The following is a 64,535-nucleotide window of genomic DNA, read 5'->3' as shown; positions in this document are numbered from 1 at the left end:
TGATCACTTGCTGTTATTTTCACAGAACCCTGCCTGCCAACGTACACGCAAACAGCAAACATTTAATGAGTTTACAAGCAACCGAAAACAACCATATTATAAGAAATGCCTGGCCAACATAGAAATAGGCCACCCAACCTCCCCATAGTAGGATCAGTGCAAACCTCACCTCCTTGACTTCACGCTCGCTTCAAGGTGTACTGTGCCTTTCATAGCCACTGAACTAAAAGGCAGGTTAAATAATTACCTTCCTTGTCGCTGTACGTCTAATAAACACTTACTATGTCAACCCGGCAATTTTATTCTGAGGTTAGAAAACTTCATTTGCTTACACCCTGCTGCTGTTTTCTAATTATCCGTATCATGGACAGTACAGATCGTGGACTCTGCAAATGAAGTCGAAGAGGCAGAAAACACATACTTTGTCTGAGCAACCATGTCCTCCCCTTCCCAGCCCTACCTTGGTTTGCTCTCATGTTGCATCTTTTTCTTAACCTTTCTGGTGCAGGATAAGACTCTTATTGCATATCTGTTCCACCCTTAGCACGGTAAGGCCTGATCCCCACTGGCAGCGCTGGTGGCTATTATAACATATCTCAGACATGCATAAAAGTTCCTGCTGCTTGAGACGGCTAAAGGAAAGCAGGGTTAAAAGAAAAGCTCAGGAAAGAGCTCTGCACTTTGCAACCTTTGCTAGATAATTTTCATTCAAGCATTAAGTAAATGTGCTTTGCCATGAGTTCAAAGAAGATGTAAGTGGGGTGAAGGTGGCAACAAATTCTGCTGATCCCTAAGAAAGCCTTAGTTACCCAGTGTGCCCTGACAGCTCACTAAACAGTAACTCTGTTCCCCAAGTTAATACATTAGGTTTAATTTGGCAGGATAAATAACCTATCAGTTACTTCAGCAGCTGTTTTTGAGAACCCTGGAAAGAAAACAACTGCTCCTGAGAGCATCTCCCTTACTCGGTCTGCTCAGCCAGCAGAAAGGAGTGGATGAGGTTACTAAAAAGGCACTACTATAACCTTGCACCTCATCACGAGGTCCCTTTTGCCAGGGAAAGGAGCACAGAAATCCACGGCAGCCTAGCAACTGGCCAGTACAGTGATGGGAGCCACTGACCTTTTAAAACACAGCACGCAGCCAGCAAAGCACTTGCTGCCCCCTCTGCCTGCCCCTGCTTCCACCGTAAAGATTTTCTTCTTTAAACAAATTGATTCAATAATGATATCGCAACAGTGTGAAGTGAAGATGCAAAGCATTTGCATGACGAAGGATGGAGGAATAGCAGGTACAGTCACACCAGCCTGCCCAGGGACCGGGGGGGCTGCTTTTTTCCTACCTTGTTCAGCTGCTCCATTTACAGCGTTGATGTACCTGGGCAGCTCCATCATCTCAAAAAATGCTACCTTACCTGCCAAACAGTTCAGATGCTTTTTGAAAATGCTCCATTTGTAGAAGGGTAAGGCTTCAGCCAGCGGAACAGGCACAAGGTCAGGTTTGTATCACAGCTGCCCCACGGCAGGAGCACACAGCCTGGGGGTCTCACCCTGCTGCTTTCTGCTTCTTTGCACTATCCTGGCTACACAAAATTAAAATGGCTGTGCATTAAAATGCTTTTGCAATTTCTTTCAGAACTGTATGGAAGGATTTTGTGCAGTTTACCGCAAAGGACCTGGCCCAAATATGTATACCAGCATAAATAAGCACAGAATCCAACACTTACTTTTACCTGTTTGATAATACAGAGATGCACATGAGAGAAGAATGAGAAGGAGACTTATCTAGAATTTTCTTTCTGGATCAGTGTAAGATACGTACATACACATAAACCATATGTGCCATTTGCTACCTTCACAGCGGTGATGGGTTGGGCGAGGCCTGAGAAACTTGTGACAGTCTCTGTGTCCAGAACGCCAGGACACACTCCCAGAACACGTTCATTTGCGCCAATGAATTTAAGCCCTATTTTTCTTGTGAACAACAACGTACACAGCTTTCAAAGTCACTTTGAGAACATTCGTGCAGATGAATTTTTATGAAGAACAAGTATAAAGCAGCTTAAGCATAGCTGGAGAATATTCATTAATGCTTAGAGTGAAAGGTAATGGATTTGCACATATTTACTACATTTACCACCCTATGCAACTAGCTCTAGGGCAGTCTTAATATTTTCCTGTATTTACCCTATTCAAGTAGCTCTAGGACAGTTCTACTATTTTTCTTACTTTTCTTGACCATAAGATTGTACCAAGCATTAATTATTTGTAGTCATTTACTACATTTATTCATGTTAACCTCTTGCTTTAGTACTCTTGCTTTCTGTTCCCTTTTCTCTGACTGCTGCATCTTTAATTTAAAAAAAAAAAACAGAAAAGAACTATGAATAAAAAAGAATAAAAAGGGCACAGAATGAGTAGCAAAGGATAGAAGAAGGGGAGAGAAAGAAAAATGTTACATAACAAAGAGAAACATTGTATGTGCTATGTGACAGTGGATCATAAGAAATGTGTAAGATTAAATATTTAACGTGTTTTGAAAGAGTTAATTTTTTAGGTCTTGAAGGATCAAGGATGACCTTATCTGTAACAATCTGCAGTAGAGAAATGAGCTTAAACCAAGTAGCAGGTTAAAGGGAAGACAGAAAACTGGCAGAATAGTGATTACCAATTAATAGCCAATTACCTTCTTGTCACAGGTTTCTCTAATTCCACAGTGTCAGGGATCTCCCTTCCCCACTGACCAGTGTCCTCCCCAGAGGCTTGCTAGGCCCTTAACTCATTTCCTACATGTCATCAAATACAGCAGAGCACATGTAAGTGGGACGCAGTATTCGATACGAGCACAGAAGACGCCGAAAGCTGCAGAAGCTTCTGTCAACTGGATTGCCAAGAAATGGCACTTTTTCAGCCTCCTTTTGCTCTCCCCCCCCAGCAATTGCATACCATGGTAGGCACTACAGTCAGCAGTCTGGCAGGCAGATAAATTCCAAATTGTTCTTAAATACATGGGAAGTAAAAATTCTCTAATTCTGTACAGCTCTTGGGATTCAAAGGCTATTTCTAATCTAATATATTTCCTCCAATAAAGAGCTGTCCCATTCTGCACCCTGGGTTAGCTATTTAACTGGAAAAGTACAGCTTGCCTTGATTTCAGCAGAGGCTATTTATCAAAAGCTGTATGATTATGACTTTGACTTGTTTAAAAACAACCCAACAGGTCCTTTCCAACCCTATGTTCCTAAATAAAAATAACTCCACTGAGCATCTTAAGGCTGCTACTCTATATCCTCAGCCGCCTTCTCTGCTTAAAGATGTGTCTATCCAGCCAAAGTTTATTCTTTTCTGAAAAGATTGGCAAGTTGGTCCACTGAAATTTTCCTTGTGTAAGCCAGTAAGCCTGAGGATTATGTGTATCTATATAAGCAGGATACACATTCAGCTTCTCAGATCACCATAAATTCAGTACCTCTCTAGCACTGTTACAAATGGTTAACAAGAAGAACCACTTACCTGAAAGTTCATTTAGGGAATTGTACCAGAAGGAAAGTAAAAAAAACAAACAAACAAAAAAACCCAACCAAAAAAACCCACAACAAAAACCAACCTGACTTTTAATTGCTGTCACAGCACTAACACAAGAAGCATATCAAGACAGATTGTAATAACTTTTTCCAGGTTTCTATCTATAATATACGTGCATAAATCTGGGTGGTTTACTCTGCAGATCTTTAACCTCTTTTATACCTTTAAGGAGGGGTTTCCCTATGATACAAAATAAGAGCAACATTAATAACCTATTTGTATTCTAGTAGTACTTGGGGACTTCTAATCAGAGAGCAGGTGTCACGGTGCTAGGCATCATACAAATATCTAATAAAACCCGCATGCCATCTAAAACATATCAAGATAGAGAAGATAAATCGTATGAGAGCCCAGCTTGTTACCTCCCATCGCTATGCTGAGCAGCAAATGTTCTTCATTTGCTTCAGTCTGTGCGTATGAGGGAGGGAGATGGCTGTTGAAGAGGACAGACTGAACAGAGCATAGATGTGTGAACAGGAGAAGCCACGTGGAAACCAAAGGGATGGTAGAGAAGGGAGGTGCCAGAGAGGGGCATAGGCGAGTGGGGTGGCGCAAAAGAGGGGCAGGAGTTGAGAAAACTCCCTTCTACCCAAGAGCAAGAATACTCAGAGCAGAAACATGAAAAAGATGGTAAAAAGTAAAGGTCGTGGAACGGCACAATATCCATTAGTCGCTCCCCTACCGAGAAGCGTGTCACTGGGAAAGGAAAAGCTGCGCTGGCCTTCCACAATGACCACTTTGCAACACTGGCTCCTTAATTTGTCAAATTTGCCAGAAATTGCTACACCAAATGGCATGGCTAGAGCCCCAGCAGAAATAGTTACTGTCTGCTGAGTTGGTAGCACTCGGATGAAAACTGTAATGTGAACTTCCCTTTTCTCTGGAAACCATTGTATGGGGCTAAGAGAAAACCAACAGCCTGACAGAAGGTCTACAGCAAAAGGTTACGCAATTTATAACGGAAGCCTTTTGATCCTTTTACATAGTTTCTCGCTAGGTTAGTCCTTAAATAATGCAGGTTAACTATAGAGGGTAAAAAAATACAAAGGAATATTTCTGTAGGAAAACCCCTTTGCACAGAAAGCTTGACTGTAGCCTACTTAACCCCACCTGGAAATGTGCATTTTTGATTGACATTCTGAAAGGTTTTCAAACTAGCAAGCATAGTGCTCACCATTTCACTTTTCACTGTGACGAAAATAACAGAGGGCTCAACTGCTTTCCTTGAGTACATGGCTGTTACCGAAATCCGAGCTGCGCCCATCAGCGGGCACACCCTTAGCAAGTTATGGTCATGCATGTTCCATCAAACACGTATTTTCTCCCTCAAAGGAGAACGCTACTAATTGACTAACTGATAGCCAACAGCCACGCTGCTGGGGGCGGGGGCATGGTACCACCGCTGTCTCCATTTTAACATCTTTCTTTCCTCTTCCTGCAAATAAGTGAGAATAGCCAAAAATTGTTACAAAAAAATATCAGGAAACTTTTTGGGGAGGAAATGATCAGTCTCTGCTGTCCAATAACTGCAATTATACAACAAGACTTCTACAACAATGTTTTGGAATTTTTGATGTTGAGGGGTTGCTGATGACGTATCGGTATACAGTGAGAGCATAAGATAATGTCAGAATTGTCTGACGCTTATTGTTTTTCTAGTATCTCTACATTTTAAAATATTTCTACATTTTCCTAATATTTCTAATATTTATTTTTAACACATGGTGAGTAGGCAACAGTTGTGGAAGGGTTTTTTGTTTGTTTACAGAGCTACTTATATGTTTATTGATTTATAATTACATTGCATTTATCTGTTTCTTTTGAGATTTATGACATATCATTAATGATGACTAAACATTTTGTCAAGCAATTCTTGTTTACGGTTAAGCTGAAGTATGTGATAGTCCAATCATTTTCCAAATCATCAGGCACTTATTAATATCCCATTATATCCTTAAAGAAATGTTAACATACAACCATAGTTGTTTGGAAATGCTGAAAAAGGTTTTTATTCAAAGTGGTCTTCAGCTGACACTTTTCCTACATCTGGTATATTAATTTTTCCATCTTCAGGAAAATCCTGCCCCGAGATAGAATACCACTGCAAAGCTGCCATGGAACATGTGGGAATAGGACATTTTTTCTTAGACCATTATGCAGTCAGTCTGTGGAAATCACTACTCTCCCCTTCTTTTATAGATTCTACTTCGATGATAAGGATCCAAAAATCAACCTCTCTTGGGTTAGCTGGAGATGACCTGGCAAAGGAGATACCAAGCAAGTGCTCTTCTGATCCCTCCAGAGAAAATTAGGATGTTATCAGGCACCCCAGGAGTGCTCGGGCACCAACAGTGCAGCTGTGCCTGGATAAAACCAAGGGGCTGAAGACTACGGAGACACGTCTTCCTGCACACTCCTGGAAGTGCCAGAGGCCACCCAAAAGCTGTGGTTGCTGCCAGCTTTTATGTCGTGTCTCTGATAAGAAATCAGTGCAGATGGACACCAGTTACAGCATACATCCCCAGTGGGGGGTCACAGCCTGGGGAAGCGGTGGCAACCATTCTGCGGTGTCCTGGCAGAGCTGCCACCCGGCGCTCAAACACTCCTGGGCAGAGGGGAAGCCAAGAAAGCAGGCGGCAGGACCACGGGAAACTGATATGCCCTCACGTAGGAATCTCAGTGAGGTACTTACAGAAAACGTACTTGTACTTTGAGCTCTTTTGCAGTTGTCATCTTTTCAGCCCTTCCGTTTATGGAAAAGCCTTATTCAAGTTATGCAAAACTAATTTGGTTTATAATGTCCTTGAGGTTCCTGGCTGGGTTTTAGTAAAACGAGGAACTGCACTTGAACAAAGACATCTTTTTCCTCTGTTCTTGAAGTGTTCAGAGCCTGAGTAGCATTGTCAAGTTTTTAACAATTCACATGGAAAAATACTTTTCACTGTTCATTTTCAAGATGTGAATCTTACACAAGTGCTTTCTAAAGGGAAAGGAGATTACTATTTTAGAAAAAAAATTCTGTACCTACAGAACAAGCTATCCAGAAGATTGCCTCTATTTATCTGATGTTCTAGGGCTGCTGTTAGAGTCGATTCATCACCTTCTCCTTCAACATGCAAGATTTGTTTGCAAAAACTAATCAGGCGTGAAAAGGCAAGGCAGGTTATTTCCTTTCATTCACACAAGCTTATGTTCTGAAACAAAGCTATTAGGATACTTAATGCCATACGTGCTCTTCTAATGGACAATACACACCATATGATAGCAAACTGTCACTGTGACTATTATTTTTCTTGGGAGGTTTTCAGCTGAAGCCTTGAACTCTGTAAAATTAAGACAGCCCTACTATCATTTCAAAGTCACTATTAATTTTCCCTTTAATAATGATAATATATAATTATTGTATATACAATGGTGCATTAATATAATCCCCAGCAGGAATGGAAGAAAAATCTCTAGATACTGGAAAGACAACAGTTTAAGACAAAAACCACGACGTCTGCTGTTTCCTGAAACCGGCTTCCAAGAGCAACTACTCATGAATGTTGCTTTACAGGGTTAGGTATTTCTGAAAGTCATTGCACAGATCACATCTGTCAAAAAGAAGCATAATATAATACATATATAATATATTATATATAAATAATATAGCCATAGGTACATACCAATGAACACATCTCTGTACAAGAAGGCTTATATGTGTGTCACTGCACACAAACTTCAGAAAATGACAGCAGGGAAGCTACTAAGCTGGGAAGGAAACATCAAATACTGAAATGAAAGACAAGGAAACAGATGGAGGTCAAGAGGAAAAACTCTTAGCGTGCCATAAAAAAAAAATCTCTGACCAGGAAGAACGTATTTGACAGCGTGCACATTGTGAAAACAAGCATCTACTCACAAGTAACAGTTTGTCTTAGTGAAATCACACACTGAAAGTTAACAACCAACCAACACGTCTTGGGTAGATCAGCACATTCTTCATGTTCAGTCTTCCATTCAGCCTCACCAAGCCATCCATATTTCAACTAGATCCTTGCTTAATAGCTTGTATTAGCTTTTAGGGAATCTTTAAAGCTTTGAGAAAAGTGCCTCAGGTTCCCTCTGCTGAGTGACTACTGGGGCAGCTGCTTCATTACATCAGTTTCAGGAACGAGCAGCAGGAACTTTCCATGCTACTTAAGGGTGTACTTCTGCTAATTAGTATTGCAGCCCAGAAACACAGTTTCTCAATTTTATGTTAAAGAACATCTCTCTCCATAAAGAATGTTTTTGGTTTGGTAATTGAAACATGAAAAAAATCTACCTGTCCTATTAAGTATGTTTTACCTTTGCTCTCCAGATTTCTGGCTATTTTAATTCTTTAAAAGTTAATTGCCATTTTCGTTTTCTCTGGTGTTCCCATACAACTCCTCAGCTTGTATCCTCTCAGCTCCATAGATACACAGAACTGTCAGCAAGCAGAATGTTACAGTAAGTGTTCAAACATGCCTATGTTCACATTTAAGGAATGGAGATGTAATTGGAGAGAATGCATGAAAAAAATAGCTGGCCACAAGAAGCATGGGATTAGCTTAACTCATAAAAAGCACGAGACTAAGGACTCTGCAGCAAAGGACCCAAGGGTGTCTCTGGCAGGAAAACTAACGTGTAAGTAGGGAGGGCAGAAATTTTACAGGAGAGAAGTTTGAGTTACATTAGGAGTAATGAGACAGTACATAGTAAAACAGGAAACCACTTTCCCCAGATTGTATCGTGTTTTCTCTTCAACAGCTACACTGAAAAGGCAGATAGCTGTAAAAGAAAGAGGAAAAGAGCCCATATGGAGCAGCAAGACAAGACGTTAGGGAGTCATCTTGTTAAATGTTAGACAGAAATGATAAGAGAGCCCATAAAAGGTGAAATTTTAAAGGACTTGAAAAGGGAAAAAAGAGAGAAAGAGACTGATGCTATCTAACAACAAAACCCTAGAAATTTATCTAAGACCTGGTCATAAAAGAATTGATAAAAATGCTCCATCTTTTCTTCCTATTAAACCCAGTCCTAATTACAGCAGCTGAGAGCGGCAGAGCATTTACAACCACAGAACCAGCCCAGCCTGCCAAATCTCCCATAAAACACCCGAACACTCCTATCAGCAAACTCTCAAATGGAAACACTTCAGAAGCAAACTATGCAGGCTCTGCTGCTTCATGTGATCCTACAGACCAACTGCAGGCCATTTATCATAGCATCTTGAACCACTGCATTAGAAAGCTTATAAAAACAAACACCTGGGTAAGAAATTCAGGAAAAGATTGTAGAAATAAGTATAGGCTTTCAACCTGGTACCATACCCCCATAGGAGTTATGAGAAAGTTTAAAAAAAAAAAAAAAAGTAGTCCTGGTTCCTCTATCTCAGCTTCCTTACCGACATTACTGGTCAAGGAGCCTTCGTGAAGAAATGCATTGCTAGCTTTTCAGATTGGACAGTCATATGAGTATTGTTTGGTCAAAGTCTCTCCACATGTCAACTTCAGAACCAAAACACAAGAGACTTAAAAGGAGGACTCAACAGTTATCCTCTTATCGTGTCATTCCAGACAACTTTGTAATTGTCCCTTAACTAGATCCCATTATCAATAATCCTTTTAGTGGGATCAGTTTCACTTTAAACAGCTTATTATATGGATGACAAAAGAAGCAAAAATAACTCAAGAATGATCAGACAACAAAAATCATGTCTAAAAACAATGTTTATATCTTGATACACAGAGGATGATATTCCTTAAAATCTTCTCTAGGTGAAATTAAGTTTTTTCCGTGAAAGAGAACAGGCCCTAGTGATTTTTTTTCAAGAACATCTTCTATTTACAATGGAAATTCACCCCATCTAAGGAATAAACTATTACTATTATGATAGCATTATTTAAATTGCATCTTCTGAATTACCTGAGAGAGTAACTTGGAGCATCCCAAAGAACAGTTGTTACAGGGAACTGTAACTGGGTGGTTACACCCAACTGAACTGTTGGTTCACCCATATGTTCATTGACACCATAATAACAAAAGGATAATCTTGATCTCACGTTAAAACTGATAAACAAAAATTAAGGTCAAATTAAATCAATATCTATTTCTCAGCTAAGAGATCTCTCACTGAGCTAAGTTTCCATTTCCAGTAAACTAACACCAGCGTATGCTGGTAGCCTGAAAAACACCTGAAAGATGTTGCTAGCAATGTCTGCCTATGAACCTTCCAGAACAAAGCTCTGTTGCACACTCCAAATGCTGCATCTTTAGATCATTTTTCTTCTTGAGCAGGCATTTCACATTAGGGTAGGTTGCATTTGATAAATTTTAAATTACTACAAACTTCCAAATTCACCTGAAGAAAAAAAAAAATCCCAACCAACTTTTAATCAGTCTTCAAGTGCCAGCCGATTTAATTTTCCTCCTTCACAGCCACCCTAAAACACATTATCCTGCCTGTCACTATCTTCACATCCTCTGGTTTTTTTCCATTGTTTCCCCACGCAGTTTTTATTTAGTGCTTCAGTGCCACCTGCATAGTCCTTCCCTGTCAGGAGGCATTGATACATTGACAACATCATTTACATGCTTGCTATATTCTCTAGGAACAATAAAACTAACTTTTTTAATTTTCAAGGAGTTTGTCCAAGGAGTAGCTTCATGTACCAGGTTTTCATAACTGTCTCCCAATATTTACTTTCTCATTTGGATAAAAGAGTAAAGTCGCCTACTAAAGGAGTCCTCTGCAAAATATCTCTACCAATATGCCTCAGATGCCCATGCAAGAGCTCTCATTTGAAGTATTTTGTTATCCCAGCCTTTCTGGCAAACAAGCAAAAACTGGAAATTTTGACAAGTGTCTTTTTACTGCCAGTCAGGTGTGGGCTGTTTCTATGTAGCGTGCACCATAAGCAAAAGGCAGAATTACGTCCTGTGGGTTGCAACTCCCTGGAGATTACTCTCCACTCCATTAACTTCATTAAGAATAAACTAGCTTTGTGGGATAATTCTATTTATTCTTTCCAACTTGCTACTCCATCAGGCTAAATTAAATGGACATGGATAGAACGAACACTGACCACAAACGAGAAAGAGATGAAACACTGGCTTCATGAAGAGCAGAGGATGATGGATCAGGCAGGGCATGAGTCACAGTTCATCCTGAATTTCCCGTTCTCTCTTGCGCTGCCTTGCTCTACTGCCCTACATACTCTGCATCTGGATCCCTAAGCAAACCAAAATGGTAACTGTTCAAAGCTTGGGATCTGTGCTGTGAGCTGAGCTAAAGAACGGGGTATAAAAATAACAGTGTTTGCTTCTACAGGAAGCCAGCTCTGGCTGAGATGCACAGGGATGTCTCTGCTACAAAGGTTTTTTGCCCTGCCAGTTTGCATTGCAGCCACATGTCAATTTGCAAAAATGAAAATGAAATTTGAACAATTTAATTGTTTTCCAATTACATCCTGTTCTGACTGCTGGGATTTTCACGTATTTAGGGTGGAAGCCAGGTCCTTCAACACATAATGACAAAAATTGCATATTTTTGCTGAGGGTTTGAGGGCCCTTTGTGATCAGCTGTGATGCCGCATTCAGTACGTTCTTCATCCAATGCCAATTTTTATGCTGTCACCAAGTTGTATTTTATGGCAGCTGCATTTCCCAAATTAAATATTTGGGCCACTCTTAGTACAAGATATCAGATGCACAGAGAAACAGTCTGAACTGTTTTAGATGAGGAAACAGAAAATATTAATTCTATACTTAACAATGAAAACAGCTTTTATACAAAAAGCCCCAGGTGCTACTGGAGCACAGCACTAATATCGCTCAAGTGGAGAAGCTACCTGGTCTTTGTATTAACTCAGTCCCTTCAAGAGGGGAAGTGCTGCTCCCCTCAGCTGGCTCTTCTTGCTCAGCTGATTTCCATTTCAATATTCTCTCTGGCCACAGGAGGACTTTTTCAGTCCCTTCAAAAAAGGCACTTTTGCTTGCTACTGCTGGTATCATGCTATAGCTGCCCCAAGGACCATTCAGACTAATTAAATAAAGAGACGCTATTACAGAAGTTCAGCAAAGAGAGAAAAAGGCACTTTATGAAGAAGCTTCCCAAATGCCTATTGCCTTTAGCCAAAACGAGTAGTGATGGTTTGTTAGATTAAGCAGGTTAGATAGTGTAACTTTCAAGCTTTTGTGGAAGAAAGTGTCATTTAAGGGGATACTTGCATGAAAGCAGGGTTGCCAACAGATACCATCAATAGAGAGAGAACTCTCCAGGAACATGTTGCAGCACAGGACATGATCACGGTGAGAAGAGATGGGCAGTGGTTTGTTATCCAAACTGACAGGATCTCATCTGGAAGACTGCAATGCTTAAAAAAAAAGAAAAAGTGAACTACCAGAAATGTTTCTTTCTTTAGAAAATGAAAAGCTGCTTCTAATGAGAAGTGTAACAACATCAGCACATTCAAATGAGAGTATCACATCAAATCGATTCCTTAACTCAAAACATTAGGTTACAAGCTCAAAAGTTAGCTCATATGATGAAAAAGGCAACCCTTATGCTCCCACCAAGTTCAGTGTTGCAATGCGTTTTAAAACCAGCTATGGATATTTATTGAACATTGATGTTGAACCACGGCTGTATAGGCAAGGCTGAGTGTGATGCCCCTGGCCCAGGAAATTTCAGCCTCAATAGCTGAGAGACTGGATGCAGCATTTCAGTGACAGAAAGGTAAAGCTGGCACATGCCTTGAAAGCGGAACCATTTTGGTTTTGGCTCTTCTTATTTCAGCTCTTCCTTTCCCTGTTCTTTTAGCGACTTCTATGGGGAAATAAAGGTGATGAGCTTGAAGGACTGATTACAGGGGCCTCCGAAGGAGAGGAACAAACACAAAGCCAAGAAATTACCAATCCGGATACCCCGGTACCTTGGGGAAAGCATACAAGTAATGCATATGATTTCATGTGGGATCACATAGTTCATTGCAGTATCAGCAAATGAAGACAGAGCAGAGAGGAGCTGGGACAGTGACCACAGACAAGCAGCGCACAGCCCTGTACTACCAGCTTCTCAACTGTGCACCAACCAGCAGGTTGCCTGACCAAGCTCCAAACACTCCTCTGTCAAAGGAGCTTGATATTGTCAAACAACAACTTGACGAGATAAGCCCTAAAACGGACAGGAGGAGGAGGTATTTGCCTGTGTCAATGGACTAAATGAAGAAGTTTTGCGTGGTCTTCAAGAAGCTCTCAAAGCCAACCAAGTTTAAGATGCATGTACAATGAACACTCTAAGACTTATTAAGTACTGTAAGAGCCCCAAAACCACTGTGGCCAGCAGGAAAACCATTTGAATCAGGAGGGACACATTAATTAAGAAACTCAACAGCACCATAGACTCTGAGAAACCCCTAGAGAGGCAGGGGAAAGATCCCACTTCCCACATTTGCATTTCACATCTGGGAAATGTGAGTCATCACATCCACATTGGGAGAAATCCAGAAAGTGCAGGAAGGAAGGAAGCAAGCTTTGAATTAAAAAAAAAGTGAAAGACAGGAGACTGTTTCCATCTTGAACAAAGGGAGAGAAAGAGGTCAGCACTGTCCTGCTGAGGACTGAGGATGAGGAGCTAAATTCTCAACTTCAAAACTACTTTCAGGTCCTGTTCAGAAAAGGGGATGCAGAAGTTTGGTGGTTGTTAGTTAAAACATATTCTCAGTTTTTGTATTCAAAACTTGCCTCTAGGATCTTCTGCAATGGCTAGGAAACACCTTTCATTTTTGAAATATCCAAAGATAATGTTTTCTTCCTCTATTTGTCTCCTATCTGGAACTTTGCTTTCAACTTTGCAATCAAGAACTGAAATTTTTTACCGTATTTTCATCTGCACTCTTACCTAATGCTTAAAATGAATTCAAGAGAAGCTTCCAAACATTAGGTACACTGTAACCCCAGAAGAAGTGGAGTATAAATGGTGTGTGTAGACAAGGACACTGTCAAACTGAGACAGTTGAGGAATCCCAGAAGTTTCGTCATGTCTCTTGGCAAGCTATGGATATCATTTTGATGGTATCACCAAGTGTTGAGACCAGAAGAGACATTTCTCTTTACAAGCACAGGCCAGCTCTCATCTACCAGAAGGAAAATTTGTAATTCCCAGTCCCTCCCAGATCACACAAAAAACTTGGAGAGTTGGAAAGAAAAGGGTGACAAATTAGTTCTCCATAAATAAGCTACCAGTGAGTTAAAAGAACAATAATGTACATTATAACCAAATATCCACATATGGCCTAGGGCTGCACATAACCATTATTTCGGGACACTGTTATTATGATCCTCTGGTAGCAACTAAGGTACTTACCATTCAAAAAGCATTCAAGGACAATATTCCCCAGAAACTGAATAGATTCTTGTGACAACCAGAACAGTTAAAGAAAATAATGTTTAATAGTAAAAGGAGCCCAGTTTATCTCAGATGTATTGTTTTTACATTAATTTTAACTCTATTCACTTAAATAGCATTACCCAGCTTACACTTTGCATTAACTTGCAAACCTGTCTCCTGGTGCATACAAGTGTGGAGGGACATCCACAACATAGACCAGACATACAACACATATAAAAAAGACAGTTGCTTCATTCTTCTCCGTTATTTACATAACAGTCCGAGACAGCATTCACACCAAAGCCCAGAAAATCATCTCATAATGAAACACCAGAAAAGGAAAAAAAGAGACCAACAATCCTTCAGTGAAAACAGGTAACATTGTCTAAAAGCAAACACTAAAGACCACTTCATTTACTGCATTCTCACTTCATTATCCCATCAAATAAAACAAGCAGAAACTAATAAATATGACACATAAGACAAACAACAACAAAAAGCGCCACTTCATTTGTTTTAAGTCCCAAAGAAAAGCAGCAAGAATATCCTGCTTTGTGGATAGCCTGCAATTCCCCAACACTGAACTGCAGCTGAGAAACAACTATTCGGTGGCTTTTGTATTGTATGCAAAGTAACTGAGAAGAGTTTTACTAACGAAGACTAAGCTCATTGCAACTCACTAATAAAATATACTGTCTCATTCCCTCAAGCCAGTTCCACAATTCCCAGCTGCCGCAGGCTCTGGGGAAGAAGTCTGCCACAAATTGCTGGCTAATCTTACCACTGAGTAAGTTACCTTGCTGCCGAAGCGATGATCTGTTGCCTCAGGGGCCTGCACAGCTTAAAATGCTGCAGAGACAAAAGTGATGGATTTTGCCTTTACAGTGAAAGGAAAGATACTGTATGTGCCTCCTGGCTATAGCTGCATTCTGCAGGATCCTGATCTGTACTACCACAGTGTCTCTGACCGTGCCAGACGGGTGTCATCTGAGCAGCTGGGCATACAGCACCACTGAAAACAGAGAACGCTTCTTCCAAAAGCAGAAGGATGAAGGACCTTAACTCCAAAGATTTTGTACTCAGAAGATCATAGCTTGCCCTGCACGTAGGTATATCCAGCATCCTACAAGCCTAAGAGAGACAAGGAGACAATCCAGAAAAAGACAGTCTCCATCTGGGTATCTTCATCCAGAGCAGCTGAATTGGTTGCCAATATATTCCTATTGGCAATAGCTCTTCCACCTACCACATCATAGCAAGTGCAGACAGCTTCCAGAGAAGAAAACAAAACTATCTTTGCAGTTCAATAAGCCGAATAGAATGTACCTTCATTTTCAGTGAAGAAAAATTGAGTGATCAGCCTGGATGTCTTTGATTTTGGTTTTAAAGGATTGCACCCTTCCAAATTTCTCCATACCACAGGCTGGGAGCCTACTGCTTGCAGTTTTACTGCTCACAGACACATCAATATATGTCAATTAATACGGGCAACAATATAGCATATGAAAGATGTATTTGGCTCTCATAAGGCTGCTGGCAAGAAACCCCTTTCCTCTTAGAAAGAATGGATAAAATGAAGATTTTTTTCTTCCTGGCTACAACAGGATCATGACACAGAAAAAAAGTGTCTAAAGTAAGAATGAGAACAAGTCCTAAAACAATGCACAAAAGCATCAATGCTCTCCAGACTGAAATAAGTTATAGCAGATTATAGAAAGCTTATGCTCCACTGACTTTTCAGTCTCACCATAGCAATTAAAACAGTACTATTTGCCTAATCACTTCTGCCATTCAGAATTTAACAGCAGGTCTACACTACATTCAAAAGTGTATTTAACATTATATGTACATGTAAAAGAGAGTAAATTGCATGCAGGTGACAATTATGCTCTCTAGGATTAGAGGCACCCTCTTAGGGGTGGTTTAATCTTCCCTTTTAGAATTTTAGGCATCCATCTATCCAGCTGAATATAATCCGATTAATAAAACTCATACCCTTACAATGCCTAGGTCTATTTTCCAGAAAAATGGGCTTTTGAAACCCTCATACTGCAAGAGAGAATAGTATAGGAAATGTATCCTGAAGTTATGCAAACACATAGCTATACATCACAAAAGTAAAATCATTAGGTGAAAACTCAGAATTACAACAGAAATACAGAATCAGTTCTTCATCTATACAGCTAATACGTGCACACAACTGCATTAAGATATCTGAGCATTCAGCTACATTTTCCAAGCAACTGCCATAACCACATCATCTACTACTGACCACAATTTGATAAGGAATTACTTCTTTCAGCAGCAGCAATGCCAGCAGAAACAGCCCTTACCTCCTGCTCCCTGCCACACGTTCCCTCCTCTCAGGCCACCTTCTCAGCCCTGACACAGCAGGCACACAGTCAGACAGACCAGAGTTAACACTAATCAATAACCAAAGCAGAAAAGCTGCTTTTGAACCCGTGGAAGTTCCCCAACGCGGTTCACCACCAGCCCCACAAATGGTTGTACTAGTACAGCTCAGAGGGTGGCAGGGGGCTGCTTACGCAAGCACGGTTGTCTAAGGAAACACATGCCAAATTTCTCCCTGAGGAAGCAATTGTGCTTGCATCAAAACATCTGAAAAATCTTCCCCCCTGTGCCCAGTCCGTAGGATCTTGGCCTGGGAATACAGACCTGGAAGGGATCCTTGGGGGTCTCCTAGTCCCCTTCCTCGCAGTCGTGGGCAAGAACGAACCCATCAAATCCAGTCAGTCAGGACATCTACTGTAGCAAGCCACTCGTTAGGTAAACAAAATACAGCTTGTAGCTGAAGCAAATATGCAAGCTGGGGGAAAAGAAGGTGTCTGAGGTTTCCCCCCTTTACGTATCAGTTAAATCAATTCTGATAAAGCTTTGTAAAATAAAGTTACACACTGTGCTATATTGTCTTTCATCATCACGTTCCAACTTGCGTTTAAGGCAAGAGTTAATGATTAGATTTTAAAGGCATTAAGATGGAAACCCCTAAGGGAAGCCCTGAGAAACTTTCCATTAAAATACAGCTTCTGTTACACTGTTGCAAAAGATGGAAAAGCAAAAATTAAATATAATGCAAGTGAAAAAATATAAAACAAAAATAATGAGCAATATGTAGCTAAAAAAATTCACGTGAAAAGACCGTAACAGCTAATGATTTGAGGTGAGCAATAATACAGCCCTAACTGAGGCATAATAGAATCACTCTGAGCAAAATGCAATCCTGTTTCACTTCATTAAGTTTCATGTTATCCTCAAATTTCCCAGCGCTAGCGGAAATGTTTCCTCGTTGCCACTGCAGGAGCGGACTTACAACAACAAACAGACTCAGCTACCCCAACCAGCTTGTTAACTTAATGAAATCAATTCAGTCAAAAGGCTATCACGCAAACCCAAATTCATCCCAAATATGTAATTAACAACTTACCCCTAGAGATACTAAACAGAACACTTCAATAAACGAGTGGTAAATTATCAGAAAGTTCAAAATAAGGATAATACTCATTGTATCTTTTGGTTTGTCTTTTTTTTTTTTTCATTGTCAGCCTGCCTGTGAACACAAAATTTCCTGTAAGACCCATGCCTACAATACCACCTGGCCTAAGTATATTATTGCACACCTGGTTAAGTCCTGCAAGGGACTAAGTATTCTCCTGGAAATGAATTATGTTAATATCCCAGAAGTAGCAGCAAGGCCATTCAGGATAGGGATCACGGTGATCAGCCACTTTCACAGCTAACTATTTCTGTGTAAGACCACAGACCAGCTCTTCCAGCCCGTCACTGAGCAGTCTGCGCTTCAGTTTTCAGAGCTCTTTTGGGAGCCACTTCCACACACACGGCCGCAGCCTGTGTAAGCGAGTCTAGGTAACAGCCAGGAGGGCCCATATACACATGGGCAGGGCGCACGCAGCAAAGCCTCGCTCTACCATCTCTTTCAGCTGTCTCTGAACAGGTATATTTTTTCTGCTTATGCAACAGAAAAAAAGAGAATTAAGTTTTCCTCATACCACCTAGGAACTTGAAACGCTGTTTATTCTTTAACTGACTATCATTTTATCTAACCAACAGCTTATATAGAGGTATGCACATATATACAGTTTCTTAATTTAATGGTGGGGTTTACATTTATTTTTATTTAGTTTTTTTTAACGTTTCTGTGGTTCTAGGCTCCATGATGCAGGCAGGGCACGAAAGCGACCCAGCTGAAGCCCCTCCGCAGCGCTGCAAACCGCAGCCGCCGCCGCGCCCCGCTCCGCGCCCCCTCCTCGCATCTCCCGCGGCCGCGGCGCAGCTGCGCGGCCCCCAGCGATGGCCACACCGCCACCGGGGCGCGGACACCCCCCCCCCCCCCCCCGCACCCAGCGCACCCCCCGCGGGCTTGCCCCCTCCCTCCTTGCAACCCTGGGGACGAGCCCCGCGGCCCCCCGCGCAGCCCCTACCTGCGGGCTGCAGCCCCCGCCCCGCCCGGAGCCCCCGCGGCGGCGGGAGGAGCGGGGCCCGCCGGTGCGCGCTGCTCCCGCGGGGGCGGTGGCTCCCACGGGCCCGGGGCGGGGGCCGGGGCAGCGCCCGCCCCGGCAGAAGGGCTTTACGCCGCGGATCCCCCGGCGCACGGGGCGAGGAGGCAGGGAAGCCGCTCGGTTTCACCTCCGCTGCGTGAGGAGCTCAAGAGCCCACGGGAGCTTCCCCGGCCGCCTTGGTCGCCCACCTCGTGGGCTGGTTCCCTGCAGCAGGACCCGGTGGGCTCGGCGGGGCGCTTCCCCTTACCGTGGCTCCGGCTCCGTCAGGTTGTCATCAGAGGGACCAGGAATCCCTCCTTGCGTGGTACCTTCACCACCATGAAAAGGGCGTCTCGACAGTGCCGCGGGTACTTTCATCGCGTTAAGAGGGGGGTTTTTTTCCCCATTAAGGCAAAGCCTGTACTGGGATTTCTGGATCAGCGCTCTCAGGCATTTCAGAAGGCGTTTTTAAAATGTTCCAAAGTCAGGCAACACTCAAGAGTGGAAATAACACCAAAACTTGTGCATACGGATGGCCCTCTGTCACATACACCAGCCCTGCATGCCCTATACACCATTAGGAGTCATGCTGCCGTTGCTTGCTAGTCTTTAAATTTTCAAACTCAATTCAAAACCCCAGACCAGGGGAAGGACTCACACAGATTTCAGCAGGCTTTGGACCCTAGACTCTTGGAACAAGTTTCAAATTCCAGCAGCCTTTTGTTTATCCAAGGAAGATAAACTAAGTGGCCTGCTGAATACTGCATGGGTTTTCAGACAAGATCTGGAAAACAGCAGGTCTTTGCTCAGAAGGGACATTAAACATCCTGTGACACTTTCCATAAGAACAAAGATAAAATGGGACCTTTTCTTACCCTTCCCAAACACTGTCGCCAGACAAGGGCTGCCTGGTTCCTGTCTTTCACCCAGGACCTTGCTGCCTTTCAGCGCTGCTATAAAGAGCAAGTGCAAAGCTCCCAGGGGTGCACAAGCAGAGCCAGAGGAGAGGGTGGCTGGGTGGCGTTTGCTACGCTGCTTTTCCAGGGTAAGTTCAAAATCCGTCAACATGAGGAAGTACACACGATTTGGGTAAGCACAGCAGCTTCGGGGCGGATTATTAATTGGAAAAGACTCCCCTTTCCAGGTGACAGAGCTACTCTGCACAGGACAGTGGCATGAGGTGTCTAGGAGAGACTGGTTACAAGTGCTTCCCGCTCCTCCTGCACGCTGTGGGGTGAAGCTGTGCGCAGGGCAGCCCACACCACCTATGCACATCTTCCCTAGCACAAGTATTCCCCTTCCTGCAGCGTGGTAGCTCACAGCAGCTGAAGAGAAAAGGGGCTAGGTTTTCCCCACCAACTGTGTGGGTAACAAAAACTTGAACAAGAAAAAAAAGTGCAGCTCTTACTTTTTTGGTGAGTTTTTGATTTTTTTTCCTCTTTTTAACAGTTCTGTAACATTTTGGAAAGATTTTTAACCTTACCTGGATTAAACCGTGCTTCATGTTGAAAGATTTTCCTTGCCAAAATACACTGCTAACGTAATTGCAAGAGGCTTTATTTGTGCTGCGTAGCACTGCCGGGTAATAGACAGCTCTGAACAAGATGGCCTGTGCATTAAGCTACCGCTCAAGAGACTGGGGATGTCAGCATCACAGCGAACTTCCTCTGCAAGTCTGGTTGGCAGCATCACTATGACAACTCCTCACCAGCAATGGGAACGACAGTGGTTATCTATGTTGACTGCTGACATTTTGATGTCTGGGTCAACAACAGGTGAACGCTTTCTTCTCTGTGGTGTGGAAAGGATAGGGTCAGAGCACCACAGAACCACATCATGTATTGTACATACCAGGAATACACAAAGAGGCAGTAATACCGCTCATACTCTGCTGACCGGGCCATTGGCACTACAACTTCAAAACACTTTTGTGCTTTTTAATTTTTATATAAATTCATTTTAAGCACTGAAGTATCACAAACTAGGTATCACCAAAACAATATGCATGACTTCATTTGGCTCTTCGGAGCAACACTCTAACAATAGTAGAAATACAAGGTTTTGGTTTACATTCATGTTTTACACATTTATGACAGGCTTCCTCTTGTCACTGCCACAACAGATTTTTCTCATGCAAGTTTCAACTGCTGACACCGGATAAGCCATCCATTGCACTGCTCCATCTAGCAGTTTGACAAGCAACACAATATAAAACTCACCTGTAATGACCTTAATCCCTCCAGGGTTGCAGGACTATGCATGTTGCTCCTCTAGAACTGCTGTAATCACAATATCAAAGGAGTACATTCCCTCTCCTGGGGGGCCTGACCAGGGAAAGGCAACACATCCGGGAAGGGGATTGTTTTGGTTTGGTCCCTATGCAAACAAGAATAATACCTTTACACTCTTTTACACTTTCCAAACCACAAAAATAATCAGAAACTATAACACTATGGAATTTAATGGGTAAGATAAATGCTTTTACAGTTTGGAGGATGGTTAGGTGCCATGGTACAGTCGATGAATGGCCTTCCTATGTTCTTAAAGTATGTTCTTTAATTGAACCTTTATATACAATTATCTGTGGTGAACTGAAAACTCCACTACCCTCTCTCCTCTGTCCTCTTCTTCCACCTCCCTGATACAGCCAGCCAACAGTACAGAATATACTGTAACAGCATGCTGAGAGTAACATTTTCAGATCTGGTCACTAACATTCGATCTACAACCTTTGGCATCCTGTAGCCAAGGGGACACAGCTTCCCCAACATCTCTGGAAATTAAGCCAAAGACATCACAGCCTGGAGAAACTGTAGTCCCTATGGTTCCCTCCGTTCCCCCTCTGCAGCTACAGTCCAAGTCTTGCCGACTCCAAGGCGAGAAGGTGAAGTACTCACTCACCACTTGTGAGCGGAGGATCCTTTCTGAAGGTGAAGGGCAAGCTCTGTTGCTTACCAATATGCATGGCTTCAGCAGAAGATCAAAAGACTCTGATGAATTCCTCAAAATACGTGGCTGTATAAGTCATATACGGAACCTGGGTCATAAAAAAAAGAGGGTGTGTAATTGTTATTCCATGGCCTCCTCACTTTTTACATGGACATTAGCAATTCCTGGAACATAAGACCATCATACAGCATCAGACCAAAAGGTGCATTTAAAAACAGCCTTGTTTCTAATGACACCCAGAACTAGATACAGGTATGTCTTGCAACCTATTTTGCCTAATCGAGTGTATCGTCTTCCAGAATCTTTGGAAATTTTGGCAGAAATATCCTCTTGATATAAACTAACTATAGGCAGATCAATATTTAATATTAGTTGAACAAGAGGATGATTCATCTCCTTTTAGTGATTACAAGCTTCCACATTTCAAACCTCTTGCCTTGCTGCTGTTTATCTGGGGCATTCCTTCTGGTCTGTCATTGAAATCCTTGGTCCGAGCACATGCATTAAGCTTTTTGGACGCATTTTGATGCATATATTTTACAAACATCAGCACTCCAGCCATTCAGAATTTTCCAGTACAACAATTTTTCACTAGAAAATACAGATTCAACAAAACAAATGTTCTATGGAAATGTGGCGATATAAAGGCAGGAGCTTTAAAAAGATCTTGTCCATCAAATGACTTTCTTTTGGCAGCCTGCTAGGCTTCCTGCTAGCAGGCTTTTTTGGTGGAAAAAGGGAAATTTCAAAATGTCTAAATTTCATTTCACATCAGAAGAAAGACTCAATTACGTTAGAAATTTTCACAGCATGGGAATAATAAATTTGAATTAGTTGTACTTGGAAGCAAGCCTTTGCACAGCCATTCCAGTCTCTCTTCCATAGCCACTTGACTGTAGACCAGAAGCTTGGGCTATTTCGATCCATACAGGAATCCAACACCAAATATGGCCTGTAATGTTGCTCTAGTCTGAGGACAGCTAACCATTTCCACGGCTTTACAACTTTTCATGGCACTGTGTTTTTGTTCTCCCTGCTGGATGACAAGTATGGCTTGCTGTGCTCTTCTGTAGAGCTGGTGTTAGCAGCTTGTTCTGCTCATCATCAACACCCTTGCTTGTACCAACTCTTGGGGAAAAGCACAAGCTAAAGGAGGATGAACTGGGGTTCAAAGCCTGAAGGCAGTGCAGGTCGTCTTCATCCTATTTCCCAAACCAGCACATGATACCAAGTAAAAGAAGACGGTGAGCCACCACTGATTCTCCACATCTCCACAGCACAGAAAACCAGTCACTTGGCAAGAATTGGCTGTACCTTGGACAAAACTCCAGCTGGCACTCGCTGGCTGCTGGGGCTTTCAGGGAGAGCTCCTCACTCGTCCCAGGGTATGCCGTGCCTCTGGACATTTTTTCCCTCCAGCTCACCTGTAAAATGCACAGCTTAACAGCTAGGACTGCTTTCAATTCAGTTTTTACTACCTAATTGTTGTATTTGTTGTGTTCACAGGCTGGGGGAAGAGTTTCTTCAATTTAAACTTTAATGTACTCCTTTAAATAAAATATGCCCATTGATAATATCTACAGCAAACATTTACAGAGTTAACAAACACAGAAACTATTGTCATTCCATCCAGAGAGAAAGCACTGAAGATTTCTGTTTTATTTGGAGATGTACCAGATTACTTCAAGGCACTTATGCAACACACAACCTTACAGCCAATTTCCATATTCCCACCACCACCCCCCCCCCGTGCATGTGCAAGGTGGGTTTTTTTCCCCCCCCATTTGTTTGCTTTTTTCCTCTCCGAGTTAAGCATGTGTGGACAGAGACCTAAACCAGAGCCAGCTAAAAGTACATCAGAAACTATCTGCTCTGTGTAGCAAGATATTTTGGTAAATACTACGATGTTGACTCTCCGTGGCCTTGTGTTTCGGTATCGGCCTCATGGCTGCAAAGCTGGACAAACTGCTACCATTCTGACACTGTGAGGATTTGGTTCCCTCTGGCCACACAGCAGTGGCTAAGCAAGGTGCCTCATGGCTTCTCAGTGAGGTATTTTTAGTATGGAAATTCAGCAGCCCCTTGAAGTGAGAAGTACACGTGTGAGACAGGCTTCCCCAGGGAGCCGTGGGGTGCCCAGAGGCAGGCAGGGGGGGGGGTGTGCAAGCTGGCTTGTGGCTGTGCTCACCCCCACGGGTACGGCACCGGCCTCAGGAGGGGCAGGGGCTGAAATCCGGCTGGCAATGCTGTCTAGTGGGGAAAATGGCATCGGTGCCCGACCCTTCTTTGTGTTGCTGGTACCATTTGGTAGGAGAAGGTTTGAGGCATCATCCCTTCAAGGGCTAGCAGGTCAGCACAAACCAACCCACCTTCTCACCAGGTTTTCCTGCTGCAAAACCACCCAGATGCTGTACGAGGTCTGGGGACTCGGCCGTGGGCCTGCAAAGCAAAAGGGGCTGCAGTCTTTCCCACGTGCGTGCGCACAAGTGTGCTTTCGGGTAGGCCTAGGTAGAGGCATCCTTCACTACTCTTGGGTGATGAATACGTCTGCATACAGGCTTGGAGCCTAATCTTAACTGCTCAAGACATGAAATTTAAAACAGTAAAGAGACATGGAACGGTATTATCTACCATTTAATTGCTGTAAGACTAATGCTGCTAATTTTATGACTGGCGACAGAAACTGGTTTCTTCATTGATAGATTTCTGACTCAAGCCTGCGTAATATTTTACTAATCAAGGTATTTTGCTTGTTTGTTTTTAAAAGCAGTTCTTTGATGTTTGTGTATTCAGCTTTTTTGGGGGGGGGGGGGGGGGGGGAGAAGTTCCCATCACTGCATTGCCAGTCATATACCATCACCTTCCTACCACAGCAGGGTAGGTGGAAAGGTCAGGGACTGAAAGGGAAATGACTCTAAATTACTTGCTTTCCTCCAATAGGTCTGCAAGGCAAATAGGTTAGAAAAGGCCCAGTTCTTCTCCTACTCTTGTGAATAAAGAGATTTCAATTGCCAAGCCTAATGATCTCCATATATATGAAAGACAGACTTCTATAATGTCTTCACACCAGTAGTCGGTGGACTTCACAGAGTGGTATTACTAACAGCTCTCTTGCTCCTATACTGATGAAGGCACTTATAATTCCAGGGTTGGTATCTGAGAACTTTATAGTAATGTGTATAAAATAAAACTTAAAAAAAATTCCCATAATGCTGTGAAGCAGATGTTCATGGAAATCTGACAAAGGAGATTTTATAACCCTTTCAGGTAAGAGAGCCAGAACAGGGAGATGATAGGTTGTATGGCAGGTTAAAAATCAAGCTCCTATAGTGGAGAAAAATATCAGAAATTGAAAAAAAGTCTTCCTGATAGAAGCTAAGCTGACCTTGATGATTCTTCCCATGAAAAAAAGGTGAATTCATTTTCAGGGGTTGCTGCCTCTTTTCTTCTGCTTTATTTTTTTTGATGCAATTTCTCATGTGATGAGAGCAAGGGGTGGGGGGGAGAGAAGACTCTTATGAAAGTTCAGTTCCTGAATATTTTCTGCCCTACCTGTAAAAGAACAGCTGTGGTGTGAGATGGGTTATGGGTCAGTCTGCAGCCATCATCAGAAAGCAGCTTTTGTTTCCCTTGCACCACTCTTTCCCCCTTCAAACAAGGAGCAAACCAGTCATGCATAGGGAGCTGCCACACTGCCCAGGCAAATCTACTGGAGAGAAGACTTCAAACCTCCTGTATTTGAAGAGAAGAGATAACTTACTTTCTAAGCTAAAAAAAGAAATTACTAAAACACTGGGAAATTTGGGAGTGTTTTTGGCTTATCTTGTAAATATTTCTGGATTTTTTTTGTGCACGGCCTTTTGTAGCCAAGTGCAATATGCTGAATGCTAGCTGGATAACAGCATGCTCCATGCTTAGGACATAGGAACAGCATGTATTTGTTTACTTATTCAAATAACACTAGGGGTGAGGTTGCTCAAAAACCAAAACAATTCTGCTAAAAGGAACTAAAATTTCTTTTAATGTGATTCATTTAGCCAGCCACCTTTGAAATGGAAAATTTGTTCATTTAGTTTTTTGAATTAATATGCATTATTTTACAGTTCATTTTTAAAAATATAAAAAGAGTAAAAATAATTTTCAAGTACAAGAGAGCGTTCTCATTGTTCAAATCAATTCCAAGAATAGTTTTTTATTTCAATCTCCAGGTGAAGCCTATGCAACCTTCTCAGAGGAGAAGCTTCTCATAGCTTCAGTTGCCTTGCCCACATTGTACTACTGCATTTCACAAAACAGATGTTCACAGACCGCATTTACTGCGCTGCCTCCACTGCACGCTGGGCTAAGGGTATGCTGACAATCAGGATATCGATGGGGTAATGCAACTGGGAGGACAGAGGGGGCAGATTCAGTAGAGTAGATAAAAACACTACTATCTCACCATAGTATTACATCTGCCAGCTGGTAACAATTTACTGATTTACACAAGAATACTTCAATTGCAGTCTCCCAACCAGTGCAACTGTTACAAAAACTTGTAGGAAAGAACATTTTGATCAGCACATTTTTCCTAGGGGCTTGAGGCATTAACTTGCTCGTCCTTACTGGCACACACATCCCCACTTCCGCCCAGCCTAGCGTCGGGAACTCAACTCCTAAAAGCTGAGACCAGCTATTTTATTTTGTGCAATTGGCTAACGCATATGAATGCAAAAAAAAAAAAAAAAATCCCCAAACAGCAGCAACAAAAAACCCCAACCAAGTCTCAACATACCAGCAGCCAGACCATCCTGTTGCTTGAAGCACTGATGTCTCTGTTGCGACAATCTTCTGCATTATCAAACCAGTGGCTGTTCTTGATGAGGCTCTGTCTTGCTCTAAGCATTTTTCCTCAGTGCTTTCAAGGCAGCACAGAATACATATTCCCTTGCAAGGGAAAATTCCTCTCACAAAAGAATTTAAACCAAGAAAGTATGCCATCTGGAAAAAAAGTAATTCTAACATATTATGTGAGAAAGTGGTAACATGGTTAGCTGAGGCCACATCCTCATGGACTGGCATAAATGGAGATCTCAATAACAGGGGTAAAAACTCAACTCTGTACGCACATTGCCAAGGCTGCTTTGGTACATCATAGCATGTGCTAAAGGGCAACTTCTGCTTTGTACTAGACACAATGTTCAGATTTGCTCAGACTTTTAAGTTTGCACCAAAAAGCTGGAAAACAGTGAAGTTGTCAACTTGGAAAGACACTTCTGAAGCTGGAAGTGCCCTGATCATCACAACAAAGTAAGCAAAACCACTTAAGAACGGGGAGTGACACATTGCTGTTTTAAGTACAGCATGCTGCCATTTCAGGCTGTTTGCCCTCCTTCACTGCCTGAAATCATACCTTTAACTTGGTGCTTCACAGTTGCATCTACAGTGTTTAGAAATAAAACAGGCAGGACCAAAGCACTCTGCTCTGGGGTCTCCGCTGGCTGCACCACCCTGCCATTTGTAAGCAGCTTGGGGTTTACCTCGGGGGAAGCTGCAGGAGGCTGCTGACCCCTCGCTGCAGCCAGCTGCTTCGCACAGCTGCGCACAACAGAGCAAACTGCTGAAGGCCAGCAGAAAAGAGCTGTGTTTCTGCCAATACGATAGAACTGGTCTTGATGTAAAAAAAAAAAAAAAATTTAAAAAAAAAATCATTCGGAGGCCAGTACATCCCCTACTGTGTATCTCACATACCAAGACAAGCAATGTTTGAGACCAGGCTATTGCCTGCACTAGAGAGCACATCTGCATCTAGATAGAGACCTAACGCTTCAGCACAGGTCACTGGGTACTTTACACAGGGGCACTCGACCCAAGTGGTAACCATTAACTGCTTTAGCTCACAACCACCCAGCCGCATCCTTCCTTCACCTCTGAATTAGGACAACACGCTGCCTGCCATTCTGTCAAACAACCTGACCTCCCCCCCCTGCCACCCATCTCTCACTGGTTGCACTAACAAAGAGCTAGTTTCTTGCTTGTCCTGCAGTGCCCTTCCCACCTTGTTCTTGTCACCCCCAGAAACCTCTGCAGATGCTGCTGCCATGTCCCTTTCCCAGGCTCTGTAGCTTCCTCTTGTGAGCCTCAGCTTTTCTTACTCATTTCTCTTCCATCTCTCCAAGTGCCAGTATCTCCTCTTGCTTGAGGTGCATCTCAATTCCCGAGGGAGTTGATAGGTTCTCCTAACTTTTACAATTAGAACCACAATTTTTATTTTGCTTCTTTTTGTTGGGATTTTTTGGGGGGAGGCAGTAGGGGGAGGTTTGAAGAACAGACTCTTATTGCACAGTCCCTACATCCCTTTCGCTCCAAACACACTAATAATCATGCAACTAGACAGTTCCAATCAGTACCAGTAATACTTAAAGAATCAGAAACTGGGTTCAGTTTTTAGGTTTAAACAAGCATTTATTTTCCAGGACATCCTAGAGATCAGATGTCCTCTGCCTCCCAGGTACTGAAAGGTAGCAAGACACAAAACAGACTGTGGTCTTTTTCATAGCCTGTATTTCATTTAATCCCAAATTCAAAGACACCTTGTACTTCAAAAACAGATCCCAGTAGAACTCCTCCGACTGGAAACAATCATGTATGTTTATTTTGTCACCAGTTCAACCCCATACGGTTTTCCCATCTCTAAAATTCTGCTGTGTCCTGCCAAAAATCACTTGCAAGTATCTTGTCACAGTCCAACGGGAACATAAGTGCTGATACCAGTGAAACACCAGGACCGCTTTGCTGAGGTTGGAATGCACTGCAAACATCCCACTTGTCCTAGAAGTCAGATTCTTGTACTGCTCCCATGCACCCCATGCTAGTCTTCTCTATCAAATCTGATCAAGTAAATACTCTTAGTCATCTCTCACTCTTCAGCAAGCATTAGCAACTTTTCTCCAATAATTTAGTCCAAAAAAGTTACTTTAAAACATAGACCCTTCTTCCTACGGGACTTAATTAGACTTTTTGTCAAAACCATTAAAAATTGGGGTTTCTTGACAGGCGGAAGAGAATGAGGAGAGTAGCGTGTGTTTCAACAAGAACAAGTGTTCGAGTCCAAAAGAAGCAGACCTTGGCAGAAGCCATCACAATTGAGAGCAAGGAATCCCACTCATTCTGCTCCAACTTACCTTAATAATTACCTTAACATGTTTCAGAAAGAGAAGCTGGATTAACACAGCCTAGCTTGTTAAGAGATCTCACCAATTTATACTGAAACGAGTGCTTTGAATACATACTAAAATGCACAAACTCACTGATCTTCCTTAGGGAAGTCTGGTCCTTCACCCTCACCATTCCCAAAACAAAAAGATCCAAGGATCTGGGTATTTCTAGGTTCTCAATACAACTCTTTGATAGTGCTGCAACAGAGCTTTGCTTGCTCAAATTGCCAGTTTGTACCAGTCATAGTAGAGGTTCATCTGTGTAGTCAGGTAAGACTGTTTTCAGACTCTTTAGAATACCTCTGGATGATGAAGTGGGGCAAAGAACCCTCCCATCAGATGACTGTAGACAGCAACTGGATACAAAACACAATCAGAAAAATTCAAGACAACAGTGATGCTCCGAGAACAGCCCCAAAGTGCTCCCCTATGGCAAAAATATTGGAACTGTGCTAGAAATCAATCATGCTGTCATTTGTCCGTTACCTTAATAATGGAGGAGGTACATAGGAAGAAAACCAAAGTTGGGACTAGCGAAGGCAGGCAAAGTCTAAAGGTAAGAAGCACATTAGAGTACTAGCAGATTCATAGGATGGTGCTGGTGGGGAAGGAGAAAAAAAAAGTCAACTGTAGATTTCAAGGTAACAAAGAAACACTTTTGCAGTAGGCTTTTCTCCCTCAGGAAAGGAAGAATTTAACTTACAACGTCATTTTCCTCTTACACCAGGTTCCTCTAATTTCTCCTACTTAGTGACTTCTCATAACTCTCCATCCTATTAATTTAGTTTGCTAATATTTTTCCCAACCAACTGTACTCATTTGTTTAGTATACACTTCACAGTACTTTTCCCAGTCTTTTAACTACAGCAACTTACCTATTAAGCATTTTAAATTTCAAATCAGCATTTTGAAGTTAAAGTTTTATTTTGTGCTTCTCTTAGAACTGCTGTGATCAACTTAACTGATAGTCCCTGGAATCTTACAGGTAATGTTAGGGCTACCACAATTGTGCTTTCCTTCTTCAACCACACAGCCTCAATTTGTGCATCTTGCATAGTCCATATATATTTTCCTGAAGGACTTGCTAGGGTTTCAGGTTTGGGGTTTTTTTTGAGGACTAGAGGATTGTAATCTTAAAAAAAGTGCTATTTCATATTTGTTTACTTAACATTATATTCTTCCTTCACATAACTATAAATGCTAAGAATGCAAGAACACCTAAGTGATAGATACTCCCACATCAAATTCCCTTAAAAAATTGACCAGGGAGAAAAAGATGGAATCTTTCTCTGAAACAAACAAATCAACCCCACAAATTGCCCCAAGCTCCACCGCTTTAGCAAAGCATATTTATATTGTCGATGTTATGCTTCCCTCTACTGTTTATCATAAGAAGTGCAGTTACCTCTTCACATTCTGAAGTCTTCCTTAAAAAAATCCAACATACAAACCAATCTTTAGTTGCAGGCAAAACTTAGCAAATAAGCTTAATGAAAGTTTCATTTTGTTCATGAAAAATTAGAGGCACTGAGCAGAACTATCCCCGCTTATCTCAAGCTCAATATTACATGAAATATCAACCTACAACATGCTAATTGTCTCATGTTGTAGTTTACAGTCTATGAAAAAGTCAACTTCAAGCAGGCAAAAAACTTCAAAGACCAAAGCAATGCAACAAAGAGTAAAAAACCATCAAGAACCAAAGAATCATCATGGAAATAACTAGACATATGTGTCACAAAACAGTGCTATGTATTTCACATAACTGATTTTAAGAAATGAATTCCACAGATACATTAAAACCGTCAAAACAGTAGTGGTCTTTATTTCCATCAGACAAGTTAACACTTCAGTTAATATGAATTTATTTCAACACTTGGGAGATATGGAAATTAATGACTATTACAAAAGTGAAATAAACCCCCTTCCAAAAATATATTGGATAATACATGTGTCTGAATTTTATACTGTCCCTCTGATGAGCCCTTTACATTATGTGACATCAAATACAGTTTTGCAAGACAAAATAATTTATGGACTGGTTTTCAGCCTCTGATTTGTCAGCCCTCATGGTGTTTATGAAAACATGCTACGCAGCAACCTACATACATAAATTTCAAAGGGGTCTCAATTCAACTGGGGGAAAAAAAACAAATCTAGAGAGGTCCACAAATCCAAAAAGGTAGAGAATACTGTATTGGAATAAACACTCAAATCTTAGTGTCCTGGAGGGAAAGTTAACATTAGCTTAAAACCAGAAAATACGTTAGTATTTTCTAATTTTAGAAACTGGGCTTTGAAATAACGCAGTTATCAGTTGTTTTCGATTAAGAACAAGTTAAAAATTGCAGACTACAGAGAAGTCTTCAAATAAATGAAAACAAATCTCTTCCTTTTGTCATCTAATGCCAAGTATGTACCATATAAATAACATCTGTACTACAAAACTCTTCATATAGATCAGAGATTTTCAACAGAAACAGGATTTCATTTTAGTGTCAAACCAATAATTAAAATTTTAGTTCACATCTTGTTTAAAATTTTTAATATAGAGGAAAATTAGTCCTGCAAAACCAGTTACCAGTCTGTTCCTGTTGCAAGTCATGACTACTGAAAAATTACAATCTTAAACCCCCTGCCCCTGCCAAGTTTTCTCGCAGTCTTGCCAAGAAACCTATGTAGTCACAGAAAGCTTGTAAATTTTTTTTTTTTTGGGGGGGGACGGGACGGGACAGGGGGATGTTAAATAAAAAAGTGTCTCATCTAATGAGGAAAGGAAAGGCAAAAAAATCAGTGACTAGTTTTCACAGTAAAATGCATCAGCTTTGTAGTTTCATTTGAAACCAAGAACAAATCATGAAACGTCATGAAAATAAGATAAAAAATCTCCTAGAGTGATTACTAAATGAAGTTAAAATTACCACACTAATCAGTAAACCCCAGAAGAAAAGCAGATGCCTCATATCACAGGTCCTACATTAAACCGTATCCACTTTTTAAAATAAATCCATAAAATCTGTATGTTTGGCCACTTTGCACATTTTTCCCCTAAAAAATACAGTGTACAGAAAAAAAAGATCTCGTTATTCCCAGTATGAATTCTGAAGTATAAGCTCAAAACCCAGAAGTTAAAGATCAGCTAAAAGGATTTTAAATTATTTACAAATCCAGCAGGTAGAACTACCATAATGGCTTCATTTCCATCCTTGTAGTGGCTTTCACTCTTATCCAGCAGCATCTGCAGTAGGAATCTCTTCAGACAGCTTCATCACTAATCATCTGTCATTTTAAGCAATTCTAGAAGAGCCCCAACAGCTCCAAAATAACCCTTTAAACAAGGCAAAAGCAAAACAAAACCAATCAAATTCCAAAATAAGACATAAGCATGTAAAGTCTTCAGTTCTGTTAGGGCAGTTAAAAGATCTTTCTTATAAGATCAGCCCTGCTGTGCCAAGTATTTGCTGTATCTGAATTATGATTTAATATGATCTTGTTTAGGTCCAAGAAAGGGCTTTATACCAGGAGCAATCTTACACAGTTCTCCAAAATTGTCAAAAAAGAAGAAATTACAGAACCACTATAATGATGCTGTATTGAGGCAAGGCAGTTTCCATTACGAACACATCCATCTGACAGTCACCTCAAAGTTAGGCTTACAAAAATTAATTCTAGTTGAGGTTTATATACCAGACCACACAAATGAACACTGGTGGTACTAGGGTCAGAAAGCAGAAATAAGATGTGCAACGTTTAGCAACAAATACAACAAGATTAGTGATCAAGCCAGGGAGTTAACAAGGGGTATTCTCAAATGAATTTGTAATTAAATAATGTTTATGCAGAACTTAGTTTGCGCATTCACTTCAAAGCAATGGCATTGAAATTCTCCCTCAACTTCACCAAGAACCACAAGATTTTTGTACTTACAAATAAAAGTTCAACATGTATTTCCTTACCTCATGTTCCAAAAACAGAGCTTTCAGCTGTCCCTTGGACCAATAATCCATAGCATATGCTAGCACCTTCATAGAAATCATATTAATTCTGAGAAAGTTGCCAACAAATACCACCTTGTCGATGTTCTGTAAAATTGAAAAGCAGACCAGCAAAAATTATATTCAGCTACATTATTTGCCTCATTCAACATGTACTTCTGCCTCCACTATAAAGTTAAATGGGAATTTTGGGTTACATTTAAATTCTCCGGACTGAAGCGTCAAAAAAATAATTGCAGTTACTGACCACTAAGTAGAGATGTTGCAAGAAAAACAACAACAAATAAGTTTTATTCCAAAGAAAGTGAGAGGCTGATATCACAGATGGTGAATATTTGCTTAAAACCCCAGGACCTTCCCAACATGAACAGGATTGTGTGTTTTGTTGTTTTGGGGTTTTTTTTAAATTGTATATGACCTGGCTGCACGAAGACATCTTTTCCCCCTGCTTATTAAATGAAGCAACTTCCCAGAGATCACTATGATTATTAAATCCAGATGGAGAATCCCTGAAAGGTATCTGAGAAGGATTACATTAGAGATGGGAAGAAGCATCTTTCATTATCTATTAACTGGACTGTGGTTCCATTTTCAAAAAGCAAGCAAAACACGGCCAACATGATACTTGACATGTATTGCATTCCTTTGTTTCAAAGCTCACTTGAAAGCTCAGTTTTCATACAGAAGCTTAAGATCTTTGAACAATCAGCACTATGCTGTCAGTGAGAAAGCCACACACTGTCCTTACTTGTGTGCACATCAGTGCCCGTAAGCAACAGTTCTAGTGCTTAAACAATGCCCATAACTATCCTACCAAGTCCAGTTTTGCCTGTTATGCACAAAAATGCACTTGCATTTTGAACTGGTGTACCATGTGATGTTCACCATACACTACAACTGGTCCAGAAGATTCAGCAGGAGACCGAACCCTGGAGACAAAAGCTTTTACAGGAGTCTTGAAGGAGCCCTAGAAATGTATCTTCAAGAGTCCTCTGCTGAAAATTACCAGCAAAAATCTGCATAGAGGCTAGAATTACCAAGTGTTACCTCCACTAGATTCACACAGCTCTATAAAGCCCAATGCTTGGTTCTGCAGCAATTACTTTGCTACAGACCTCAGTTTTGTTGTGTCCAGTACTATGCATGTGACATACCACAGAGAACATCCTCACCTGAATACTCAGTATTGGAGAGTGCTGATACCCAGATACAATAATTCATTTATCGAGTCTCTGATGACTGAGTTACATGTCTGATTGTCCTCAAACTAGACACATCAACACAAACTTTATTTAAATAATTCAGGTTCATAGTCATTTATCCCCTTGGACTCTGCAGTCACATCAGCATGCATTCATACTTGTTCCGAGGAACTTCTATGGCTGAAAATAAGAACTTCTCAAATTTCAAAAGGCTGCTACTAAACATGGCAAAGAGCACTTTGCATCCTCTGACAAGGCAGTTTTGTCTCTGAAGTAATTTCTGACAAAGGAGGGACAAACGTAACTGATTAATTTCCTGTAATGCAATACCATCAAATTGATTAGAATCTAATTTGAATTTCATTTTCATGACATTATTTTTTTGCTGAATATACACACGAAGCTACTGTTACCAGAAATTCAAGCAATACCTAACACCAAGTATGAAAATTACTGAAAATTTTAAATCTAAAAATACTAGTCATATCTACTAGAATAGCAGAGTGTACATCAGCATGCAAATTTCATATCAATTTTATTTTCCAACATTCCTTGCCTTGACAAGGTTAAAAATTATGTTAAAGATGTAAAGTTTCCTAGATTTTTGAACCGAACTAAAAACAGCTTTAGCATTTTTCAGGAGTCGGAAAAATGAAGAAATGCTACTTTTATCTCTTAAGGGAGTCTTGCCAATTTAAAAGTAAGTTGTTCACTGCTGAAATATTCAAAGCTGAAAGACAGAGGTCTTAAACTGATGAAGGGATGGTGATGAAATGCTTACTTAAGCTAACCAAATTACAAGATCCTGGAAAAGACAGGCACTCTTTCACTCTGTGGGGTCTTGCTAAATTGTTCAACTATCCTGCAGTAGAAAGCTATAGTATAGCTTCAATATAGTATATACACATATTTGCCAATATAATTGAATAGGGGAATCTATATCAAAGATGCAATTAGAAAAAACCTGCACATATTTTTGCAAGAAGCTTCATTCAGATGCAGCTTACACGCTCTGCTAGTAAGAAAAGTATAAACCAGGGAGATTGGTTTCCTTTATGCAGCTCTGCTGTGCCTAGGACAGACTGTTTCAAATGATGTGTAGCCAAATGGTTCCAGACTATGGAATTTTTCTACCCCGCTGCCAACTTTGTGCAAGCAAACTTTGCTTTGAAGTTCAGCAGACAGAATATTTCATTTATTCCCCAGCCTCATTTTTTCCTGCACATATGCAAGTCATTTTCAACACAATATTAAAGCTGCAATCATTGAAAAAAAAACTTATCAAAACTCATGCTTCAGGGCATAAATTGATTTTGTCAAAGAACCTAAAGTGAGCTTCACCATAACCCGAATCTAATACACACAATCTCCACAAAAGAATATATCATATTCAACTGGTTTTTAAGCTCTTATTTGGGCATTTCATTCATCAAGCTTGGTGAGAGTCAGAGCCGTATCTCCCAAAGGCAATTTAGGTGTCTAGATTATTTAGCAGAATGATAGCATTACATTTTTTTTTCCCCCTGAGAGCAAGCTATCTGGAGATTAGCTTACTTGCAATGATATAGCATGTTTGAATTTTTTTTTTTAATGGTATGTAAAGCTACTAAATGAAGTTTTCATTCTCGAAAGCTACAAAATAATTTAGTTCAAGTGTTGGAGACATTCTACTTTGACAGTGTCTGTGAAATAAAGAATACTGTACACATCAATCCACATTCCTCCACAAAATTCTATGGAACATGTCCAGTTTTTAAGTAAGCCTGCCCACAAAACATAGATGTTAGGAACTTTTTCACAATGACTCAGAAGCATTAGTTTCCTTAGTAGCCTATTTCCTCCTCTGAATGCATCGCATGTGGTTCCCTGCTGCAACTCTCCATGCTTTGATAGCCCTGTACAATGCTGCTTGAACTCCATGCCACAAGGCAACACTGTAAAGAAGCTGAAAGCAAAGAGAACAGTGAAAGAGAATCATCCTGACTGAAAGAGTCAAATTGCCAAAAAAAAAAAAAGTCTGTAGCCACTTTTCACAAAGAAAGGTTATCAGTGGCATTTGATAGGGGCATACACTAAAACTTGTGCTGTTCAACATATTTTAAAAGTGCTCTAGAGAGGGATATTAGCAACAAACATAACATTTATTGGCATACAAAGTTATTCAGGAGAGTCAGAATAAAGAATGAACAGCATAACGATGCTGAAAAGACTTCACCCAGTGACTGAGGAATAAAATGGCAGGTGAAGTTTAAATTAAAAACTGAAATGACACAAATGGAAGGGGGAAGAGACAGAGACACTTCAGTATTCAGACACAATGATAGGCTCCAAATTAGCCACCACCACTCAAGAAAGACTGTGGAGGGACTGCGGATGGTTTCTTAAAAAATATGAGCTCCATGCTCACAAAAATAAAGTACCAAGAACTGTTAGTAAAGGAACTCAGAACACGAACTTATCAATATGCCATCACATAAATTCATTGTGCAACCATGCTCTGAATACTGCATGAAGATCTTATCATTCGATCTCAAAATTAGAACTATAAAAAGATTAAAAAGACAAACAGTGGAAAGAGAGACACAGAGTGTCTTCTGTAGGAGAGGAAACTAAGTATTAGGACTTTCTGTCTTGGAAAGATCAAGAGGTAGATGTGGTAAAGGTTTATTAAAAAAAACAAAACCCAACAAAAGCACTAGTGATGAATTATTTGCTATTTCTCATAAAGCAAAAAGCTAGATAGGACCCAATAAAGTAATCAGATGGCAGTTTGGTGAGTTTTTTTGTTTTGTTGGGATTTTTTTGGGCTGTGCGGGCGTGTTGTTGATTAAAAAAATAAAAAAGAAGCACTTTCTTCTAACCACAGGATGCTACGGAGCTAAAAACATCTATGTATTAAAAAAAGATTAGATAAATTCATTGAGAGCAGATAAAAGAGATTAGTTACCACATAATAGTAAAGGATGCAATTTGCAGCTCAAAATAAGTGCCTAAGTGTTTGGGGTTTTGTTTTTGGTTTGTTTTTTTTTTTAAACTGCTGGAAGCTGGAAAGGTATATGAATGGAACAATCCATCCATAGTTATCATGCCTAAAGAAAAGAATGTAACAAGCATCTGATAGGAGTTTAAGGCAGGATAACAAACTGTATTTTTCTTCTCTCTGATCCAGTGCAATGGATCTTATATCTGTCAAAACATTTAACACAATACACAATTCGAACCCATCATGCTATGGAAACAAGCCAAGCAAAATACTATTTTAAAAAAAGAGTCTGTCATGGTATAGTAAGATCTGTTAACAACTACAAGGTAATGGAGAGTATTAATTTGGATTACAAAGGCATTAATATCTATGTATTGCAGCTTGAGAGCAACTGAACAGCTCTACGTATCAATGGTTCAAGATCTTTACAGTCAACTTTTCTCCCCCCTTCCCTACCTTTGAAGCTCAAAGTACCTTACACTTTGCATCAAAGCATACACATAACACAAATCACAAGAGTTAGGACACCACATTAAATATATGTATATTTACCAAGGCCAGTTACACACCTACTATACCAGCAATTTACATTTTTGTATTCTGATAATCTTACTATGTTGTTTCTGAAGTTTTTAAGCTCATAGTAAATATGCTATCTTACCTCATTCAATGCACACATGCGAGCAATAGAGCCTATGTTGTTGGTGATGGTGACCAAAGTAGCTCTGGCCAAGTCCTCTTTACTGATGGAATCTCTCTTTTCTTTACTCATCATATGACCAAAGCTGTGTGAGGAAGATTATTCCTTTTAATATGAGTTATTTAGGAGTGCTAAAAGCCCTTAGAAATTGTATCATTTAATAAGCTTTGCTTGGATTGATATCCATTGATTTGAGACAGATTTGAAATGTGAAAAGGGATCTCATTGGAAAGGCAGAACAATGAGCAAAGACACTTCTTCTAAAATAACTAATTTAAATGGAAGCAAACAACATCAAGCATTGCTTAAACCTGTTTAAAAAAAAAAGAAAGAGTGAGAAGTAGGTGAGAGATCTAAGGACAAACCACATGATACATTCAGAGTGACATTTCCACATGGACATAGTGCATAGTCCAGGGATTACGCACTCAGTTCAGCATGCACAGTAAGTTTCCCAAGGAACTCCTTAAAAACAGCTCACTTAACACGTACCTTGAGGCTACAGCAGACCCTTGAAGGCCAAACCGCTCATAGTCTCCTCCATAGATATCTTTCACCAGCTTATCCACATTGGTGCTGTCTCCTTTTGCAGCCATTTCTAGTGCTTCTTCAAACGTTTCACAGCCAGTCAGCAGACAGCACAGGCCCAGGAACGTTCCTCCTCCAAGACTAGAAAAGCACAGTTCCTTCAGACCAGCAGCTTGAACCAGCTTTTACCACAGCTCTTCAGACTCGTGTTTTCAACACGGTCTACAGAGCTACCAACTGTATCTTGCAACTCTTCCCTCAGAGGAGTGAAGACAGACACCCTAAATTGAGTTTCTATTTAACATGGATGTCATCCAGCATGGTTAACTGAAATACTCTTAAGTCCTTAATATTTAAATAGCAGAAACGATGCTAAATAAAGGGTTAGCTGAGAATAAAGTCCAATCCAACACCGCAGATGTCAGTTTGCTATTTGTAGCACTCTAGCAAGTTTTCCTTGTGCAAGAATAATTAGCCAGCAGATCACTTAAGGCAGTGATGAAAGAATAAACAGCGATCAAAGTTAAATATCTATGCAGTGGCAGGCAGCCAAGACAGATCTTGTCCCCCTAGCCAGTGGTAAGAAGCAGTCTTGTTGGTTCCTGTTCAAAGCAAGGCTAGCATCAGCCCTGAATGTCTCAGCCCTCCAGAGAACTCTGAGCAAGGAGCAGTCACTTTAATATCTTGCACGGGCTCAAGTACAATATTTACTGACTACATAAATTTAGCAGGGAGTATTTGATTGTGCATAACAGGTTGCCAACTCATTTCATTAAAATTCTACTTTGGACTCTTCAGTCTTAACAGACATGAAACTTCAACTTACTAACCTCTACATCCTTCCTCATTCTTTCTTAACCCTTGAGAAAGTTAGCTTATTTGCACTGATTGCAGTCACACCAACTGGAGCCACTGTAAACAAGAGGATCAGTGAGACACCACACTTGCACTTCACAAAAAAGCACAGGAAGTCAGATAGGAACACCATTCAGTCAGTGCTTTTGGATTATTAGGCAAGTTTTTCAGAACACATCTAGTAACACTGTAATATATTCAGTATCTGAATAGTAGGAAGCTCTGCGCACCAGCCACAAGACAGTATTGATTTCATCATCTATAACAAGTTAGCAACCCACCGCAGTCATGTTTTTCCTTTCATAGTGGAAAGGATCAGAAGCACATCTACAGATATCAAAAGGGCTATGCTTGAAAAACAACCAGAATTGCAAAAAAACCAATACCTCTTCCATTCAACTTCTGTTCATCTGTATTGTATGCAGAAAAATGGCTACCATTGTGGTAAAGATATGCCCTACATAAGGCAACAGAAGACACATATGCAGTCATGTGCAGTATACAGGAGAAACTTTATTAATAACGTACCACGCACTGAAGAACAGAATGCAGCTTTGGAAGGGACTCTAGCAAATCCAAAAAGCTTCTTTGATGGTTGTTCTGGAAGGGGATTTTTTTAGGTTTTTGTTTTGGTGGTTGGTTGATTTGTTTTTAAGATTACAAGATTACTAAAAATGAAGCATACCAATTTAGTTTGCATGTATGAGGAAAAAGTGGGATAGATTTATTGGTATTTTTACTACTAGTCTGGATGGACACATTTATAACTAAAGTGGTTTCCTGTAAGCAAGCACTGTTGCCACATCTATGGAGTAAACTTAAACATGCCTCAGGCTGTTTTTTGGCCTTGAGAACAAAATTCTGCATCCACACTACTGAACTCCTGAATTACTAAACAGAGCAGTCGCATCTAAATCTCTTACTGAACATAGGCCAGAGACCATTTCAACTCAGCTGTACCCTACAAACCATTTCAGAGAGCACTAGCTGACCCAGGCTGAAGTCACACTGAAGACAAAGTAAGAATACAGACAATCAGATTCTAGTCTTTACACGCTGGCATTCCTTAATTTACCAGCATGGTCCAAAGATTAGCGCAATCAGTAAGGAAACAAGAGATCTAGTGAGATTCCTCTACCAAAATCCAGTAGTAGCAAGTAATTCTACAAAGCTTTCCTATATCCTGGATACATCCTAATTACTAAGCAAGACGTTTTTGTTTGGCCCAAACATTTTTATTTCACTGCTCTGACTGTTCTGGGGGATCAAAGCAGGGGAGAGAAGATTCATTTAGTGGGACAGCTTTATTTTGGTAATTCACAGCAAGAGATAGGAGGTAGGTAAGAACACGAAGAAGAGACTAAGGCAGCTCTAAAGTTGAATGGATCAATGATTTCCCTGATGTAGACGCCCTCTCTGAAGGAATCCTGGAACATTTCCAGCCTTGCTGCTGGTGGGCTTTTAAAAGAAATGGGAAGACAAGCACAATTTGGGGCTGCACCTACTAGTCACACTGTCTGGTTCTATCTGTTCAATTATTAAGGAGAAAAGAAAATAGAATTAAAAGAACACAGAATTAAATTTACCTGGATCCTGTGACTCTCTTATAGTTGTCCTTAGAATACACAGCTAGGATGCTGACCCCTGAGCCTATGTTAACCAGCAGCATAGGATATGGATTATCAAGGCAGTAAGGCTTTTTCTGGCACTGTTCAGGATCTGTAGGGTTTTCAAAATAATAGCACTCTGGTTGGCCATTGAAACCAACAGAATCAACATAAAGGAGGCCCTGGATCAAACAGTCCAATTCATCCAGTTTATGGAGTTGTAGATCAGCAATCTGGAGAAGAACAACAAGAAATTAATAAACAAACATTTCCTGGTATAATACAACACTGAGAAGGACAAAAGGCTCTGCTGAAGCACTTTGATCACTTTAATAGTAACACATTATGCTATTTAAACAGTACAAAGATCTGTCTAAGCATGAAGTCTGAAATAAAAAGAATTTGCTATCTGCCTGACAACAGGTACCTCCCAAAACAATGATGTGCTGCACAGTAATGTATTTTAGTTCCTTTGCCTTTGAGATATTCCCTGCTCTGCAAGCAGGAAACATTTCCCCCCCTTAGTATTCTGAAGCAATAAATTTCTTTCCCCTCATCCCCATCCCAAGAGGAGCTGCGTTCTGGAGCTTTTGGACAGTATCTGACACATGCCTGCACAGCAGCATTCCTCAGGATGCAAAGTATTTTAACTCATCATCCAACTACATTTCCCAGCAATTTAATGAAATATTCAATAGAAGCGTTAAGATCAAGAAACTTCAGTTAAAGAACAAGATAGTTAAAGCCTTACAAAGTGCACATGTTTATGTTAATATGCATTAAATATGCAGTGGATTATGCTTAAAAGATTTGCATTTTTTTTAGTATATGTCACCAGTAATCTGAGAGCGCTATTTCTTTAAATTACAATGAGCACTTTAAAATGCCTCATAAAAAAAATGGTATTCGCAATGTTTGGTGAAAAACAATATAAAAAAACAAACAAAAATATTGTCAGGCCCATGTCTCCAGCAAAACGTTCATAAAAATATAACTGTAACAGAAGACAGAAAACCAATTGTAAAAGCTTAAAAAGGACACTCCCTCTGAGATCTCACAGGTCACCCATGACTGTACTTAAACAGACATGTCTACTTGCCATAGCATTCTGTTTACTAGAATTAGAAATCACAACCCTTTCTTGAAATAGGATACAGTGACAATCTGTAGAAAGTCTCTTTTCCAGATGACATTGAGCTTAGACTTGTGTTAGGGAGAGGAGAGGGAGAAAAAATAGTAAAGTTGCCCATCCAAACCCTGAGGTCATTTGCATCCTCACGCCTGCAAAGTAGGTCTTACCTAACTCCACTTTCTAGCAGAAAAAGCAACAGGGTATTGGGAACAAAAGGGAGTTATACAGCACAGAGCTGGTTCTCAAACATTTGCATATTGCAGGATGTTTTTATAACAGCTAATGGAGAAGATTTACGAGGCTAACTACCTCCTATTTTTAATTCTGGAAGCTATATTAAGTCACTATAAAGAGGAAAGATATTTCTGTGGAATGGGCATGGCCAATAGGTTACATTCTTTTGAGCTATTTAAATCTCTCCCCTTAAGTTTTTTCTCTACTTGTACATAGCTCTAACTTGCCTTAACTGAAAGCCATTCTACTCTTTCGGCCTGCCCTTTTGTTATACTTGCTAGTCCTCAAATCCTGGAACCACAGAAAAGAAATAAGACCAAAAAGACTCAAACCAGCAGTCTCAAAGACCTCAATATAGATCCAGTTATTCATAGGGCAATAGAGACAGGTGGAGATCATTTCTCCTTGTTTCAGTATTTCCCCCTGTAACTTTTGCAATCCCTTCATATTTTTTTCTTGGTTACCACATGGCTACACAAATTACAATTACAGAAATACAGCATAAAAGACTTGAACCATTTAGCCAGCAAATGAAAAGAATAAACACGAATTGGGAGAAAAGGTTTTTAAAGAAGCATTACAAAAATCTCAAGGCTACTTTGCAAATATCTTGGATTTCAGCAATTTCTTGCTATTAGACTGAGAGGAAAAGCTCCAAAAGATACACAGTACAAGGCATTAACATAATAAATGCTTCATGAACTCTTTCTCACAATGGACATTGTATGGAGCCCACTAAGTCATCACTCGTTAGAGGATTCACTTATTTTGTTAAAACCCAACTAACATTGCACATAGCTAGTCAAAATAAGGAAAGATTCTACACTAATCATGATCTTTCTCTAGGTTATGTGCTGTACAGTCTCAATTTCCTCATCTTCCTGTATAAGCTAGATGCAGCACGACCAAACACGATCTAACACAGATACAGCAGGCACAAACATGCTATGAACCAGAAGCCTGCTATACAAGGACATGTCATTAGCAGATTTATGGCCCCAACTGTCAAAACCTCTATTCTCCCATAAGCCAAATAAGCAGCTTGTGGCTGGGTTTGTCTCATCCATGTTACACTTTTATAAATAGGTAAGCATCAGTGAGAGACCTTGCAAGACATGAGCAAGCAATGCAAATCTAAGAGTAAAACACGTCTGGCATCAGTGCAAAAATACAGACAAAATCCTTCTTTCTACAAACTCTCCAGTCAGCCCACCAATTTTGTAAGGACAGAACAAAAGAAACTAATGAAAGATTCTTTTTCAAGCACTAAGCATAGAAGTTTTATTAGATCCAGCCCTCTACATATAAAAGACATACTAGAACTTGCTCTGCTTTTTATAGCTCTCTGCTATATTTAACAGCTGATATACTGTAAGCAGAAAATCCCTATTACTGCTTTCTTTCATGTGTGATTTTCATAGCAGACTGAACAACTATTTTCCTGCGTTGTTGCAGCAGTCTGGTTTTCATTTTTGGAAGGAGCAAGACTGGCATCAGTATTCCATGTCGATCCACCTTCATTCAGAGAACCGCAGGCTCTGCAGCCACAGAACCTCTGAGGCTCCAAACAGCCCAGTGAGCCACCACTGTTCTTGTTTCTAAACACAAATTAGGGCACAGTTGCAAGAAATGTAGTAACCCAGTCCTGTACAAGAAGCCATGATAGAGCCAGGGTCACAATTCCCAGTCCCTTTCCCTGCATATAGAACTACCTTTTCTCTATTAGTTTCTTTGCTCACAATAACTCTAGTAGCAAAACTGCATCACAAAATAGATGTGCCTGTAAAGATCGTAACTAATGTATGAGCAGGCAAACATTTTTTTTCTGGTGCCATCACCTGACCTACCACACTCTACTTGTCCTCATCTTTCAGCTGTTCAAAACACTTCTCCTTGCAGGAGCCAAAGTTTATGTGCAAAAATGCAAAACAAAAACGGGAGCTGTGTGTAGAAGCACATTTTAATTGGATGTTTTTCCCACAACTTTTTACAAAATGCATTTGCAGATATTTTCCAGCCCTTCACAATCCCTAATATGAGGGCAGACAGCGTAATGGTCAACTTATCCCGCTCTGCACTCCTGTAACTATATTCAGCACAGTGCCTCTCTACAAAAGTTTTATGTCAGAAAGTTGCACTATGAGAGGAAGAACTGCAGAACAAACTACTATACAGGACCCTGGAGGGAAAATTTATGATGTTACAGGGAAACCATATGCACATTTTTTAAAGGAAAAATTTTTCTGCATTATAGCCAGACTGTAGAAATTCCTCTTTATTTTAGACTGTTTTTTAAATACTGGGGAAGGGGAGGGAACAAAACACTTTGGACTTCAAGGAACTCTTCAGGACCATCACAAGGAGGCACTCAGGACTTTAACCATGTTTACAAGCGGGTGCAACACAGCAAGGAAGTAGTAAACACTTCCCCATGATAGTTCACACCTTAGCAACAAACTCCTGAAACCCAGCTGATTTCAAGGATACACAAAAGGTCTGTTGTTACTGTGTACAGATGCTATTCTGAGGAGAATGAAAGCCCATCTCTTGTTGTACACTTGCAAGAAGTGCTGGAAAACAGTACTGTCTGTTCAAGTTCAGGGGGGTTTTTTTGTTTTTTAAATAAATATGCATAATGTCAAACAATTTTTAGCTGTAATCAAGTACCAGACAGTATAAAAGGAAAAAAACATGGTACCAACTTGCTGCTGCTTTGAAGTATGGAAGCACAGAAGTCAAAGACTTGGGTCACGTTTGTTTCTTTATGTGAGTACATATTTCCATCTCAGCAAGGAAAACATGAAACAGTCCAGTCCTCTACAAGTGAGCTGAGGGCAGCCATGACACATATGCAGCAGGGTTCAAACCTAATGAATCAACATCGGTGTGCAGATGTCTTTTCAATGAAGCTCCAGCTCATGAAAGATTTCACCCAGTTTGAATTTTCACACTGTTACCAAGTTCTGGTGAGTGCAGGAATGTCCAACCCCAGATGCAGTTACAAGTTCATCTGTCTCTTGGACTTCTAATCAGAAATATGATTTTTTTTCTGTAAGAAACTGTTAGGAACATAACGCCTTGCAAGTTTTTAATTGTCAATTACAACAGCCTCATTTACTATATCACTCTGGCTTTTACATGCCTTCTGGGCATTGCTCCAGTTTTTATTTCTTATAATAGCTTACGGTCTAGCTCTTCCTTCCATCTCCCTCCCATCACCTCTCCTCCACTTTCATAAAGACATACTTTGCTTCCTTTATATTTTGATTGTCTTTACGTCAACCCCGAACCCTGCTGCTTCTTGAGCTCAGATGAGGTACTCCCCCCAGCTCATTCCACACCCTGAGGCTGGGAAATATCCACTCACATTCAAACAAGACAAAGTCTAAAGCAAATAAAGGGTAAACCCAACATTTGCTGAGGCAGAAGAGAAGACAGACTCTGCACCAGCTTTGGGCAAAAAAAGCACTACTCTGGGATCCTCTGCAGAGGATCTGCCCTCTCGCCCAGCTAGCTGTAAGGTTCTCTTCCCTCTCTTGACAGGGAAGAGATGCATGTTGCTTCTCCCCATTCCCTCTGAAGAGTTTCCTAGCTTCTTGTGGTGGTGGTAACAGAAGGTATCGTGGTTACTTCATCCATTCTCTGGATGCCGCTTTCAACTTCAGCCCAATCTACACACTACAAGCCAGCACCTATGGCCTGAGCAGCAGTGTCCAGCCTCCTCAAGCAAGTGAGGTGCAACAAGATTTTTGAGTGTCTTACGCTAACCTAGAGTTACACAGCTTACTCATCCTACAACACAGGACAGTGAGTTTATTTGTTTTAAGACAAATACAGTCTACAAGTCACCCACAGGCATTCGGTTCATACCACAAAGTCAAGCCTTCGAATCAGCTAATAACTGGCACAAGGAAATCACTCTCCAACAGCCAAGCTTACTCTTAAAGCATTTTTCTTAAACATTATGGGGAAGGTCAAAGCCTGAGTTTGTGTTGGTAACAGATTTCCTTCCTCCCCTGCCCCAAATGTTGCTTATTAAGTGATTGGTTTTTGGCCCAGGCCCTGCTTCCACTGAAGCCAGCAGTAAGATTTCTATCAAGACAAGTCAGGTTCTGTAGGTGTCTGTTCAGGAAAGGAATGCAAAAATCCCACCTTTGAGCCACTGCCATCGATAGGAATTTTGCAATAGAGCAGGTTTTAGACAAAAGTCTGAATAGTCCTTTCTTCCCTCATCCCCCATGTATCCTTTACATTGAGTTGCTTTACAGAACTAAGTGACAGCCTAAGAATTTATTCCTCGTTACATTAGCAGCATACTTTTGTGCAAGGAATGTGTGTGTGCTATCATGGAGGAGTCACAGAGTATAAAGAGATTTATATTACAAGTACACAAGCAAATAAGTCTATGTACTCCTTACTTTTATAGAAGTGATGTTACTTGAGCATTTACAGAACATGTGAGGTAACAGTACATAGTTGGGAAAAGGAGGGAGAATTATCAGAATTAGGTGACAGATTCATCCATGCCTTAACACCACTGTTACCTGAAAATAAAGTCAGCCAGCCATAAAGACCAGTCATTCGGGGGGGGGGGGGGGGGGGGGGGGGAACAAACAAACAAAAAACAAAACCGAGAAACAACACCCTAAGCTGGAAACAGTCCTTTTAGTGAATTACTTACTGGTGCTCTTCAATGAACATTAAGTATAACCATATGGTTGGTAAAATTATCTCTATGGTCTAGTTTAATGAATAGAGTCAGTTTTCCTACTTCTAGGGGAAGCATTCAGATCTTAAGAATGAATCGAATGATTTGCCAGGCTACTGATCGTTATTGCCAGCAGTCACCAAGCAGTCCATGGAGACTTCTCCAGGTCTCCTCGTATCCAACACTGTGGATCACATGAGAGGGAGGTCAGATAGCTAAACCTAGCTAGCTTTGTAGATTTAGTTGCCTTTCTGTGGCACAGAAGACAGGCTTAAGGTAAACAAAAGATGCCACCCAATTATTTTTTAATACACAAGCAACAGAGATGTCTAGATCAAACCTATTTAACTCATTTAGGGATTCAGAACTAGACACTGGAACAGGCAAGTAACAAGAGGGTGTTTGCTTGTCTATTTTAAGGAGAAAAAGCTGCTGTAATCTTAGAAGGATTCATTCTTTGGGATTTGAAGGCTGTTTTGCAATATGCTGGATCTTTTGTCCTAAATCCATGCAATCCTGAAAGTCCCATAAGCATTTAGAAGTACCATGAAATACTTATAACTTAAAAGCATGTACATAGGGAAATAAATGGCCAGAACAAAAGCATGCTACCTATATCAGTTTCATGACTTTCCTAGCATTTAGCCAGTTTTTTTGATGAAATTAACAACATTCACAAACATATTTCAGTTTTTCCACATTGCTTCTAAGTAACAGAAACAGGAACATTTAAAGCCTCCTCCATATAAGGCATTATACAATATTGAATCCTGCAAGAGCAGGATATTAGACTTGGCCCATGTTCTCTACTACTATGAGTGCATTAGAATGACCAAATATTTGAACCAGACATTTCAATGCTTTGAGAGAGCAATCCTGAAGCTGTTGTCCAATGTCAATTTACAGTCAGCAGAACACACTGAGATAGCCAGCTGCTATTACAATGGCTAATGAAGTGTGACAACTTAAGTGCCATTACCCAGGACACTCAGCCCTTTGAGAGAGATTAAGCAACCAAACCTTCATGTAATGGATAGTATTTTGCTTCTGTAATACTCTATGGACATTACAGTTTGAGCCAAGAAATACTTGCTATAAAGAAAGGTGTGGAACTGGATAGCTGTAAGAAGAGGTGTCCAAAGCACTCACTCAGGTGTGAGTGCACTTCACTGATTGCTCTATGCTACAAAACACCCCAGCCAGCCTTTATAGTGTTTTTCTTAAACTACTTAGAAGTGTTGCAGTGCACAGAATGTTAACTAAAACTGCAGAGTTGTGGGATTTCATGCCTAAGTCCACCAGTAATTTGCTATGTGACCTCATATTTTTGTACAATACCTAGCAAAACAGCCCCAACTTCAACTATGGCTTCCAGTGCTACATCAACTATATTGCAACTGAGGTGACAGACACTGGTCCCTCACTGTAAATTGCATATTTACACCAGATAAAGCCAAAGCTATGGAGAGAAATGCCTAGCTGTGATAGCCACCAGCTAACTTCCAGTTCAATTCTACAGCTGTGGGAGCAAGGGACATGAACCTCCTTATTAAGTAAGCAACTCAAGCTGCTATTACATCATGCAGGAGAAATGAATTTGGGAAGACTGACCATTCCAAAGGGATAGTCAGCCTCTTCAGAAAGTCTCATAGTGACCTCCCATTGTCACTAGAGAATGTGACCTGAATCATCCCCTGGACACATGGAAGGACGCTGGAAAACCTGAATTGAGGCCCCGTTGACTAGCACTAGAACTCACCACCTACTGTGGTGCCAACATCCTTACACAATGCGAGACAAACCAGAACTTTTGAAGACTCAGTCATCAGTAGACTGTAACACATAAGAGACTTGCAATCAGCCTAAAGGACAAGAAATCTGGCACTAGTAGTGCCACCAGTACTACAGCAATTCAGAAACTTGATAGTCCTTCATTAGACTAGCTGCTTCCATGTCCAACATTTACTGAAAATGATTGCACAACAGTGTAACAGCTGGAATTCACATTGATCTCTTACAACATTCTCTTTCCCCCTTAGGATCTTGGTCATCTGGTAGGTGAGGGGTATTGACAAAGAAAAAACCTCTTGTAATGCAGGAATGGATGCTTGGAGTTAAAAATGAAACACACAAAGCCAAGGACTGCAGTCAACGGCGGTTGGTAAATCAGTATGATAGCTCCCTAGACTGAAGCAGAGACAGAAGAGCAACTGATGTAACCTGTCATACCCAGTAGCCATCCCTCACTCTCAAGATCAGGTCAAAAGCTAGGGACAGAAGTGTCAGACCTGCCTGCCAAGTAAATCATTCACATTAATCTTAGTGAGACTGCTCTGGTACAGGCAGAGTAGTCATTCTTTCACAGAAGAGAGAGATATGCCCCAGTAGAGACACATACACAACAGGCAACTGCCTCCTGAGCGACTACTTCTCTCTAATGCAGTTTGTAAAACAGTGCTCTCTGCCTCTGTCACCACAATCAATTTTTGCAGTGCACTCTAGTATGCTCAGCAATAGTCCTAGCTCCCGAATGAAGTTTATACAAAGAGCAGCATCCCAATACTTCAGATTTACATCAGCTTCTGGAGCTCTGGAGTAATAACCTGGAGAGGTTATTTTGAAATTCTAGGGGATCTGGGACCTCATCACCTCATGAACTGCCTTTCTTCACATGACATACTCCCAGAACTGAAATCAAAAGCTAGCTGCTATTGTCATGCTTCCATACACTCTTTCTCCCCCTGCTCCACGCTTGGTCTTCCAGACTCTTAAGTCTGCTTGAAGACTAATACAATGGGAAGGGAACCTGAATCTAATCTCCAGCCTGTATGGTTTAATTTCTGGTTTTCTAATAGATATCCAGTTTGCAAGATGAGTACCTAGTCTCAGGCTTCTAGGTTGTCGTAACACACCCTGAGCTGATTATGCGGCATCTGATCATCACAGCTGTACTCTAAAAAAAACATTTACTGAAGACACCCTGCACAGTAATACTTCAGTAGAATACCCAGCAAGTAGAATACCCTCCCTCGTCCCCTCCATGTTCTCAGCAATTCCACCAATTAACAAATGTGAATTGATTCCGTTAGTCTTAATCAGTTAGGATGGACAAAAAAATGTTATTTTCTCTGCAAGTTTTAATACAAGTACTCCTATGATGTTTTCCCAAAGTACTTCCCGCTGAACCCTTATGAACTGTTCACATACCGTTCTAAAGTCCTCCTCAAACTTGTAAGCTCCACCTCCCGTGGCACAGAGCGTAGTGTGCAAACTGGAGAAGTTCTTTTCACTACCCATCTGTATGAACCTATGCATGGCACAGCTGGGAAAGCGGATGAAGTGCAGGTTTCCTTTGCGTCCACACATAGTCAAATTTTTCAGTTCAAGATGGACATCGCGAATGCCAGTTTTACCATAGGCTGTATTGGAGGTCAAGTATTTCCTAATGCTTTTCAGGTTTTCCACCTCCTCCTGTTCCTCTTCTACAGTAATGTCCTTAGGTTCAAAGTAGACCAGTTTAACCAACGTTCCACCGATATCCATTCCAAACCATGGAAACGCTAAGGACAAGGGGGTTGGGGAGGAAGAAAAAGAAAGTCACTATAAATATACAGGTTAGCCATATCACTTAAAACATCTGCTGAACAACAATTCAGTGCAGTCACAGTAGCAGCATCTGCTCCTGAAAGCTGATGGTCACTTACGTGTCCAATTCACATGTATTAAACACCTCTCTAAGTTAAGACTTCATAAAGCCTCAGTTAAGAAAAAGAATAAAGAAAATCTCAAAATGCTCTTCTCTGGAGAAGCAGGTTTTAATAAAATGAAAATATTTTTTCTCAGGAAAACATTTTACTCTTCAGTCAGCACCTCTTGACAGAGCACATGTACTGCATTTCACCCAGTCTGACTCCCAGCACCAATTCCTAAAATAGACTAAGGAGGAGAGGAGGAAGAAACAGCCAAACAGGAGAACAAGATTTCTCAAGTCACACTCCCACTGTGTAACATCTACAATTGCCTTTCCAAGACCAGTTGGAATTTCCACAGTCACAAAGCTCTGTCTGAGGAGCAGCAATACATAACTCTCCCATTATGCTGGGAGTCTCCAGACTTCAACCCACCAGAGCTAGCAGCTCTGTTGGAACTACAACACCTGCATATATTAGCGGAAACAGAATGAGCTGTTTTAAGTTCAATATTTACTACTAACAGTCCTTTTCTTTGAGCATAGACTCCCTTTGCTGGTATATGCATTAGCCTATCATACAACTATACAAGAAATGCCACTATTTGCTTCTCAGCATATATATGTTTGCCACAGCCAGCCTAGGTCTACCAAAGCCTTTGTTCTGTTAATAGCAAGAGAAAATCACTATGGAGAACACGCAGACAGAAGATACTAAATGAACCAGGTTGGTCTGCCTGCTCTGCTTTATATATACATGCATACATTTTAAATAGTAAGCCAGGTAACTCCATGAAGCAATAAGAACTGAGAATACAAAATCTACACACAGGTACTGCAGAAGGAGGCAGCTAGTAACGTTTCTTAGAGAAATTAAAAGTGCTGAGTATTTGGCTAACATCCAAGATCCATTTCTAAAACAGCAGTCACACAGTCACCTGTCTGCTTTTAGGGAGAATCAGACAGACTTCCTAGAAATGGGATTCTATCAACTAGGGCATCCCAGCTTAGTGTTGATAAACTCCAACCATGGACACGATATGCATTACTGATATTTCTGCCAGTGAACCTAAATGTAAACAACTTGGGGCAAAGATTTTAATAAGCATAGGAGGTACTGGTCACACTGTTCTTCCTCAGGTAATCATAGCTCAGTACTAAGTTACTCAACTTCAGGCTGAAAGGAGCTCAGTCTTTTACTTCTTACCACAAGGGTCTCAGCATCATTCTTGTCTGGTTGAATAATTCGAAAGTCTAAATTTCACAGTTGTTAATACACCCCCCCCCCACCAATCCTTAAATGTCGGATGTTTAAAACTTATCTTGCTCCATTGCTGTATGCCAAATAATTGAATCATCAGTTTCCCCTCCCTTTCCCTATGGACAAAGGTGGCATAATGCATAAACTCCCATGAAGTAGCTTGCTTACAGTTCAGTTTTTCTAAGAGCACCTACTGTTCTCTGTTGCAAAGTCTAATTTCCTTTTCCATGCCCTACAAGCTGCAAGACACAAAGACTCTGAAATGAAGTCTAATTTGAAGTTTGGGAAGATACATCCTATGCAGATGCATGAAAGCTCCCTGAAATGGGAAGAATTTGAAACAAGTGTTTTTAAAATAGGCTTTATTTTAAAGAGGAAAAATATGTTACCATATACTAACCTGTATCTCAAACACTTTTGGAAGTATAAGGTAAATATTTAAGCAAAGGTGGTCTGGTCCACACTGTACAACACTACAATGCAGTGGAGCTCAGGATGCCAATCCCATTAGTGATTTACACAAATCTTTATTTAAGCTACTGAGAACTTTAATTACCTGTCTCACTGGAACAGTAAGTCTCCTCCTTGGATGTATCTTAACTATGCAAGCAGGAAGTTTAATTTTAAAAGCAGCATGGTTGGATGTGCCATACAGAACCAGCCTATAGCTAAGTGTAAGCCAACTTCAATATTCTACATTAAGGGCATAAAATCTGCTACAATCTACCTGCACCAACAGTTGCTTTAAAGCTATAGCGTAGACTTAATCTTTAAGAGAGGGAAGAAGCATTCCATCCTCCTATCAAACACAAGCCCAGCAATAAAAGTGTTAAGTACTAATGACTGAGAGTTATTCATAAATGACTGCCAAGACATTTACTTTTATATCTTAACATTTTGAGGAGTCATAACTAAATCATTAACAAAAAATAAGTACTGTAGAAAACAACTATGAAGTTATTTCAAGTCTGTATAGTTCTTGGGATAGGTACACATAATTCTCACATTTAAAAAGCAAGCAGAAATGCCAAGAGACTTTTTTTTTTTATTCTCTCTGTGAATCCAGGCTCCTTTCATTTTGTTGTGAGCCAAACGGAGAGCTGCAGAAAGAAAAGAACTTTGCTCCTAGAACAGCAGCAGTTTTCTTCAGCACAAATAAAGAGCACAAGATCAGTCCACAACAACCAGTATTTCAGTTACGCAGAACAGCAGCTTAGTTTTCTTCACAGTTACTAACACCAGCTATTTGTTGGAATCACTTGCAATAAAGACAATAAGTATTTGACTGGTTGACCAATTAGGACAAAAACCAAGTCTCAAAGTTCCTGACAAGTCCCACTGAAATTCATATAACTTCCATACAACTGGAGTGACAGTAGAAACACTTCTGTATTCCAGTGATTATTTTAAAAATTTATTCATTGTATCTTTTGTTACTATCAATATGTTCCAAAACAAAATGCACCACTGAAGCACCATCAGTTCTTTTCAGTATCTTTAGATAACCCACCTTAGCTGGCACCTATACGCTTTCCTGACACCACTGAATGCGGTGCTAATCGGAGCATGCATGCAGTCTGCAAGGTGCTCCTGGGTTTTGCTGCCACCCTGAATACAGGGAGAAAGACCATTCAGAGGCCACCAAAATTATTAGGGCTCTCACTGCTACAACCAGGGGGTACGAAGAAAGAAAGGTATTTGTGTAGATACAGTTTCCACAGACTTAAGGGAAAATGGGAGGAAAATTGTGGGTTTTTTTTATTTTGGGCTCTTTGGGTTTTTTTGTTTGTTTGTTTCAAACTGGAAGTCCAGCATTTCATTGATAATCTGAATAAATGTCCAGTTTCTTGAGTTATTAAAAATCAGGAAAGCAAGGAGGGGAAGTGAAATCCGTCACATCCACATCTTAGGCTAATAACAGTTATTCAAAATTGTGTGATTTACTATGAAAAATGAAGACACTGGGTATGTTGCAGAAATGCTTTCACAGTGTAAAAAATGCACTTTGTAACTAAAATTGATAAGACTGTTATAAGCTGATTTCTCTCTTGTCAGCAGTCAGTATGCAATATACCTATTGGATCAATGCAATTTATTATTGTGGAGAAAACAGAACTATTCTACTGTATGGCTACACAGCTGTAAGTCATAAAAAATAACAACACTATAAAATCTAGTTCTAGGTCCCATAGAACTGATACAGAAAGCGTCAAGATGAATCATGCATTCTTAAAAGCCTAGCATAAATCAAAGACTCCACTTATCTTCTTAAGAAAATTAATTCTCTTTATGTTAATAAACTGCACCAACTACTTACTGGCTTGTTACCTTGAGATAAAAATCTCCATTACTCAAAAATTTAGCTGCAGAAGCATGTGACAATGCAAACAGAAGGTATCTACAGCATTGCATGATTAGGTAATCTGATGCACACCAGCAGCTGTGCTATCTGGGGGAAAGGTTCGCTCAGGAGAAATTCCATGATACATTTTACCTAGTTTCTGCACAAACTTTTAAGAGTATGAACGTGTAAGGCTATTGCTATAAGGCATTATTACATTCAGAATTGAACACATTTGATTTTTAAAAATCCTATCCTTAACATACGATCTAAGGAGTGGGGGTGGAGGGTAAATATCAAATCACAACCCGCTCCTCATGGACAAGAGCTCAGGGGAAGCAAGAACGAAAGGGAACTCCTGGGTCACTAAGTAACATTTCCCCCCATTAAAGAGGATAACCAAGGGTAATCCTTTTCATATGTTTAAACAACCACCACATAAGGTTAGCCGAATCTTTTTACTCCTCAACTCTTAGAAAGAGATTGTGCCTGAATCCTGCTGGTTAGACCTTTCTTCTGTCTACCGGGACCCTAGATTTATTCATGACCAATTTGCAGCAGTTTCTTCTTTCACCAAAACTGTTTCAGCTTATATATCTCTCTTACAAGACCTGTACTTCCTTGAATACAGGTACAGTATCTCAATTTTTTATCAGTAATTTGAATGGTGGTATCAATACTCTGATATCTTAGTCATAAATCTCAGACAAAATCTTAGGTTCAGCTGCTTTTCTTCCTGGACACACATATGATGAAATCCTATTACTTCATTTACATTTTTCATTTACATTTCATTTGCATTGCTTGGCACTTTGATGATCTAAGAACTTCCTGTTTTAATTGGAACTAGAAGAGGTGAGAGTACGCCAAAAATAGTAACGGGGGGGGGAAATAATCAAAACAAGAGAGACACATAAGATGTGATAGTATTCTCACAGCTTCTGAAAGCTGCTTTTTATTAAAAAAGAAGCTGATAATAGCTTACATATATTTTTCAATTACTTCTTCCTATTTTACACAGTGATTTTGAGCAATCCAAACATGTTTTAAAATGGAAGCATTTGTTTTCCTTTGAACAAAAATAGAATATGTAGCTTAAAAAATTAATTATATCTGCTTAGTCATGGAAATTTCTTCAAACCTTACAAAGCTAGAGCTAAATAAATCATGTACATATATCAGGTGAAGCCTTCCAGTTCATTTTCAGCAGCAAGGGCTTATTGAATTTCTACCTCCTCACCAGAAAAGGAAAGGAAAACACCCAAACCAAAAAACTTAAAACCCAAAAGCACAGAGCTGTTTGTTAAAATAGGTGTGACCATCCGCACATATGTACTCATATTACCACAAACTGATCTCTGAAGATAGCACTAGGAGACTAGGTCATTACCTAGCATGTATAGCTTCATTAAAAAACTCTAACAAATAAAAGCCAAACTTGCAAAGCTACAAGAAGCAATGATTAGCTATCGAGAATCTCATTCTTGGATCTAACACCACCCACCTGATGGAAGTGATTTGCGTAAGCTTCCCATTCCTGCTGGAAACGAGTTATCTAGTTGGTAAAGCAGATATGCAGTTTTAACTCACAGGATGCTGCACCACAACACACCAACTAGTTCAGTTTGTTATGACCAGTCCTACTCCTTAGGCAACCCTCTATTCCACCTACATTAAAAGCAGCTGGAGACTAACTTTAAGCAGCATGTCCACCTGAAGAAATTCTTCAGTTTAAAAGATCATGGGATATTCCAAGGCCTTGGACAAAATTTCAGTAACCAATAATGTTGTACTTATTCACTGTGTCAAACAATAGCAAGACCAAAACCATTTTCATTCCTGTATTCTTCACCAAAATATACTATATAATCATGGCATTCCATATTTAACGTCACTGCAGGGGAAAAAGCCTAGGTTTTCCAGTTTCCACCTGGCTTTAAGTAGTGCTACATAACCATGCTGCAGCCAAACATCACAGGTGTAACAACCTAAATATTGGCCAAAAGCATTCTTTACTGTGAATCTACAACTCGAAGTGTTTAGAAATTACAACTAACATGCATTATAACTGCCATGGTTAAACGGTCACAATGCATCAAACTGCACATTCTTTGACCCCTAACAATTACCAGCTGACTTGGAGTGAGATATAAGATGCTGATTTGAATAGAAACCCGAAAGCTTTACCTTAATTTAAGAAAAGCAATAGAATTAAGATGTCCAGCTGGCTTCTTTCCTACATCTGATGTAGGATAATGCTGTGAAGCACCAGTCTAGTTAACTGCCATGCTGAAATCTTTGTCCTTACTTGGCTACAATGCTGTTTCACAGGGATCGATGAAGGCATTTAACTGCTCTTTTTCCTTCTTCTGTTCAAAGATCACATTTAAGCTGAACAACATGACACTTTAGCAGGCATTTGGAATTTGCAGAATTCACACCGTTTCAGTATCTTATTCTCTTCTGGAGCACTTCACAGCACAAGGCATCATAACAGATACTTACCTGTATTCATTATGCTGTGCTGTGATACAGAAAGGTAATGTAAACCCTAGTCTCACAAAAGGTCTGCACTAATTATTTAGACCAGAAAACTGACATAAGCCTAACATCCTTGACAATTCATCTAGTTCAACTAAGGAAAAAACAAAGCAAAGACAAGCTTCTAAGCAGAAGAAGCAAAAGGTGAGTCAAAAGGAAGATAAGTTAGGCCCCAGATCCTCTCTCACCACAGGCTAATCAGCAAAGCACACTGGTTTCACAGGGAATTTTCCCTTCTCAGAAGGGGAAAAAGACTTGGCAATACAGAAGTCTACCTCACTTTGGCAGAAAGCAAAAACAATCAAGAAAACATATAATTTATGAGGATTTAAATAAATAATCACTGCAGAAAGATAGGTTTCATTTGTTGAAATATTGGGAAATGCCAGTTATCTCATTATCTTTTCCACCACGCAAAGCAAACACCACAATCAATACTGAAGTCTTACGTGCCATGTGGCAACTGCACTTCATTTTGCAATGTGTCCTTAAGCACAGAACAAACATCTGAAAAGGCCAGGATTAAATAAAAAAACCAGTAAAACAAGACTGTGTAGTATTCACTAGAGATGCATACAGTTGAAAGCTATGCAGTACGAGGAGAATTTGAGTATAATTTAATGATTTTTTTTTTAAGCTGGTGACAACATGCTATCATACTTTCCTGCAAGACTACTAAATTGCAAATTTATTCTTGTACAAAATTAACCATATAAATCAAAAAGTGTAAGATCAGCAAGAATTCATGTCCTTCATTCAGTAAAAAACTGCCCACAACATAGTTCTACAAAGCACCTCCCTCACTTACTCTTTTCATTGAAGCCCCACAACTGAAGACTCAGTTGTCATACATCTTGGGCAATATAGCCAGTCACCTACGCTCTTTACTTTGATGGGCTCTTTCTCTCCTCAAGATGGGAGGGAAATTCCAAATTCCCCATTCTTTCTTATTCAAGAGATTACATCAATCCCTAAAAGCCTTATTCATAATATTAAAAACTAATTTGAAGCAAAGAAGAGTTTGATATGCAAGTGCTGACTCTTCTTAGTTACACCAAATCAAAATATAAGTTAGTCCGAGTTCTGCAGTTTTTGTTCCTGAATGAAAATGTGAAGCTGGACAAAGACTACAAAACCAGTTTGTGACAGAGAATTATTTGGTCACCAACATGTTAAATTTGGTAGAAGACTAAATTAAATATCTACAGGTACTGTAAACATTACATGATTAATGGATACAGAGAACATTCTAAGGGAAAGTGGTATGTGTAGCTCAGCAAAAACATTTAAAAAGCTGGAGAAGGCACTGGCTAACAAGTAGCTTTGTGAAAGCTGCAGCTCTTTGAGGTTCCTTCTGACTATTTTGTTCTGCTTCTACAGAAAAGGTTTTTTTAAGTTTTAAGTATTGATTTCAAAAGAAAAGAAAAAAATCCAGAGTAGCTGAATGCACACTACTTCCTACTGAGTAGAAACATCTCTAAGTTTTGGCAATGGGTAGCTATGATCCTGACTATCCCCGATTACCCTTTTGGAACATGCTGAACTTTTAAGAAAGAAGCAAACATTTGTTGGCTTTGTTTGAAGGGCTAGCAAAGTGAGAGTGCAAAGCAACAGAGTACTTTTTCCATTGGATTGTTTTACTTGTAGAGCTTACCATGGAATTATTCAATAGCTCCACACCTACATGTAAGAAGTTAGCTATGATCAAGCAAGTAAAACATACTATTAATCAACAACCTTTATACAAGCAAGTACATTACAAGTATGGATGTCTAAGATGCATAGTGTTAAAACAAAACATGAAGCAGACAGCCAGTTCACTAACACCTCCCAAACCAACTAACCAAAAGCCGCAGGCGATGCTCATAAGGAACATGTTACAAATTTATTGTGTTTGCAATATACTACCCCCCCCCCCAAGTCAGAATAATTTGCACTCAGCTCCCAGGTCTACTTTTTTTCTTAATTCTAACAATGTTTGGGGAAGGAGCATGCACTAAGACCGCAGAGCCTTCCCAACGCACAACAGCACCCAGGTCGACCCCCGCCCGGGCGTTACTTACAGCGCTGCTTGGGCTCTATGAGCTTCATGGGCGCGTCCGGGAGGCGGCGGAGGCCGGCAGGACGCGGGGCGCGGCCCGACGCGGTGCTCGGCGCGGCGCAAAGCTGGCGCCCGCCGCCCGCCCGCGTTTGTGCCGGGCCGCCGCTCCCCGCCCGCCGCCGCCCCATTGGCGCAGGGCGGGCCCGGCCCACGCGGCAGCGGGGCCGTGCCCGGGCGCCGCCGCCGCATTGGCCGGCACCGGGGGCCCTCGCTCCGCCCGCCGGTGGGGGGGGGGGGGGGGGGGACGCCCGCGGCGCGGGAGCCAAGCGGCCGCCAGCCCCGGCCGGGCGGCGCTCTGCAGGGGAGGCGGCGCAGGACCCGCGGCCGCCTGACACCGGGCCGGTGTCGAGGGCCGGCGGGCCGGGCTGCGGCAGCGGCGCACGGAGGGGGCCGGGCCGCCGAGCCGGCGCCGCCCCGCAGTGCCGCCGCGCTGAGCCCGCCGCGCTCATCACTTACGTGGCCTGTGCCGCCGGCCCGAGTCCATCCTCCGGCGCAGCCTGCATTTCTTGGCCGGGGAGCCGTGGCTGAGCGGCGGCAGCTCCGGGCGGAGCAGCAGCGGGTGCGGCGCCTCCCCGCAGCCGCCGTTGCTCAGCGGCTGGCTCGAGGGGTGGAAGCCGTTCTGCAGCAGCCCGCCGAGCAGCGAGCAGGAAGCGGCGGCGGGCGGCGGCGGCGGCCCCGCCGGGGCGGCGGACTGGGCGCGGAGCTGCTCGCCCATGGCGGCAGCCTCTCCCCTTTGTCTCCCGGCTCAGCTCCGGCTGGGCGCGGCGGAGCCTCCGCTCATGCCGGCGCCCGTGCCCGCAGCTCCGTGCGCTGGAGATGCGGCGCCCGCCCCCCCGCCGGCGGCGGCGCACGGCGCAGGCGTTCTGCCCGCAGCGCGCTGCAGAGGGGCGGCCGCCGCCCTCCGCCGGGGACGCGGCGATTCCCCCCCCCTCCCCCGGCTAACGTGCGCGTTCCCGGCCGCCGCGCCCGGCACCTGCGGGGCTCCGCGAGCAGCCCCGGGAGCGCGCCGGGGCGGGGGGCTCGGGGCGGGCCCCCACTCGCACGGTGCGGGCTGGCAGGGGCACGGTCACGCTGGAAGCTGGCACCCGGTAAAATTTCAGTGCGACCGCTTCGCTGCCGTGCCCTTGCTCGCTGGTGCACGCCGGGCAGGCCTGCCCCCGTAACCGGCTGCGGTGTCATTTTCGCTTCAGGGTGCCCGGACGCACACTCATGTCACTCAGGTATCTATGTCTCGGAGGCCTCTGCCGTGTGATCCCGGGTATGCCTTGTACCTCACACACAGTTATTTGTGCATCAGCATCAACGTTCAAGTTTTTGTCTACGTTGTCACGTGTTTCCTCAACAGCTTGGAGGGACTAGTGTGACCTTGAATGCGTTTGACCTCGTGCTTTTTTAGTATCTTGGCTTTCCCTGCGCAGCACTGATAATGTTGTGACTGTGATTTACTCCCTGACCGCTGAGACATCCAAGTGTAAAAACACATTTTCTGAATGAAATGTATTAAATATCAAGTGGACATAAAATAAAACTGGGTGAACTGTGCTGCGGTGTCACGCGTATACTTGAAACACTAACTGAATTTTGCTCTGCCCATGAAGGTCATTTCTTTATACAAACTGCCAGTCACTACATGGATGATTGTCCTTAAAGTAAAAACAGGTCACATAATGGTTCCTCCTTACACCTAAAATTAGTACAGGACACAGGCCCTCCGCTGTAAAACAGCTACAAAGAATGAAGAGCTATTCTAACTGCCTCCAGAAAGGGATACTGTATTAAGAAGTTGCTTCATGAGAGGTAACGTGACATTCTCTCCACTTTTTGGCTAGGACCAGAACATTATGTTTAGGTAACTGGGAGCAAGCCACATAAAAACATGTGCATGAAGTTGGGGAAATGAAGAAAGAGTGTTTGAGAACAAAGAACAAGTAAAATTTTCGTCCTAAAAACCAGTAACCAATGTTCTGAAGATGATGAAAACACTCCAAATTTTCCTCATATCCTAATGCATGAGCAACTGCTGTAATTGCCAGCCCAAAAGCAATTGCCCTGAAGAGGGTAGGAAGGAAGGAAGGCTATATACATTTACTACTAGAAGGAGCTGTAGTGCTTCCAAAACTGAAGTTCTTTGAGAACTCCCTAACTTACTGAATTATGTTTAAATTAAAAGCTAGAAGGCTGCTGCCTGGACCGGCAGGGACCTTCATACCACTTGTTGGCAGTTCTAGGCAGCTGGCTGGTTACACTTTATGAACTTGCCTTGTTCATTCAGACCTCTCAGGGCATGAGAAATCCTTGCTGCTACTGTCCCCAGCTGGCAATGGTTGTCCCCTTCTCCGTCCCTGACACAGAAACTGACTGCACGTACAACCAGCCCCATGCAGAACAGGGGATCATTCCTGCAAACCTGTTTTTCTCTGCAATTGCAGTGTAACTGGGAGCAGACACATCGGCAGTTACTGTATCTCAGCTGAAGGGTGGCAACCTTTTACCTTACTCCAACAAAAGCAGGACCACCTTTCATTGCACGCTTACATTTCCTTGTTGTCGGATAGCAGTCCTTCCACTGACTGTAATGGAATACAGTACCTGTCTCAAGTACTGTGCCCAATTTTAGGCACTAAACTTCTGGAATAACTAACAAAGGATTAAATCAAGTTTTAGTCTAGGAAATGAAAGATTTGAAGAGATATTCAAATCTGGAACAGGCAACAGCAAAGGAGATACATCACAGTTGCTGAGAAACAAGAAAGACTTCATAAGCAGTAACTGCAGTAAGGGAAATTCACTTTAGACTTGAGGCATTTCCTAGAATGAAGTTAGACACGCATTAGACTGCACTGGAAGACTCAACTGTCCCTTGCTGCAAGTTTTTAGGAAAAGTTAAATATCTGTGAGGAACAGTCTAGGTAGACTGTACTGTAGATCCTGACTGTAGTCAGGATCTTGACTTAGAGCAAGGAGAAGGCATGGCCCAGACACCTTTCTGAGGTTCTTTCCTATCTTTTATTTCTAATTAAATATTTCCCCAATATTTTGCTGTAACTATTGCACAATTATGCCCAGGATAGAAGTGGACTAGACTGTGCTGAATAGAAGTAGTAGGTCAGGAAAATACTGTTAGGATATGATCCAAATCACTGACAAGTTCAAGGGCAGTGTAGACCAATGGCATATAACAACACGTCACCTCAAATAACGCTGGAGAAAATATAAAAACGGAGAAGTGTTAAAGATGGTCCAAATGAATTGACAGGTTGTATGTACAGGGACAGATTTACTTCTAAGTGTGCAAGTTTCCCTGATCTTGGAAGCTCTCCAGCAGGAACGGAGGAAAACATTTTCCAAACTTTTTGCATTGTTGTAGAAAGATAAAGTTTCAAACCAATGTGCTGCTTTATCAAAACAATTTCAGACTCTTGTACTGATGAATAACACATGAACTGATTTCTACATTGCAGAATACCACCTTTTTCATATTATTTTTGTTTACACTTTTTAAATTTTGGAATGAGCTCTTAGAAAGGTTTTACATACCCTCTTCAGTTTTGATTTCAGAATTCTTCAGCTCTTCTGCAATGTAAACTAAGACAACGGCAATAAAACTAGAGTGTTTAATGTATTATGTGATCATCTGTAAGGGTCTAAAATGAAGGAATCTCATGTCCTCAGGTGTATGTAGCATTGCTTATTTTGGGCACAGGCAAACTACAGTGCAATCCATCCGGCATTCAGTGGAAAAAAACCTGAGCCTTTTGCATTAATAAAGTTGAAACTGGGAGCAAATGAACCGTTCATCCTATTCTGCATCAGCTGTGAACCACAGGTAGAACCACAGCACAACATTTCATCAACTCATTGCCTGATGTAGACAGTCTGTGCTCTTCTAACATTCTGCACAGGGGCTAAATTGGTGACGTGAAGGTCTCGCATTATACTTAGTATTTGAAAATCTGGAATGTCTTAGAAAAACACAATCCAGAACAAATATGACAGAAGTGTCACCTCTTCAAAACAGGACAAAAAGTAGAAACAAACTATCCTGCTGCTCTCACAGTTGAGCAGTTGGCTCAAGACCTGCTGTCTGCTGGTTTTTTATCCATACTATTTATGAGACAATGCATCACAGCACAACTGGCTAAAAGCAGGTATTGTTTTTAAGAGGTACTGCACTCTCTTGCCTTCATACCGCATATACACATTCAGTATGTTACTGCCTACTTTACATCCCTTTATATTAATTTCTGTATATTTTATATATATTTAAGTTGTTGCAAATCAAGAACTAGGTGGAACATACAACATCCATCAATGAAGTCATGGCATGTATTACAGGTTCAGTTTCTAACACTTTGGTGCAACCAAAGTAAAGTTTACCTCTTCCTTTTATCCTAACTTTCCAAACAAACCCTGTGAGCCAGTTCAGTTTTCAGTCTAACTTGCAAGACAACAATCCAGGTAGAGGTGCAATATTGACAAACAAAATCAAGGATGCTTCCAGTTCTTTCAATATTAACATTTACTAAGTATTTCTGTCTTCCTTTCTGAACAGGAGTAGGTGGAAACTACTTGTTTATTCTTAAATATTTTCCTATATATTTCACTGTAAACCAGCAATCTGGTGGGAAAAGGACTACAAACACATAGTATACTGAAGAATCCAGGACACACATGGACTCAGAACAGTGAACAAGTCTGCTATACGGACTCACTGGATATTACACTTTTGCACGGCAAGCACTTCATGGATTATTCCAGGCCCGCCCGCACTTCAGACACCCAGCTTTCTATCACCTCTATTTATTTGTTTATAAACACAGAGAGCCAGGCTGCGATTCTCTAACTCTGAGTCAGCTTCAGCAAACTAACGACTACCTTGTGGTTAAGATACTCTGCCACTGGATCAAGTGCTGTGCTCCAGCCCTTACAGTTTCAAAACCAATGGAACTAAAAAAAAAAACAACAAACAAAAAAACACCAAACCAAAACAAAACACCCTTTCAGGTATGTTATCATCAGGCAACCTGGCCTGAAATTTTTAGGAACCTATGAGGATTAGCTCCTCCTCCCTCTTTCTGTGGGGCTCCCACACCCCTGGTCTTAGGCTAAGCTAAAATAAGCACCAAACAGGTGCAGTCCACATGTAAATCCATTACCCAAGAACCAAAAAAATCTTACAGAGCACCAGTGGTGGTATTCTAATTCAAAGCCAGGCAGCTACAAAGCTTTGGTCATATTTTGGAGAGAAGTGGTAATGAGGAGCATGTACACATCTTCTCAATTTACACAAACTGTATTAAGCAACACAAAGAGTGTAATGAAACAGACAGACTTCTGGCATAGCTGCCTGCAGATTTATGTTCAAGGGGTTGCTGGCACTCTGCCGTTCCTGTTTATATTTCTATTCAGGTTACTTCTATGTTTATCCTGTTTCTATATTACAGAAAAGTCATACTAGTTCTGATTCAATTTTTCCCCTTTGAAAATAAAGCAAATACCATACAGCTTAATAAATTAACATAAAAATATTAAGAGCATTCCTTGCAAAAAATCACATACTGTTGATTTGTTTTAGGTATATTCACATATCACACATATCAAAAGGAAAGTGCCAAGTCTAGGAGTCCAGTATTTCTTCCTTATTTCTTTTCAGAACTGGGAAAAAACCCATACTTTTTTGGTGTATGCAGGGCCTTCAGTAGACACATGTTTAAAATATATTTTAATGCTCTTTTTCCCTTACTTTAAATTGCAGGGCTAGAAGACCAACAGTCAAACATAACTATATAATGACAAATGATAGATGTGTGAATCAAATGGGACAAAACAGCTCTAAAACTGTGTAGAATTCTTATCTGGAAAATGCAATGACAGAGTATTTAAAAAGGGACCCAAAGGGCTCTGGTATTATCAGCGTGACCACAGGAAAGCTAAGCCTTACTATGACAACAGCTAGCTAGCATGAGAATTCTGCTTTCCGCAAACACTAACGCATCTGAGAGGGGAAACTGGTTGCA

At 41.1% G+C, this 64,535-nt stretch overlaps 1 protein-coding gene across 5 annotated transcripts; it reads right to left on the bottom strand.

Annotated features, from left to right (window-relative positions):
- Positions 1 to 30,434: 30,434 nt before the first annotated feature.
- On the bottom strand, positions 30,435 to 59,233 carry PANK1 (pantothenate kinase 1). Of its 5 annotated transcripts, none has more exons than XM_050899373.1 (7): positions 58,975 to 59,233; positions 49,794 to 50,146; positions 40,492 to 40,745; positions 38,015 to 38,191; positions 37,484 to 37,607; positions 32,599 to 32,724; positions 30,435 to 31,970 (listed from the first exon to the last, which is right to left on the bottom strand). In XM_050899373.1, exons 1-7 carry the CDS (start codon positions 59,231 to 59,233, stop codon positions 31,914 to 31,916), a joined length of 1,350 nt encoding a protein of 449 aa, XP_050755330.1. In that variant the 3' UTR covers positions 30,435 to 31,913. The 5 variants fall into 5 exon arrangements, with proteins under 5 accessions (XP_050755330.1, XP_050755332.1, XP_050755331.1 ...); XM_050899375.1 differs by lacking the exon at positions 58,975 to 59,233 and adding an exon at positions 58,481 to 58,508; XM_050899374.1 differs by lacking the exon at positions 58,975 to 59,233 and adding an exon at positions 55,381 to 55,448.
- Positions 59,234 to 64,535: the final 5,302 nt, after the last annotated feature.

The sequence above is a fragment of the Gymnogyps californianus genome, chromosome 6, assembly GCF_018139145.2.
Source record: "Gymnogyps californianus isolate 813 chromosome 6, ASM1813914v2, whole genome shotgun sequence".
In the NCBI taxonomy this organism is placed as follows: Eukaryota; Metazoa; Chordata; class Aves; order Accipitriformes; family Cathartidae; genus Gymnogyps; species Gymnogyps californianus.
The sequence above is the reverse complement of the archived record's forward strand: the minus strand, read 5'-3'. Positions and strand labels throughout refer to the sequence as shown.

Excerpts from the sequence above, each read along its gene's own strand:
- PANK1 (XM_050899373.1), bottom strand. The coding sequence starts at position 59,233 with ATGGGCGAGCAGCTCCGCGCCCAGTCCGCCGCCCCGGCGGGGCCGCCG. Across the intron at positions 40,746-49,793 it reads TTGAGGAGGACTTTAGAACG|ATTGCTGATCTACAACTCCA; the intron begins GTATGTGAACAG and ends GTTCTTCTCCAG. Across the intron at positions 38,192-40,491 it reads AAGAGAGTCACAGGATCCAG|TCTTGGAGGAGGAACGTTCC; the intron begins GTAAATTTAATT and ends GTGCTTTTCTAG.